The following is a 72,089-nucleotide window of genomic DNA, read 5'->3' on the forward strand; positions in this document are numbered from 1 at the left end:
AACAGGCACGTTCAGTTTGTCCTAACGAAGCACGATGTCTACGATGCCTTCATGTTTCCTTGTACTGATAAACAGATAGACGCGAAAACCGATCAAGATTTGGCCAAGATTTGGCGTGACCGTTTCAAGTTGTCGAAAAACGATGAGTTGTCCTTTGAGGCTGTTAGGCAGGAGATGTTGGCTATGGCTGATGGAGGAGCTGATTTCAAAAAGATGTTTGTGGTGTTTGCTATGGGGACATTCTTGGCACCTACTGTGCACAACCGTATCGACTTTCGCCTGGTGAAAGCCGTGGAGGATGTGGACGACATTGCTCAGTTGGATTGGTGTTCGTTGGTGCTACTACGTTTGAACGCAGCTGTCGATTCGTGGAGGAGACACGACACCAAGAACGTCGGCGGTTGTCTGATGTTCCTGCAGATGATGTACTTCCACCGCTTGACGTGGTGGGGCCTGCCGGAGAAGACTAGTCTACCACTGCTACAACATTGGACTTACGAGCGTTTGAAGGAGAGAATGGCCCGGGAGGTGGCAGCATACCCCCATCATCAGGGGGTCAGAATTGGCATTTGGGAGCTTCAGGCGTATCCAGTATCAAGGCACCAGGCAAAGAGGCTTTACCGTAAGCCAACTGAAAACGAACCAGCTTCGAGGAACCCTCCACTGTGGTTTGTCCAGCTACCACTACCAGACGGAGTTCCGACAGATGAGGAGTTGCAGGCCATGTTCTATGATGTATGGTGCTCTCTACACCTAGCGCCAATTTGTTACCATATTGTTTATAGATTTGTCTGTAATGTTTATGGGAAGAGATCAATATGTGACCATTTATAACCACTGCTGACGTTCTTGAATTTTGTATAGGTCCGCGTCCGTAATTGGATGACAACAAGAAGGAATATATCTGTGGTTAATGTTATCCACAAGAGCCTGATGCAGGAGTTAGGAGCCCAGGACGAGGGTGGTGTGGAGCTTCAGTCCAGTGAGATGACTATTGGAGCTTCAGGCACGCAATCGCAGGGATCGTTTACACAGGCGTTGGCCAATCCAGAGTTTGTTGTAGTCTGGAATGCTCTCGGAGAAAAGTTGGATGCCCTGATTGATGTGGAAATGGCACATCCACCGTCCTTTTCACTTGGCGTAGATGAGATTGGCGTTCCAAGTGAGAGGGTGACCCAGGCTAACACTCGCAGCAGGGGAAGGAAGACTACTGCACAGCCTAAGAAGTGATGTTTATGTCCTTGGGTTTGGTTTATTTTGGAACACAAAATCTGTATGGCCTCATTTTGGGTATTGTCTATGGCCTTGTATTTTGGACATGTTCGGTTTGTTAGTTTGTAAATGTGGTGACTAACTTTTATTTTGGACGTGTGGTATATCCGTCACAAACAAGCAAGACGGATTGATGTTGGTTATTAGAAAATGTTATGTGAAGTTTATGTTGGTAAGAATGTGTGTTGTTATAAGACATATGATAACATATTGATCAACAATGGCAACATAACAGCTGAAAGTTTAATGACATATACATGAGCATGTTGTCGAATGTTCATATAATCCCTTATTATGTTGGCAGTTTCTATAGGTCACCCTTGAATACATGTTCATATGTTTCGCCATTATGTTAGCACGTAAAAGATGACCACTACTTATTTAGTGGTGGTCAGGAGGCCATCAAATGACCTATCTTATGCAATGAAAGATGAATGTCCTATGAAATATTTTACACATTAGACCTCCTATTCTGTGAACATATTTTTCTATTATGTTATCAATTTATATATGGTGACATTTTGGGGAGGAAGAACTTAGATTGGGAAATGAAATTGCCTTCTAACTGACCTATGAAATATTTTACACATTATACCTCCTATTCTGTGATGTTATGGCAAATGAAATTCAACTTTGGATATACAAACTGCAATACATGTTCACATATTTAACCATTATATTACCACATAAAAAGCGGTCCCAAATTATGCAATAATGGTCACGTGTCCATAATTATTAACATAATTTAAAAATGAAAACTAAGAGACCACATAGTTATTGCGCCAAAACGATACATAGTTGAGCGCATGAGCCTAGGAATTGGCGTGTAGGCGGTGTCGCTTGAAAAAGGTGAAATTGTTAGAATATCTAAAACGTTCACAGGAGCCTCGGAATTGGCGTGTAGGAATCGCCATTCATCGGCCCGTTGTCATTGGTTTTCTTCGCTCTTTTCTTCTTACCGAGGGCCCTTTTCTTCCTTTGGCTCCTACCTTTCGTCGTACATCGAACATGATCTAAAACTGCACGGTCTTCAGTTGGTTGAGTGTTCTGGTCCGCGTCCATGGCAAGCTTTTGAAGTAGAGAGGTTACTTCAGCATTGGCCGTACCATTGAAGTTCTCAACAATTGCCCTTGTCTCATTAACGTTCTGGCTCTTTGTTATCAGATTGTTGACATGTGTAAGCATTGAACATCGCCAATTGATGGCTTCGTTTGCAGCGCTTCGGCGCATGTATGCTGGGAGTAAACGATTCCACACCTCAGTCTTTGCGAATTTAGTCCACCGCCTTCGAATGTATGCAGTCGGAATTTCCGTCACAGAGTGCATGTGGAGGACACGAATGATGTGACTGCATATAATACCCATCACTTGATACTTCCTACAAGTGCAGTCAGATAAATGGTTCACGCAATCATAAGTCACATGATGGGATGATCCCTCATTGCCGCCAGTGTGGTGTTGGAATATGTGTCCTCCGACAATAATGCGATCACAACTGTCGATCATGATGATCACATGTTTAAATCTCATTTTAAGAATACATGTGGGATGTAATATTTTACAGTCAACTGGTCCACATATATCGGTAATGATTGGCTGACTAGAGTTTGACATTCGTGCATTTACGGACGGTGGTGATCGATTGATCCCCTTAGGTCATACCTATAGGGAAATACTCTTAATTGATTATTTAATTAATCGTATGCCGATACGAGTTAATTAAATTGCTTAAAATTGACGGATGATCTTGTGAGTAAAATTAACGTGTCTTATTGTAATTCGATTATATTAGATACGGTCTAAGTAATCGAATTGTTTTATTACTTGGATAAAATTATTGTTTACGAAACAATTGAAATTGAAATTGAATGAATGATTTATTATAAATACAAGACGTTGTAATTTATAATTTGATAAACCGTTTTGGCACAAGTAATTACGAATTACTAGTCGATTTTGTATATGATATATTTTATGAGTATGTTGATTTTTAATATGTTAAAAATACATTACAATTTCATAAGTCAAGTAACATGTCACATATGTTACAATTGACAAAATTCAATATAAAATGGACCTTCCATTTTATGTCATATGTGCCGAAAATAAGAGGGTGTTTAAGGATTATATTGTGTTTTTATTTTAAGTGGAAAACATGATGATTAAAGCCTAATAGTAGTCATGCAACCCTATTTTTCTTGGGAAGAAAATGAGCCTCATGCATTGGCTCCCTCTACCACCCCTCCCACCGGTTTTCCACTTAGAGAAACAAAATGGTTTTCTCTTATTATTCATTCACTACTTCATCTAACATTTTTCTAGTGTAAGAAAAATATTCTCTACAATTTGTGAAAACTTAGAGAAATAAAACTCACATAATACTCCCTCTTGGACCGAAATATTCAAGAACAAATTAATATTTTGTGTCATTTTTAAGTAAGACTAATATTGTTACTAGATCATAATAATATTGGTTATTAAGGGTTTTCCTTGGGTATTCACTTTTGGGAGAGGTTCTATTTTGGACCTTTTGTTCATCCATTATAAGGAAGCTCAAGAACTAACAAATAGGTGAATTTGTTGGTGCCCTTTAATCCGAAATCACATAGTAAGATTGATGATTTCTTCTCTTATCTTGTTTTGGTTTGGTTTGCATGCATAAGATCTAGCTTTTATTTATGACTAAATAAATTATTACATATATGAATATGTAAATTAATGAGATTAATGAATTCTAACAAGCGGTATCATGAGCCTTAGGTTGTTTGCATGCAAATCGGTTTATAGTTTTTCCGAGTTATATGATTAACATACAAAACTAATTAATTTGGTTTTATGAAGATATACCTAAAAATAACTTTGCATGTTAAACGTTTCTGGTCCTAAGTGATTTTTAGGACATTTTGGTTTATTTATGGATTTTATTGTTCATTTTATATAATATTGGCATTAAAGTGTGATTTTTATGATAAAAATGTCATTTTTGGACGAAAAATAGCTACATTTCGAATTTTTCAGTGGTTTTTGGATATGTTTTCACATATATTATCTACTGATGGCCTGTAAATTTTTATGTTAAAATGAGTTGTTTTTCTCGAAATATGGATTTTTCAAGTTAAAATCGTATTTAAATGGGTAAATAGGTTAATATGAGTTATATTTCGAATCTGGTCATGGAAATTTAGTATGTTGTCACATGAAATTTTACAAGATGTGTGTAAAATATTTGGCTATAATGAAGTCGTTATGCATGATTTATGAATTTTTGATGAAAAATCACATAAATAGTGACTATAATTAGTTATAATGCTAAAACATACTTCATGACTAAAGGAAAAATGTCACATGTTGTATTTTATCATATATTTCAGATCTAAAAGTGAAAATTTGATGAATATAATTTTTCTCATATTTTTATGGTCATAATTGTTAAAACCGATTAACCGCAACATTGTTTTTCTCGATAAATTTTCGAAATTTTTAACCTAAGTTTTGAACATTATGAGTGTCATGGTATTTTTTCCAGAATGTTCATGAGTTTAAATTTCAAATTTTGAAAATATTTGAAATTTTTATGATTTAATTTGAAGTTTAGAGCATAATTTTATATTTTTGGTCTATAATGAACAATATTAAGAAAACAAGTTTAATTATTGTCAAAATGTTAGTGGAGACTATTTTTGAGTCCTAAGATGGTTAGGGTAATTAACTTGTACATAAATATGAATTTATGTAATTATTGTAATTTTAAAAGGTTAAATCACGCAAATCTGTAAAAACCGATTAATATACGATATTGGCTCTTTAAAGGCGATTTAGCATAAAATCTAGAATGTTAATACATATTATAATGCTGCATTTTATTTATGATTGTCATATTTTAATTTTATGTAATTTTGAATTATGTAATTTTACTTAGTATGGTCTTAGTTTTAATTGATATTACCCGAAATGTATGGGAATATCGATTCGGTTGTAATTATTGTGATCTCGTATCACCGTTTTGTAATTTAATAGATTTATTTTTATTTTAATTACAAATGTATAATAGGAAATTATGTAATTCATTTTGTAATTTAATTATTCCGGAGTACCTTGAAGACGGTGCCACTCGAGAAGGCGATCCATCAAAGAAAGTGTTGCCTTGAAATGCGTGCCAAGACCGAAGTTCAAGGGACCAAAGGAGTTGGTTTCCGAATTTGTAAGAGTTTATTAGATTTACTTTTTTAGGAAGGCCATACTAAGATTTTATTTATGCTTTGCATTTTATTTATATGTTGCATGCATCGCTATATCGCCATAACTAAAACATGCATTATCATTAAATCGAGTAAATCGACCGTGTCAATTACAATTATCGTAGTTCACCGCTTTAGTTCACTTAAAACGTGATAGATAATAAATTGACATGACCTCTCGCTAAAATAAACAATTGAGACTTAGTCTTACCAAAAATTAGAAACCATGAAAACCTATTTCGTGAGGGAGTGCGCTCGGCCTTACCGGGGTACAAACCTTGCTACGTAGGGGAAGTGGGTGATAAATGTCTACCCACCGAATTTATAAAGATAAGGGTTGTATTCGGCTTTACCGATGCCCAAGTTGATGTAAATTTGGATCATGGACACATTTATTCGAAATTTGGGTTGAACTCAACGAAAGTATTCTCGACGGTTGCCGGATGTGTTTCGGGCTAAAGATAAATATTAATGTAATTTTATCGACCAAGAGTTCTAAAAGTAGAATCGATTAAAGAGTTAATCCATCGAGTTATATTGATAAGGGATGAATCGGCCCTACCGTGCCAAAATTAATATGAATTTGGATCTTGGAATCATTTATTATAGTTGGGTAGAGGTCACTATATAAATGCTCATATCTTGTTAAATTATTTACAAGTATTATTATAACAATAAATGTTAGTTTTCATCATTCCGTTGTCGCATCGTTCGCATCATTCTATTTCTTCACCACAATTTATATACGATATCATTTCGATTTTAGTTCAAATCTCCATTAAAACATCGTAACGGAAGACAAAATTAGAATTTTCTTCTAAAAACCTCGAATTATCCATTGCAAGGATCTCTTGTGAAGAGTATAGATAAAAGTTATTCGTGATCAAAAGGGTTTTTGATTCTTGACTAACATATCTACTTACAATAAATTGTTTCTCATATGCTTAATTGAGTTAAGTACTTTGAAACGTTAAATTATTTTGGTAACTAGATTTGTTGGAAATCAAAATTGACCAAAATACCGCAACCACTTCAATGAAAGTTTTAAGACTAAACGAACGAATGAAGAGTAGTCTTCATGAAATTCAAATTTTGCTTCTCTAAGCAAAGACTCATTGAAATGAGTGGGAGCATTCTCTTAAACCGTTAAGAAAAGGATAAGGTTCAAAGAAGTAAAATTAGAATGGAATTGATACAAGGTAATGGTAAAAGTTAAGTTATTGAGAATAACGACACTAAACCTATCAATCCCGACCGATAAAGTTTCCATCGTCTTAAGTGTTGGACACTAGAAAGGAAACTATCCCAAATTATTGAAGAATAAGCAAGTTAGTTGTGGGACATCTAATGAGACTTTCTTCTATAAATGTTTATTTGATTGACATAAATTTTGCTAATACTACTTCGTCAATATTAGAAAACGATGGTGGTTTTCATCATTGTATTTGATACATAGGATGATTAGAATATGACGACTAGAAACAAATGACGTCGAGAGATAGAGTCATTGTGTAATCAATCTAGTTTTGGGTTTTTAGTTGTACCTTAATTATGACTATTAAGTGCATAAACTCTAAATAAGAATATAATCTTGTTAAGATTCAAAAGGGGTTTCACTTTTGTGACCCTATACACCATGATTTGATGTATGGCTAGCCCATCATCAAGGTGATTATATTCTAAACCAAACTAGAATGATACATCATGTAGATGATGCAAGACTCAAATTGGTAACCCAAGATTAAACCTTAAATTCTGGAATGATGAACGCAAAGAGTTATCGAGTACTCTTGAAACCATTAGATTGTTAATCTTATGGTATATGCGTATCTTGTATTCAAAGCAAGATGTCTCGTGCCTTTTGGTTGAAAAGGAGATCGAGGTTGTAAATCATTGATCCAAAATAGGTTGATCATTTTCTTTTACCAACAATTTAAGTTGACACTAATGTGTTTACTTAATAAGGTAAATAAAGAAATCTTTGAACAAGTTCAAAGAGTTCCAGGAATCACCATTTAGTCGTGATGGGATTATCAAAGTGAAGACTTTGATATAAGCCAAAGGAAACGTGATATAGTATCACAAGTTAATCTCTCTTAGCACGCATTATGGGATAATGTGTGGTTGGATAAAGAAATCAAATCCTATTCGATATGGTTTGGACTTTAATCAAGTTACTTTGAGTTACTTGATCTTATTTTGGGGATTCTATCATATTGTCTAAATTATTTTTCCACTAAATCTAAAACGATTCATATGAGATATGAAATGGTAGGGTACCATGCTTGTAAGTTTTCACAGGAAACAAATGCTCATTTTTCCTTATTATAATTACGAGTACAACGGGTTTGTGGCTCGTGAAGCTGTCTTTCTAGAATACAAGTTTATTTCTAGAAGACAGAGTGGGAGAAATTATTCAAGAGCCACAAAAGAATTGTGTCAAAAATTGTATGTCGCAAGAAACTGTATTTTCTTGGCTACATGACGTTGTTTCTTCGAAACCTAGGAGGTTGAACTCATCACTTGTTGAAGATGATGAATTCGTGTTACTTTTAGAAAGTAAAGAGCTTGCAACTTACAAAGAAATGGTTTGATTCAAGTTACTTCTGGAAAGTAATGATCAATGACTTAAATGAGAGTGTTTAAGTCACAACTCAATACAAGACTTAGAGCCATGAAAATCCGAAATAAATTCCAAGTGAATTGGTAGATATCAAAGCTTGATTGGTGGCAAAGGGTTTTGCACTAGTTGAAATGCTTAAGTCTATTTGGATCTTCTTAGGGATTGTATTTCATTATGATGATATATAGCGAGTGAATCTAAAACCCACTTCTTCAATTAGAAGGAATGTATTCAATACATATCTTGAGTTTTGTAGATTCTTGCAATCCTAAGATAATGTGAAACTTAAGAGAGGGTCTTAAGTAGGACATCAATGAGTTAAAATCAATGTTTTGATCATGTTATAAAACTTTTCTCGATAGGTTGAGAAGTTGTGTTTATACATGAAGTTTAGTGGGAGTTACGAAAATTTTAATTAGTCTTATATGTGGATGACATATTGATCATTGGGAATGATTTAAGACTTGTGGAGTAATATAATACATCTTTAAATATCCAGATTTATGGAGATAAATCCACATGATATTAGCGCCAAATAAGAAGTCTTATGTTGATAAGATTCATGATTAGTTCAATCGAGTTGAACACATTTGATTGATTCAAATTGCTTCCGCTGCCGGATCAATTAAATGAGTAATGATGTATAACACTTCATATACTTTGAGTATGATGAATTGTTTCAAAATCGAATTTAAGTAATAGTTACCAACTAAGCCATAAGGATTACCCTTAAGTGCTTGAAGAAGCTGTAAGGGTGTAAAGCAAAGTGTTTTTAATGCAATTCACTAATTTGTGTAAGAGTGTTACACAAATGACAATTGACAATTGAGATTGCGCATGGTTTCCGACAAAACCGTATTCAAAACACCTAAAGATGGTTAAAGAACCATTGTGGCTATGTTATTTAAGAAATGGATTTGCTAGAATCGTTCTAGGCAATAAAGAACAATGAGAGATGCTTACAACGGAAATTGAGTACACTTGCAATCATGAGATGTGCAAGAGGATGGATCCCGCACACTGTGAAAACAGTGGGAGCTAATCTAAGGCTAGAGAGCTTATGTCTAGATTGAATCTAGACACGTACTCAGAAAGTTTTGTAATGCAAATGTATACATTACAAAGGAAAACGAGTATGTAGTAAGGTTGAGTAAGGTACAAGAAGTTGATAAAACCTACTAACCAAAGCCTTCTCATGGGCTTAACATGATGAGTCATGTCATATGTCATTTCAATTGCATTGAGATGAACAACTACATATAAGATGAAAATGGATTATAAAAATATGAAGTAGTAATCAGGTATTGACTATTCATATGTGATAATCACATTTGTCGTTCGAGTTTTTAAATCTGAAAACTCCTTTTATACTTTGTTACATTCAAACGGGTTGTAGAGACAATATTGAACCCCGTTAAAGTGAACCCGGATTAACATGGTATTCGCCCATAGTCACTTGTATGAGGTGACGTCTCGAAGTGACTAGAGTTTGATGCGATTGATGGCAAGTTCAAGTGCCATAGAGTCATGTGAGATGACTAGTCGATCACATAGGCAGATATTAGGAACACTCGTCGGGCCTTATGACCGCTTATAGAGTTCGCAAATTTATATAGCCTGGTCGTGGCGAGAGCTACTATAGTATTCTAATGAGTCGATTCTGTTGACTAAAGACTGTTCGCCTAAGGTGGCACGATTTTGATTAACTTTGATTTATGTTACTACGACCTTCGTAAATGGGGTCAAATGGGCATATTTTGGGTTATGATGGTTGTGGCTAGTCGAAAGGAATAGTGCGATAGGAATTGTCCACCCCTTGTCAGGGTTAAAACAATATCTCGAGGCCACTCGAGGAGTAATGAACTGGAAATGCGTGGCCACGCTCGGAAGGTATCTATGGTAGATAACTCCGGTCAATCAGTTATTCTCCAGATCGAGGAAACCACTCTCGATATGATCACTTGCAAGTACGACCTGAAAGACACCTTGCATTGAGTGGGAGATAGTAATAGGACAAGAGAATTGGTGACGCACACTTGTCGAGGACAAGTGGGAGATTGTTGGAATATGTGTCCTCCGACAATAATGCGATCACTGGTTGTCGATCATGATGATCACATGTTTAAATCTCATTTTAAGAATACATGTGGGATGTAATATTTACGAGTCAATGGCCCACACATATCGGTAATGATTGGTGACTAGAGTTTGACATTACCGTGCATTTACCGGTGGTGATCGATTGATCCCCTTAGGTCATACCTATAGGGAAATACTCTTAATTGATTATTTAATTAATCGTATGCCGATACGAGTTAATTAAATTGCTTAAAATTGACGGATGATCTTGTGAGTAAAATTAACGTGTCTTATTGTAATTCGATTATATTAGATACAGTCTAAGTAATCGAATTGTTTTATTACTTGGATAAAATTATTGTTTATGAAACAATTGAAATTGAAATTGAATGAATGATTTATTATAAATACAAGACGTTGTAATTTATAATTTGATAAACCGTTTTGACACAAGTAATTACGAATTACTAGTCGATTTTGTATATGACATATTTTATGAGTATGTTGATTTTTAATATGTTAAAAATACATTACAATTTCATAAGTCAAGTAACATGTCACATATGTTACAATTGACAAAATTCAATATAAAATGGACCTTCCATTTTATGTCATATGTGCCGAAAATAAGAGGGTGTTTAAGGATTATATTGTGTTTTTATTTTAAGTGGAAAACATGATGATTAAACCCTAATAGTAGCCATGCAACCCTATTTTTCTTGGGAATAAAATGAGCCTCATGCATTGGCTCCCTCTACCACCCCTCCCATCGGTTTTCCACTTAGAGAAACAAAATGGTTTTCTCTTATTATTCATTCACTACTTCATCTAACATTTTTCTAGTGTAAGAAAAATATTCTCTACAATTTGTGAAAACTTAGAGAAATAAAACTCACATAATACTCCCTCTTGGACCGAAATATTCAAGAACAAATTAATATTTTGTGTCATTTTTAAGTAAGACTAATATTGTTACTAGATCATAATAATATTGGTTATTAAGGGTTTTCCTTGGGTATTCACTTTTGGGAGAGGTTCTATTTTGGACCTTTTGTTCATCCATTATAAGGAAGCTCAAGAACTAACAAATAGGTGAATTTGTTGGTGCCCTTTAATCCGAAATCACATAGTAAGATTGATGATTTCTTCTCTTATCTTGTTTTGGTTTGGTTTGCATGCATAAGATCTAGCTTTTATTTATGACTAAATAAATTATTACATATATGAATATGTAAATTAATGAGATTAATGAATTCTAACATGTGGACCCTGTACAATAGGGTAAAGTCTTCGGATTGTATAATAGCTGCCCGGGTACCCATGGCAAGCCCAAACTCTTTCTCAAACACACGAAACAGATGCAGAGTGTAAATCTGTGACGCATGTTTCAAGAGGTCCATGAGGGGGAACACGAAGGTCGGGGTCGCTCTAATAGAGTTGAATTCTTTAAGGTCCTCCTCTTCTCTCCATCTCCGGACAGTCGTTTCATATATACCAAAGAATTCGGTAACTGAAGCTGTTTTTGAAGCTTGGAAACCCATTGCATGGTTTGTGCTCTCGCTCCTTTGCGAAGATAGAATACCCGCTGAAAAATACATATTATTGAACGCAGTGCACCATTTGGTTCGTAGGCTGTACAGTCTATTGAACCATGGGTGGTTGTCGAGGCCATACTCTGTCGTCATTGTTCGCCAAGTCGCTTCAAATTCAGTTTCACTAAAGCAACCATTCAGGCATTTGTTGAACATATTCTGGAATGGCCTATCGTGCTTTAAAGATCCAAAGTGAGAAATGGCATTTTGTTGGATATGCCATTGGCATAGCCTATGTCTACTTTGTGGGTACACCTGCTCAGGACAGAAGACAATGTTACCATCTTGGTTGCAGCAAAACGGACACGGACACGGACACGGACACTGACACGACACGGACACGTGACACGACATCCCATAAAATTTAGGACACGGGACACGTCATTTAAATTTAATAAAATATATATTTTATAGTTATATATGTGTGATTTTATTTTTGAACAAGTATTGAATATTAAATTTAATAAGTGAAAGTAAAACTTACGTTAATTATAACTCATTCTCATTTCCAAAACAAAAAACCAACTTATAATCAATCTATTTCGACATTTCATTACTACTCTAAAGAACATCATTTGTCTCCAATTCAGCTTATTTCCCCACCAAATTCAACCATATAACAAATCTCGACATTTACCTTAAATTCAACTTGATTCCGTTTGAAGGTGTGTCCAAATACCATGGACACGGCTCAAAATACCATGGACACGTATCAGACACGTGCCCAAATAAAAGATGAAAGTTAGACACGAATTTACAAGTGTCCGACACGTTTTGACGTGTGTCCGACGAGTGTCGTGTCTGACACGGGTGTCCGACACGGGAACGCTGATTAGAAGGAGTGTCCGTGCAACCTGGGTTACCATCTCGAGGTTAGATGTTTACAACTCCGGAATTGATTTTAGTGTATACATAAGTCCTTAATATGGTGACATATTAGAAATATGTCTCAAGAATTAATCAGTATTATATGTCATCACTTATTGGAATAATGTTGACATGTGAAATATCTAATATAGTGATATATTAGTGACATATAAATTTAAGACGACAGGTGCATAGGTAAAATATGTGACTATATTTTAGATAATTGTTGACATTAGAATGATTATTAACATAACATAGCTTGAGTGGTCACATATTGAACAATTAACGGATCATGTGCGAAATTTAACAATTGTAACAGAAAATACCGCTTCAAGAGCGTTTGTCATTGCTTTGTCTTGGTCAGTGAAAATGGAGACAGGACGGAGATCATCACCCACAGCTTCATTAAACACGTTGAACAACCATTGAAATGATTCTTCTTTCTCAACCGATAGAAAAACACACCCAAACATAACATTGGACCAGTGGTTGTTTATACCGACAAACGCACCGCATATAAGATTGTACCTATTGGTGCGGTACGTTGTGTCAAAGATAAGTACATCATGATATAATCGATAGTCCTCCATCATCATCGAGTCACACCAGAATAGGTGACATAGTCTCCCTTCTTCATTGAATTGCACACGGAAGAAGAAACCCGGGTCCTCCGATTGTCTTTTAGTTAAAAGATTAACAAGTTTCGCTACATCACCACCCTCAATCGCTTTACTCTTCAGCCTATGTACAAAGTTAATGTGATCCCTCTTTGTGTGTCCAAAAAATGCATCACCTCCCGCTGCAGCAGTCGCCACCTTGTATTGAACAGATGGGCGGACTAAGGCTTCTGTCAGAGCCCTTATAGTCTCTGCCTCGGCATCCCTTATTCGCCTTTCAGATCGGTGATGCTGCTGTCACTGCGTGGGGGTCAATACATGGTTGTGTAGTGTGATATGTTGCAGTACCTCCCACTGCCCATCCTCGTTTAATTGCGACCTTAGGCCAGCTCTGCATTCACACCGTATGATTGCAGCATTCCTCGAATGGTTCGTAGAAATATGGGGTAAACCATTCCCATGTTTTCCTTCACATGAGCATACAAAGTATCTTTCGACTTCGGGTGTGCCAGGCCCGTTTGCTCTGCGAGAAGTTGTTTTCCTAATGCTGAAACCGACAGCCTGTGAGTGTTTTCGATACATCTCGTAGATCTCTTCCCATTTTTCTGTTGTCATCCCCGATAGTGACTTCGAATAATTAGTACCTACAGAAGTTGACAGGGTCACATTAGAGAAAAAAAGTATGGACATTGATAAAAAACAAAACAACAAGTGCATTATACATTATCTGCCTTAATCTAGTTGACAGGGTGACATTTGTCCTAAAAGTATAGACCTTTCTGAGAAATCCACCAACGTGTGCATTTATATGAACTGAGATAATCTAGTTGACAGGGTGACATTTGCCCTAAAAGTATAGACATCAATACAATACAAAACAACAAGTGCATTTTATATTATCTGCCTTACTCTAGTTGACAGGGTGACATTTTCCTAAAAGTATAGACCTTTATGAAAAAACCACCAACATGTGCATTTATATGAACTGAGATAATCTAGTTAACAGGATTACATTAGAAGAAAAAGTATAGACATCAATAAAATACAACACAACAAGTGCATTTTACATTATCTGCCTTACTCTAGTTGACAGCTGACATTTTCCCTAAAAGTAAACACCTTTGTGAGAAATACAAACGACATGTACATTTATATGAACTGAAGTAATGTAGTTGACATGGTGACATTAAAAAAAATGTAAACATTAAGTAGATTTACAAAGTGCCTTGAGATAATATGTGTTACGATATTTAATAGGTCACATAACCACTGACAGTAGAGACATTCATAAATATACAACATGTGTTTTTTAATAATATGTTATACTGCAGTGTTGACAGTCTGACAATAGCACTAAAAGTGTAAACATATATTTATATGATATACGACAATATCTGCCTTTTGATTATTTCTGACTCAACTAGTTGACATTCACACAAAAAATATAGACATTAACACACGAAAAATTATATCGGTAGCCATGGATAGCCGAGACAATTGTATGTTTACAAATTGTAAATTTTATTATTGGATTTGTGCCCTAATAATGGGAATGATAATAAGCTATAAGTTCTACACAACATAAACATCCTAATTATACATACCTTTACTCTTATCCGTCAACCCTTGATGAATTATGACATCATCTTCATCTCCGTCCTCCATTGTAACGTCGATTAAGGCTCCATCGATTAGGGCTTCATCGATTAGGGCACCGTGAAGTATGCATCTGTCAGCCATTTTTTGATCGCACGATTTTTCAGATATTAAGATTGAAAATTTAGAACGAATTGTTAGATGAATATATGATTGTGAACAATAGACAAGAAATTAATGGGATTTGGTGTTTTTTGCCTTCTTACAAATGCAACAATAGAGAACCCACACACTGCATGTATTTATGAGAAAGCTATGACATTAAATGCCCTTCACGTTTATTGCAAATAATTGATAATAAATAATGGGCCAAGTACATGTTGTACAAACACATCATAAATGCGCACAGTCAATTGTCCCCAACTTGTTTCCCCGACCCGCCATTAATATGGTATGTAATTTACCCGTCGCAAGCTTGCGACGGGTATCTCCGTCACAACTCACAAGCAAGAATTTGTGATTTTAATATTTGTTATTATGAAAAGATTAGTAACAATTTGATAATTTTTATATTAGTTAATTTTTTTTTAAAATTAGTTATCTTTAGAAATAAAATTTTATTATACAATTTTATATTAGTCGTATTTAAGTTATACTCCCTCCTATTCGCTATAATGTTCCCTCTTTCCCGAAACGGATTATTCAAGTAATGTTCCCCTTTCTTTTTTTGGTAACTTTTACTCTTATTTTATTCATCCCTCTCTCCTATTACCAAACCTCACACAACTCTTTTACTCTTATTTTATTACTTTTCTTAATGTTTTGGCCCCACAACTCCTTATTTAACTCCTAATAATTCATCTCTCTCTCTTTCCTATCAACAAACCCCACATTTGTCCTTTATTCATTTTTATTCATTTTTCTTAAGTATTGTGCCCATCTCAAAGGAGATCATTATGATGAATTGGAGGGAGTATTTGATAATAACTTTCATTTACGATTAGCGTAAATAATGCATTAGGGTCAATTGGTTGAATAGTTGTTGTAGGCAGACATATCGTATTGCTTAACCAAATTTGATTTTTTACTTTGTTTTATTACTTAGGCGATTTCATACAAACCTGACTTAATGAGACAAAATTATTCGGATGAAAAATAACATAAAGTCATTAAAATTGAAGTGGCCTAAATAGAATTCCAATCCCGTGCAATTGTTAAAACGATTTCTCATTCGGTCCAACTCATGCTCGTTTGTAGGACCTACCACGAAGAAAATGAAAATTTTGACCCGTGCATGTTTAAAATGACACTTTTAACCCATTTCTCATTTAGTACATACCATAACATATTCTCTCCATTTCCTCAGATTCTTCACATTTTTCTTTTTCGATAAATTCAACCGAATATTTACAATTCCATTTTCGAGCTATATATATATTTAACACAACATAAGTGTCATAAAGTTTGGATCTTCTCCATTTCCTAAAAGAAATGGAGAGTCAATTTCCTCTCACATAACAATATAATATTACATCTTCTCTCCATTGCATTTTTCTTTTATTTATCGATCGAAAACATAGACTGTTAGATTGCCGTGAGATGAAATCTTGACCTTTAATTGGAAATGGACCCTCCAATTCTTTTAGGAAATAGAGAGGATCTTAATTGCCATTATGTATACACTATTTAATACAACAACTACTAAGCTAGATTCGGTACACACTATAAACAATGTTATGTATACAAAATTTCTGTACGTAATCCATTTATGTACATTATCTAAGCTAACAATTAAAATAATTGACAACTATTTCTACGAATTTATGTGACACAAATTCTCATTTATGACATGGAAGTATCCATCTTAAGCTTGAGAAATAAAATGCATTAGGATTAATAAAATATTTTTCTTATTTAAACAAATAAAACATTATTTAACCCGTTTTAATTTTAAGACGGATACGTATATTCTTTTAAAAACCAATCATTTTTATCGAGTATTAACCCATAAACATTCGGGGTTACTGTGAAGAGCACAGTAACCCCGAATATCTTGAAGTTTATACATCTCCCTAATATCTTGAAGTTTATACACCGCCTAATTTTTAATCCCCAATTTCGTACCGTGCACATTTTTTAATCTTCAAGTTTGTATACACCTCTTCTTCCTCTCTAATTAATCTGTGTTTTAATTTGCATGTATGGTCAGTTGGTCACTGTTTTGGTAAGATTTTACCGACTAAAGATTTGTGAGTCAATGCGGCTATTCCAATTAAAATATGATATTAAGGACTTAAGTAGATCGATAGTAAGAGCATAGTGAGAACGAAAGTAAACAACTAGTACGAAAAATCTGCCTTGGAGTTAGGGTTATGACGGCTATGAAGATTCTCAATAATCGTTTTTCTCCTTTGAATTCGTCATCAAAAAATCATAAAAACACAAATACTGGGTCAGCTGGTAATAGTTCTTCGAAAAATAATGGTAAAGGTGGTAACTTTCAGAGACCTTCAACGGCGGAAGCACGAAAAATGAAGTCTCTTAGGGAGATGCATGGAATTCCTGTACTGGACTTGAGTGAGGCTGTTGGAGCACCGAATGAAGAAGGATGGCTTCTCAGGCGTGATGGACGTGATGTCCCAGTTCTTCAGGTGATAGATGAGGAGGAGGAAGTAGAAGATCTTCTCCAATTCTCTGCTGAAGACGTCAAGAATGAGGTAGCTTTCTGGAATAATTCGGTTTTCTGTTACATTTTAGGTGCTAACCCACCATGGGAGGTCATTGAGGATTATGTGTATCGTGTGTGGGATGAGTTTGGCATTGATAGGGTCTCGTTTATTGATCATGGGATGTTTATTGTCAGATTTACTAAACATGAAAGTAGGGAAGCTCTGTTAAAAGCTGGATATTATTTGTTTGATAATAAACCAGTTATCATTAAACCTTGGGTTGAGAATATGGATTTTGTTAAAGAGAAGGTTGATGTTGTTCCTGTCTGGGTTAGGTTAGCTGGTATTCCTTTGAAATTTTGGGGGGACTGCTTGCCTAAAATTGCAGGGCTTGTTGGAAAATATGTGCAAAGAGATAAAGATACACATGATAAGGTCAGACTCAGTTATGCTCGGGTTCTGGTGGAGTTGCAGATGGACCAGAAGTTACCGGAATTTGTCAAGTTTGTGGATGATTGTGGTAACCTGGTTAAGGTGAGGGTTGATTATGAATGGAGACCTGTTTCCTGTGTCAGTTGTAAGGGACTAGGTCATGATGCCTCTCAGTGTAGGAAACCAAAGAAACCCATTGGTAGGAAGCAAGGGGTGGCAGCTGTTAGTAAGAATCAGAAGACTCAGATATGGAGAGCTAAAGCTGTGCCTGTGCAGGCTACTAGTCAGGCTCCTCCTGTGCTTACTCCTGCCATGTTTCCTCCTCTTGCCAGTGCCAGGTCTACTGTTAAACCTACACCTGCTAAGAATATTATGAGGTTAAACAGACAGGATGGCATTGTGGGTGTGAGGCTTTCTGGAAAATTTAGTCAGTATACGTTTATGGATGCTTTGAATAACTCTGTTACTCCTAAGGGGAGGGTAATAGAGAGTGGTAAGGATCCCCCAGGAGCATCAATTCATGCATAATATTGGCTTCTGGAATGTGCGGGGTCTAAATGACCTGAATAAACAGAAGGTGGTGAAATGGTTTATGCACAATAATGGGGTGGGTTTGTTTGGTCTGCTTGAAACCAAGATCAAACCTAGTAGTTTACTTAAGAAAAATACCTCATTGTGTGATGGGTGGAGTGTCACCACTAACTGTAGTTGGCATAAGGGAGGAAGAATCTGGATTATGTGGAAACCTACTTTATTTGAGCTTCATTTTTTGGCCTATGATGCACAATTTATCCATATGTTAGTTACTTCCAGGTTGGATGGGAAACAATTTTATCTTACTATGATTTATGCTCATAATGGGTTGCATGAGAGGGTGAGCTTATGGAATTTTCTGAAGGGAGTGGCCCAATCCTGTACTGAACCTTGGCTTTGGATGGGAGATTTTAATACAGTGCTATCTCCTATTGAAAGATTGGGTGGATCAACTACTGATGCTGAGATGGAACATTTTCAAGAGTGTGTGTCACTTTGTTGTATGGAGGACTTAGCTGCTACTGGAGCTTTGTTTACCTGGTCCAATAAGCAGGAACCAGTGGATAGGGTTTACAGTAGATTGGATAGGGCTATGGGGAATACTGAGTGGATAGATAAGTTTGGTGATCTTGTTCCTCACTTTCACCCTGAGGGGCTTTTTGATCACTGCCCCTGTACTCTGGTGGATAGAAAGACTGATCTTGGGGGTAAAAGGAGCTTCAAGTATTTCAATATGTGGGGTTCTGCTGCTACTTTTCATAGTGATGTCAGTAGTGTGTGGAATAGACAGTTCAAAGGGACTAAAATGTTTGCTGTGATTAAAAAGTTGAAAGCTCAAGCCTCGTTTGCAAATTTGAATAAATCTTGCTTTTTCGACATAGAGAATAACACTAGTATTCTTGTACTTGTTTTAGAACACATTCAGAAGGAGTTGGTTCATAATCCTGGTGATGTTGAGTTGATTCAACAGGAAATGCATTTGGCTGCTGAGTTGAGGGAGCTTATCAGTGCTAGAGATAGCTTCTTGACTCAAAAAGCTAAGATTCAGTGGTCCATTGAGGGTGATCTGAATACATCTTATTTTCATCAGGTTATTAAGAAGAGGAATATGTTAAATAAAGTGTTTCAAATAGAGGACCATCATGGAGTGGTCTGCACTGAAGGGGCTAGCATTCAGGAAGCTTTCTTAGAGTATTATCAAGAGCTCCTGGGGTCACAGACTGATGTAGCTTGTGTTAATCAATCTGTTGTCAGAAGAGGTAATTGTTGCACTGAGGAACATTTTGCTATTCTTGCAAAGCCTGTAACTGCTGAGGAAATCAAGCATTGCATTCTTAGTATCCCCAAAGATAAGGCCCCGGGCCTGATGGCTTTAATAGTCAATTTTATAGGGATGCCTGGGATGTTGTGGGGGATGAGATCTGTTCAGCTATTATGAATTTTTTCACTACTGGACAATTGTTGGTTCAAGTCAACTCCACTATAATCACATTAATTCCAAAAGTTGAAAGGCCTACAAGTGTGAAGCACTTTAGACCTATATCTTGCTGCAATGTGCTATACAAAGCTATCTCAAAGATTCTGTGTGATAGATTGGCACTTATATTGCCAGATCTTATCAATCGAAGTCAGGGTGCATTTGTGAAGGGAAGAAGCATTTTGGAGAATATATTGATATGTCAGGACTTGGTCAGGTTCTATAATAGGGGTATGGCTTCCCCTAGATGCTTGTTTAAACTGGATTTACAAAAAGCATATGATTCCATTGAATGGAGTTTTTTGGATCAAATGCTAGTAGCCTTGAAGTTTCCTGAGCATTTTAGAAGTCTGGTTATGACTTGTGTTAGTACCACTTCTTATTCACTTAGCTTGAATGGTTCACAGTTTGGTTATTTTAAGGGGAGGAGGGGTTTAAGGCAGGGAGATCCCATTTCTCCATTGTTGTTTTGTGTGTGTATGGAATATCTTTCTAGAGTGATGGGTGTGCAGTTGGTCATTGGTATTTGATTTCATCCTCTATGTAAGAGTTTAAAGTCGACACACCTTCTATTTGCGATGACTTGTTGATGTTCTGTAGAGGGGATGTGAAGTCTATTATGCTAATTCTAAGGGCCTTATCTACTTTTAGTCTTTGCCTCGGGGCTTAAAGTAAATGCGATAAGTCCGAAGTGGTCTTTAATGGGGTCCCTGAGTGGCTAAGGCTGATATCACCCATATTTCTGGCTTTAAGGAAGGTTCCCTTCCTTTTAGATACCAGGTGTGCCTGTTCAACCTGGTAGACTTACTAGGCATGATTGTCATATTCTGCTTGAAAAGATTGTTCAGAAGATCAGGGGAATGGGGGCAAGAAAGATGAGCTATGAGGGTAGGCTTATACTTATTAACTCTGTGCTCAATACTCTGCACAATTACTGGTCCTCCATTTTTCTCATTCCCAAAGGTGTTATTCACAGAGTTGAAGCTATTTGTCGTAATTTTTTATGGAGCAGTGATGAAGTGTATCATAGGACACCTCTTGTAGCATGGGATAAGGTGTGTTGTTCTAAGCAAGAGGGTGGTGCGGGAATTTATGCGGGGTGTGGAATATAGTCATTATAGGAAAATTGGTAAATTGGATATACACTAAAGGCGAGACGGGCTTTGGGTTTTATGGATAGATCATGTCTATCTGAAAGGCAGTGACTGGACTGATTATCAACCTTCTTTGGATTCTAATTGGAACTGGAGAAATATATGTAAAGTGAGGGATATGTTGGCTGGTGGTTTCCAGGATAACCAGTGGGTGGTAGCCCCAAGGGGTTATTCTGTTAGTTCTGGGTATCATTGGATTAGGGACCACACCCCCCTGTTCAATGGAGTAAGTCCTGTGTGGGATAGGTGGAACATCCCTAAGCAGGCTTTTGTTGGTTGGTTGATTCATAGAGAAGCTCTCAACACTAGAGCTAAATTGCATCATCCTGGGGATTTGTGTGATTGAATTTTGTGTACTACTGTGAAAGGGGAGTGGAAACCCATGCTCATCTTTTTTGGGGTGTGCTTTTAGTTCTCGATTTTATTAGCAGTGGAGCATTGGTTACGATTGCGAGTTTATGGATCCACGTCGAATTACTCCAATTCTGATTACAAACTGCAACATGGTTAAGTTGGCTTTGTTGGTATCACATTTGGATGGAAAGGAATAGGTGCAGGCTGGAGCTCAACTTACGAAGGCCTGGTGTAATTGCTAATGCCATTATTGATCAGATGAAAAGCAGAATGAAGCAGCTCTTGCAGTTGCCAATTCCTAGTAGTGATAGACTATGGCTCAACTGTATAGGAATTGTCATTGATGTTTGAAGTTGTTAGTCATTTGTCTTAAAGGTTATTAAACTGTCAAAAACTATGTATTGATCGCTTTATTGAATGAATACAAAATGCTCACATGTTACCAAAAAAAAAAAAAAAAAAAAAACAACTAGTACGAAGGAGAATCAAACGAAAAGAAAGAGAGACAAACGAAAAGAAAGAGAGACAAACGACACAAGCAAAATGGTGACGCGGGAAACCCAAAATGTGGGAAAAACCGCGGGGGGAATGGTATCCCACCAATCATCCACTAGTAGTAATAGTATCCGAGGGTAAACCTAGCTGGAACAATCAGGAGGAACAACAGAAATCTCCAAATGACTAAGTACAAATGACACGAATGGTGTATATGTTTCTAAGTGTGTTAATTATTAATTGTTGCAGGTGGTGAATGATATTTCTTCGAGTGGAATGGAATGAGGAATGCCTTGAATCTGGTATTTGTTGCTATTTTATAGCCTTTCTTAGGGTGGTTGCACGTGCTCCCTACATATGCTCAACCATATGCTCCACTCCCTACGAAATAGGAAGTGGTTGCTGACTTTGTCAAAGCTGTTGATGATCACCTCAATGTTCCTGCTGACCATTTCAATGTTCCTGTTGGCTGTTTGTTATTTAATTCAAACGCGGCCTTTGCATCAGTGGAGTGTCTAGGTTCATCCCCCCTTGTTCTTCCTTGCATCTAGCAGCCTGCTGCCTTGTCATTGATCCGTGTGCCTTTATTTTACCCAATAGCGAGTTGCCACGTCATGATGAAAATGAGAGGGTATTTTTACCCATACAATTACCCCCAAGCAACTGCCAGGTTCTGTTCTTGCTCGATGGATACTGGGAGTTGCTTCCCTCCTTTGGTGCAAAGGATCTTGCGTCACTACAGGTTGGCGATCTGCCAGCTTGCGCCTCATGCATGACGCATTCTGGTTTCGCTCTGCATCCTCGCCGAGGATCACACTGGGATTGGTCCGGGTGACCTCGCCTACTCTATACTTTCAGGCCCTTTGTTGCGGGCTTATCACCTTGAGGTCTGCGACACCAAAGAACCTGGCGTGATCCTTCCTCCCAAAGTGAGGGATGAAGGTTGGAATACGAACTTCATCTTCGTTAAGATTGACTCTCTTACCCCCCACCCCCGAGTACTTATTTGACAATGGGAGGGGGGAGGGGGGGGCTCAGGGGGCTCTAAAGGTAATTTTAGTTTACGGGTGTCTCGTTGTTTTTCTTTTACCTTAATGTTCTTCTTTGGTGTCTCGCTTTGCAGGTTTGAAGCAGCCAGTTCCCTCAAGAGATCATAGCGTGGTTAGCCGTTTATTTGCTCTCCCTGTTGCAACTCGTTCTTACCCTGGTGTACTTTCTTCCCCTGTTGGTGCATCTGCCTCCGTGCCTCTTGATATTAGCGAAGGAGAGCAAGAGGAGGAAGAAGAGAGAGAAGAAGATAAGGAAGAAGAGGAAGAGGAAGTTGGTACCTCCACCAGTCAGCAAGAACCCCCAGCTGCCGAATTCCAAATGTCGTCTAGTAAGGCTTTGTTTTTCATGGGTGTTTGTTCTTGCTATATGGTCATTTTATGTTTATGTTCTAACTGTGTTCCTGTACTAGGGAATACTCCTGTTTTCTCTCTTTCCCTGCTGGATAGAAAGAGGAAGCAGGTTGCTTCTGCCTCCTCCGGTCCTTCTCCCAGGAAGAGGCCATCGCTCCCTGCTGAAAAGGAGCCGGTTAGCACGCCTGTTCCTATTGAGGTTGCTCCTCTGGCTGCGGTGGCTCTTAGGCCACCCCTGCCCAATACCTCCACTATAATCCGCCTTCCCAAGGGGTATGGATCCAGTGGGGTACCTCTCTAGCCTCATATGGAACAGTTCCTGCTTCCAGCTGCTGTCCATTCTCTGGGAAATACTCCCCTCCCTGCTGTGCTAGATGAAGCTCTTGGGCGCGCCCTGCAGGTACCTTTTAATTCCCTTTACGTTTTACTGGTCTACTTTGTTCGTCTTTGCCGATTGTTCCTCTGGCAGGTTTTGCAGGACGGCCTGTTCCTGCGCAGGGAGGTTGCCAGATTGATGGGGGAGGTGAACAACCTCAATGTCAACCTGGGGAAGGTGGAGGCAGAGCTGGCTCTAGCTAGAAGGGAGAAGGTGGCTGCCCAGAAGAAGCTGGCTAAGGAGAAGGCGGCTGCCCATAAACAGCTGGATGCTAAGAGGAGGGTGGCAGAAGGGAGTATGGAAGAGGCTCACAAGGAGGTGGAGCTGTTGAAGCACCTGCTCTTGGACTCTTCATTGGTTTCCGCCTAGGAAACAAAGATCAAGTGCATCAAGGTAGGGCTGTAAACGATCCGAGCCGGCTCGACAAGCCCTCGGAATCGGCTCGGTCAATGCTCGGCTCGAGCTCGGTCAAAACGAGCTCGAGCTCGAACTCGAGCCGAGCATGGCTAAATACGAGCCGAGCCCGAGCTCAGCATGGCTCGGCTCGGAAGCTCGTTTAGGCTCGTTTGTAGTTTTTTTGTACAATATTTATATTTTTAATATTAATTGTATTATAAATGATATGTTATTTAGTCATGTATAATTATATTATATTATAATAATTTTTAGAATTTTATAATCTTATTTATTATTTAAAAATATTTATATTTAGTTAGATTAAAAAAAGTAAGAAAGTGAAAATAATATAAATACAAAACGAGCTCGATTCGAACTCGAGCCGATCTCGAGCTTTTTCCGAGCCGGGCTCGAGCTTCAATTTTTTAAGCTCGACGAGCTTCGAGCCGAGCCCGAGCTCGAGCTAAAAAATTCGAGCCGAGCCCGAGCCCACCCGAGCTCGATCTCAGATCGGCTCGTTTACACCCCTACATCAAGGAGTTTGAGGCGGGTGAGCACTCCAACTGGGACCTTGCTGAGGAGGAACGACTGTTCAATGCTGCGTATCCAGTCAAGCCGGACTTCAGCCTCATCAACGACTTGTTGGGTGGTGATGATGGAGAGACCAGTGCTAGGACTGAATAACCAGCTGTCGCGTCAGTTGAGGAGGTCAGGGAGGAAGCCCTCGTCGCCCAGGGAGGGGAAGGTCCATCTGGAGGAGAGGTTATTGTGGAGTCTAACATCCCTGTAGATGTTCCTGTTGATGCCGTCCCAGATTCTGCTGTTGCTGCCTAGTTTAAGCATTTAAATTTTAATTTTTTATCTTGATGTTTTGTTGGGCACCCTGTTTGGTGGCCCATTATAATCCAACTCTTTGGTGCCTGGTAGTTTTGGGAAACTCTTAGTACTTTTGTTTTTGCCTCGTAGGAGGGGCAAAAATACTTTGCTTTTCAAGTTCCCCCTGCTGAGGGGTGTTTATGAATTTCCGTTTTGTTCCTTCTGTTGTTTTGCTAGCAATTCTTTTGTTCTTTCTGTTTGTATGCCGACTTCGTACTTGTTGAGGTGTCTATGGTGGTTCAGGGAGCTTTCTGTCCATCAGGATGCTCGAATCCCTCTGTTTCGACCACGCGCACATTGGGTACTTCCTGCAGGAGGAACATTCTGCTAGTTCCTATTCATCAGTTAGCCTACTAGGACATTGCCTTAATATTCAACTTACCATATCCACATTCAATCCAAAAACAACGATAAACTTAAAAATGGAAGTAATTTCATAAATCCAAAATAGTTTAGGGAGCACAAAGTGTGTTCCCCCAGAATTTTTACAACAACTTAAAAGAAGTAGAGTTTTATTTTGGCCTTTTGAAATACTAAGTACGCTGCTTCCACATTTTGCTCCTTGTGACACCTGTGAAGTTGAAACCAAGGGAAAATAAGAAAAAGGATTTTGACTCAAAGGATTTGAAAGATACGTTGTAAGTTGTCATTTCCTTAGTAGTACCTGCTGAATTCAGGAGACTTAGCACGTGCGTACTGAACGAAAGACCTTGCCTGGTGACTTAGTTGTTCCTGCTGTCAAAAGAGATGTTACTATTAGACCAATGCAGGTGGTACAGTCAGGCGGTACGAAACAAAATGATTAGTTCTTTGCGTATGTACCTTATGAGAGAGTGAGTTATGGCTCCAGCAAGTGGGTTTTTGGGTTGTTCCCCTTCAAGCGATAGCTGCTTAATCAAAGACACTTTTAGCAAGTTAGTTCATGTTCTAAGGTTTCTGGAGTACTGAATGCTAGGATCTAAGGGTCCTGGGATGTATCTGTTGGAGGTGGAACTCCTGGGTCCTGCACCTGGAACCTCAGACATAATAATTTTTAAGGTGAATGATGTTCCAGGATCTGGGGATAGCTTCCCCATTCATAGTCTCCAACTTGTATGCCCCATTACCCACGATGCCTTCTATGCGGTAGGGACCTTCCCAGTTGTAGGCGAATTTACCTGCACTCTGATTCTTGGTGTTTGGGAATACCTTCCTGAGTACCAGGTCCCTTACCTGCAGTGTTCTAAGTCTTACGTTTTTGTTGTAACTCCTGGCTGCTGTCTGTTTGTAGGATGCCATCCTGATTTGGGCGCTGGCTCTTAGCTCATCAATGGTATCCAGGCTGCTGGCCATTTCTACCTGGTTCCTCTCTTCGGTGGCATTGGCATATCGATGCGTCGGTATTTGCACCTTAGAGGGAATAACTGCCTCGGCCCTATATACCAGACTGAATGGTGTTTGACCTGTTGCCACTTTGGGGGTGGTTCTATCAGACCACAGTATGAAGGAGAGCTCATCTGCCCAGTTGGCTCCTATCTCCTCCAGCCTTCTTTTCAGGTTGTTCATGACTATCTTGTTGCTGGATTCTGCCTGACCGTTGGACTGCGGATTCCTAGGAGTGGACTTAAACAGCTTGATGTTCTACCTGACGCAGTAGTTTTCCGTTATGTTGGATATGAATTGTGACCCGTTGTCACATATGATTTCTAAAGGGATGCCATATCTGCTGACTATGTTCCTCTTGATGAAAGATATTACATGCTTCTCCAGGATCTGAGGGAAAGCTTCTGCCTCTATCCGTTTAGAAAAGTAGTTCGTCATTGCCAGCATGTACGTCCTGTTTCCAGAAGCACGGGGTAATGGTCCCACAATGTCCATTCCCCATTTCATAAAAGGCCAAGGCGAGATGATCGGATGCATATGTTCTGCTGGTTGGTGGCTGACAGGAGCATGCCTTTGGCACTCTTTGCATTTCTTGACGTATTCTATGGCGTCCTTCCTCATGGTAGGCCAGAAGTAACCCTGTCTTAGTGTCTTGTTGGACAGGCTCCTACCCCCTGTGTGATTTCCACAATCACCACTGTGGATATCACACATTACTGCCTGTGCCTCATGTATGCTCAAGCACCTCAGCTAGGGTCCTGCCAAGGACTTCCTATATAGTATACCATCAATGAGTACGAATCTGGAGGATTTCATTTTGAAGCTCCTAGCGTCTTTCTAGTCAGGTGGTAATACCTCATCGCGTAGCCAACTAATGTAAGGCTTGCGCCAAGCATCAGTTTCTTCCTGGGGTGTGGTAGTACACAGTATCCCCGCTTCGTATGTCCACTGGGTGGTTGCAGCCTTACTGGCGTTCTGCTGCTCATTCTGGCATACGACAGGTTTCATGACATGGATGAATGGTAGAGAACCCACTACCCTTGAAGTGAAGGCTGCTCTCAGGGTGGCGAGAGCATATGCTTCAACATTATGGTCCCTTGGTATCTGCTGGATGTGGAAGGAGGCAAAGCGGAGTTTGAGCTCCTTCGCCACTTCCAGGTAGGCTACCATTTTAGGATCCCTGGCCGTATACACGTTATTCACGTGGTTGACAATCAGTTGGGAGTCACTATACACCTTGATGTGGTTGATTTGCATTTCTAAGGCTAATTGGAGTCCTAATATTAGGGACTCGTATTCAGCCTCGTTATTTGTTGCTTTGAACTCACACCGTACTGCTTGTATTATCTGTTCCCCCTGAGGTGATTTCAGGACCAGCCCTACCGCTGCTCCCTTTGTGTTGGATGCCCCCATCAACATGTAATTCTCATACCTGCTCCCCTTTAGCCTCACTTAGGGTAAAGATTTCACTGTCGGCTTGTTCTTGAAGGGTGGGGCTAAAGTCTGACACAAAGTCAGTTAGGGCTTGGGACTTTATGGCTGTTCGGGGTTCAAATTTTAGGTCGTACCCACTCAGGTGGACATACCACTTAACCATTCTCCCTGACAGTTCGGGTTTCCTCATTATGGTTCTCAGGGGGTAGTTGGTCACGACTGAAATTGTATGTGACTCAAAATAAGGACGCAATTTGTACGAAGCAGTAACAAGTGCTAAAACGAGTTTTTCTAGAGATGTGTACCTGGTCTCTGCAGGTAACAGAGACTTGCTTATATAGTATACTGGTTTCTGCATACCTTCGTGCTCTCGTACCAGTACAGCGCTTACAGCCGCCTCTGTCACTGATAGATACAAGTACAGCGGTTCTCCCTGTTCTGGCTTGGAGAAAAGATGAGGGGTGCTCAGGTACTGCTTGAGTTCCCTAAACGCCTTTTCATGCTTCTGCGTCCACTCAAACTTCTGGCTCTTCCTCAGGATGTCATAGAACAATCGACATCTGTCCGAGGACCTTGATATGAACCGGTTTAGGGCTGCTACCCGACCTGTGAGCCTCTGTACGTCCTTCGACTTCTGAGGAGATTCTAACTGAAGTACTGCTTTGATTTTCTCTGTGCTGGCCTCTATCCCTTTTTGCGTCACCAATTACCCCAGGAACTTCCCAGAGGAGACTCCAAAGGTGCATTTGAGGGGGTTCAGCTTAATATGGTATTTTCTGAGGATTGAGAAGGTATTCTCCAGGTGGGACATATGTTGTTCCGCCTTCTCGGATTTGACTACCATATCGTCAATGTAGACTTCCATCGTTCTCCCTATCTCCTCCTTGAACATTCTGTTCACAAGGCGCTGATAGGTGGAACCAACATTCTTGAGGCCAAAGGGCATCATATTGTAGCAAAGACAAGCCCTCGTCGGATCTCGAAGGCTATTTTCTCCCGATCCTTAGGGTCCATTTTTATCGGAGTTGTACCCACTCCGGGCGTCAAGGAAGGTAAGTAGCTCATGCCTGTGCATGTTGCGTCTACCATGGAATCGATGTGCGGCGGGGGGAACGGGTCTTTTGGGCAAGCTTTGTTAAGATCTCGTGAAATCAACACATACTCTCCACTTGTTGTTCTTCTTGGGTACAACCACAACATTTGAGAGCCATTTACGGGTAGTTAACTTCCCCGATCTTGCTCGCTTTGCCGGAGGTTGTCTACCTCCTGGTTTATCACCTCGTTCCTTTCAGGAGAAAATTTCTGCCTTTTCTGCTGGACTGGAGGAAAGCTGGGGTCTACATTTAACCGGTGTGTAATTACACTTGGATCTATGCCAATCATGTCGCTGTGGGACCAGGCGAAACAATCCATGTTAGTACGTAGAAATTCAATGATCTGCTCACGGATGTCACCTGCACAATCAGCTCCTACCAGCACTGTTCCTTCTGGAAACTGTGGGTCCAGGACTACTTCGTCGAGTTCCTCCTGGGGAGGTGCGATATACTCCCTCTGGACGCACAGTTCTATAATTGCTATGCTGGACCAGCTGCAGTGGGTTTCAGAGCGTCCTGTAGCAATCCCGAGCGATATTTTGATCTCCCCGTATCTCCTGTACCCCCCAGGGTGTAGGGAACTTTAGGCTCTGATGGTACGTTGATGATACCGCCGTACCCCTTTCATTTCATGGATCCAAGGCCTGCCAACTATCACGTTATAAGTTGACGCACCATCAATGACCAAGTACCGTACCTGTTTGTTCATACCCCCCGCAAAGGTAGGAATCATTATTTCTCCAAGGGATTGTTTATTTTCTCCGCTGAAGCCTACCAAGAGTACTGCCTTCTGCACCAGCTCTTTCTCGCTGAACCCCATGTTCTTCAAGGTTTCCAGCATTATGAGGTTCACAGAGCTTCATGTATCTACCAATATCTTTTTAACAAGGCAGTTCCCTATGGAAAGGGTAATGATCAAGGCGTCATGGTGGTGTTCTGCCTCATCGGGTATGTCTGCCTCGTCAAATGAGATTGCTGGTAGATCCTGTCTGCTGACCCTGAGGGAGAACTCTGGTTTATCTCCTTTAGTCTCGATTGCATGGCGCTTTGCTGCTGAATAAGTGAGACCACATATTTCCAATCCTCCTGTGATGACGCTCATGACCTTTGAGTAAGGTGGAGGTGGGGATGGTTGGGCCTGGTCAGCAGTGTTGACCTTTCCAGATTTCGCTCCCTTGGGGAGCAGGTGATCCAAGCATCTAGCACTGTAGAGGTGCTTTACTTCCTTTCGTAGTACTACACAATCTTCCGTATTGTGGCCAATATCGTTGTGGTATTCACACCTTTTGCTGGCATCTCTTCTGTCGTTTTCCCTGGGGGTAGGCTTCTTGGGCCACCTGGCCCTCTGCCCTAGTTCCCTGATTGCCTTCAATACCCCAACAAGTCCAGTGGTGAACCCATACTCGCGGAGCTTAGGTGGAGCCTCGGTGCTCTCTGTTTCTCCTGAGACTTTGTTCACTGTGTTCTTGCTGTAGGGTTTGGCTCTTTCATTCTTCTTCTCTGTTGTGGTTTTTCTGCTGGACGACTCTGTTCCATACTGGTCCCTTATATCCTCATCCTCCTCTAGGCGATATGTAGCCTCTGCCATTTATTTGACTTCCTCGAAGGTGGCACATGGGTGCTTGGTGAGATCCTTGTACAAATCAGAGTCGCGATGCAGTCCTCTTCTGAAGGCATTGACTGCTGTTGTAGGGTCGCACCTAGAGATAGATATTTTTTCCACATTGAATCTGGCGATATAATCCCTGGTGGACTCCTCGAACCTCTGGACGATCCGGTATAGATCACTAGATAATTTTTCTGGCTTGCGACTGCTGGCGAACTGCTGATTAAAAACGTTTACTAACCCCGCGAAGCTGGAAATAGACTTGTTGGGAAGGTTAACGAACCACTGGAGTGCGACTCCTGACAAGGTGAACCGAATCCCTTGCACATACATGCCTCCTTTTCAGGCCCTGTTGTTGCGACCACCATCATTTTTGGTTGTACTGGTTGATATGCTCCAGCGGATCCTCTGTTCCATCATACAACGTCATTGTTGGCGTGGTGAACCCCTTTGGCATGCTGACGAGGACAATGCTGTCCATAAAGGGGGAATCCGCATAGCACTCTGGGGTTACCACCTCCATGGGACGTGGTAACCCTGGAACCTTGCTGAGTAGGGACCTGATATCCTGCAACTCTTGTTCTACATGGCTTCCTACCCCCATACCCTGGTTTTGGGTACCGAGTAGACCCCATATGGATTTGGTGTTCCTCTTGATATGTAAGGAGGGACCATGTAGCTTCCAGGTAATGGTGTTGAGTTCACAATAGGCCTGAACTGGCTGTCCGGAGTATATGGCATATAGGAGCATATCCCGGGGTATACGTTTCTTGCCGACTGTTCCCCTGGATTGCTTCCTGGTACCACTGGCGTACTGCTGGTTGTTGGTAAAGGATCTGGAGTTAGTGCTCCTAATCCCAAAGGATTGAGTACCATATGGTACGTTTGCGGCATCCTCGGTGGTGGTGGAACCTCTGGTGGTTGGATCGTACCCTGGGCGGCCACCGTTCCTGCTGGATATACTTGCTCGGGTGGTGTGGTTACCCCTGGTGGTAGCATATCCATATCGAGCCTGGTCACTAGATTTTGCGGCAGTAGCCTCCCTGAGTACTCCCTGGCATTCCCCTGGCCGAGTGTTGATCTTGCCATCTGCTGGGTCGTTCCCAGGGGTGACACTGCATCTATCTTCTCTTGCAAGGACTTGTTGTCCCTTTGTAGCCCTATCACCGCCTGCTGCAAGGATGTCATCCCTTGGAGCAACTACTGTACCGGATCCGGTTGTGACGCTCCTGGGAGACGGGCTCCTGTCAGGTGTCCTGGTGATCCTGGGCGCTGCGGACTCCCATCTCTATTAGGCTTTGGCACAGGATTGATAACTGGTGATTTGCCGGCCTTCCCTGCTCCCAGATCTGTTATTTTGGGGGAGTAAGGAGGCTTTGCTGATACTTGGGGCTGAGCCTGGCCTACAGTCACTCTAGTGGCAGGGACCGCCGTTGTTGGAACACCGGAGGTTGCTGGCGTCGCCCCTACTACTGGAGTTTGCACTGATGTACTCATCGGATCAGATACGTTCTGATTGGATCCTACATGACCAACTATAGAGATGTTAGGATATTTCGAAAAGTGGTATTTTAACCAAGATTTAACCAAAATGTCCCACGGTGGGCGCCAAATTGTTTTGGTAAGATTTTACCGACTAAAGATTTGTGAGTCAATGCGGCTATTCCAATTAAAATACGATATTAAGGACTTAAGTAGATCGGTAGTAAGAGCATAGCGAGAACGAAAGTAAACAACTAGTACGAAGGAGAATCAAACGAAAAGAAAGAGAGACAAATGAAAAGAAAGAGAGACAAACGACACAAGCAAAATGGTGACGCGGGAAACCCAAAATGTGGGAAAAACCGCGGGGGGAATGGTATCCCACCATTGATCTACTAGTAGTAATAGTATCCGAGGGTAAACCTAGCTGGAACAATCAGGAGGAACAACAGAAATCTCCAAATGACTAAGTACAAATGACACAAATGGTGTATATGTCTCTAAATGTGTTAATTATTAATTGTTGCAGGTGGTGAATGATATTTCTTCGAGTGGAATGGAATGAGGAATGCCCTGAATCTGGTATTTGTTGCTCTTTTATAGCCTTTCTTGGGTGGTTGCACGTGCTCCGTACATATGCTCAACCATATGCTCCACTCCCTACGAAATAGGAAGTGGTTGCTGACTTTGTCAAAGTTGTTGCTGATCACCTCAATGTTCCTGCTGACCATTTCAACGTTCCTGTTGGTTGTTTGTTATTTAATTCAAACGCGGCATTTGCATCACTGAAGTGTCTAGGTTCATCCCCCCTTGTTCTTCCTTGCATCTAGCAGCCTGCTGCCTTGTCATTGATCCGTGTGCCTTTATTTTACGCAATAGCGAGTTGCCACGTCATGATGAAAATGAGAGGGTATTTTTACCCATACAGTCGCCCAAATTTTTGGTGTGATTTTCATGTATAATTATTATTTATTTTTTTAGCACATCAAAAAAGCATTTTTTCTATTTACTTTTACAATTCTTATGTTTTCTTATCCTATGTTTGGGAACCTTGAATTGAAATTGAATTCTGGAATTGAGACATTTCAAGTGTTTAGGAACTCTTAGAATTTGGAATTGGAATTGACTCAATTCCTTATCAATTCCAAGCTAGTTTAAATTTGGGGTTCTCAAATACCTACCATATACTAGTCATTTCAATTCCATGACTTCTTACGTTTTATTTTGTGACGCAAATTTCATCACAATATTTTTATTTATGATATTTTTTTCCGATGGCAAATATTTTTCGAGACAATATTTTATTTTTTCAAATATAAAATATCCAATGGCCTCAACCCATATCCGTCTCGCCCAAATTCAATCCCAATTCCAATTCCAATTCCACGGGTTTACCAAACACAATTTTGGAATTGAATTTGGAATTGAATTCAAACATTTCAATTTCTACAATTGAAATCATGAAAATGATTTCAATTCCGTGTTTCCAAACACTACCTCAGTGTATTTACGGTCACTTAATATGAAGATTTCTTAATTTATTTTAAAAAAAACTACTCGACTACTGGTTTTTGTTTTCTCCAAATTTATGTTTTTTTTTCATTTTAAAATTGGAGCGATATAAACTTAACTATTGTTATTTTGATTTTTTATAAGGTAGTTTAAGCAATTAACTTTGATTATTAATAACGTTTGTTTATATTAATTTTCTTAATTATGATTAGTTGATAATTTAGATAAATTTATGGGATGAATTATGTCATTTATTATTTTTGATTTATTTATTTAATGAGCCAAAGAGATCTACCCTTAGAATGTACCAAACAATGTAAATTAAATCACTCTTAGAACGTGGGTGTGTAGATTAGCAGGAAAAAAGGGACTCTTTGACAAATTGAGTTTTAACCACAGTGCGACAACTCAGCACTGTGGTTCTTCTTTTAATAAATAAGATTATGTATTCTTCCTTAAGGTAGAAAAACTAGATCGCTCCTCATTATTAGCTTATTTTATCCTTTTGGATGAATGAGGTCACCGAAAATTATAGACTTTTTTAAATCACTTCAAAAGAGTTGGACAAATGTATCACCGCAACTATAAAGTTATTTGTCTCACGGTAGCAATGTTTAACTAGCATAAAAGAAATGAAATTTTCAATTTTCACATCTTTGTGAAATTTCCCGCGGAATCGCCAAATATTACCAATCAAGTTGATAACACATATATTCCCACCTTCAATTATTAAATTTGAACTTCTATTCTGCAGCTAGAATACCTTTTTAGCGTAGAGAATTTCTGCAACAAGAATGTTATTAGATCCACACGTTTTAGCTCATAACAAAATGACTTTACCATTACGATCCTTAATGGCATATCCTAAAGCAACTTTATTCCCAGTGACTTTTGATCCGTCAAAATTTAGTTTTAGATGACCGGCTAAAGGTTTCTTTCAACTAATTTCTTCTTTACTACTAATAGTGTTTCTTACTAAATCGCCTTTACCGGGATTGTTGTAGGAATAATTGGTACGGGGTAGTAGTGATAATGATCATAAACTTGGATACAACCGAATCACGAAGAGCACGCTTTCCTTCAGACTATTTCAACCATATTTCATGCATTGGGTTACACGAAATCCCATAAGACGGTTGAGACCATCTTCATCTAGACAAAGATAAAGAGACTACTTAATGGAGTCTTGTTGATTTTTCTTTGTCGCTCAAAATCTGATTTTTCATCTTATGTTTTTCATTAACATTTTCCTATTTATATACATGGAATACATGTATAATAAATCTGTTAAATTATAGATAAACATGTTGGTTTTCTCAAAAAACCAACAATCGCAAACAATCGCTAAAACCGAATAAACTCGTGCGTGTGGAATCCAGCAGCCCCAATTGGGGCCCACAACCCAGATCGGGGTCGTAGTAAATCACTCCATTCCAATTTTCTTCGTTTGCGATTTATCTGCGTGAGTTTTTTTTTTTGACAATAGGGAATAACTTGAAATATCTCAAGTGGTACAGATTAAGTTATTCGACTAAGTAGCACCAGAAATTCGACTATCAAATCTAGTGCTACAAAGACAAATTTAGAGATGACATAAACATAAATTAAGATTAAGACTACAGCAATAAGATAAACTAGCGTAGCGAAGACAGGATGGTGAAGGACGGAAGATTGGCCACAAGGATTTGTCCCAGCATCATCAGCACAGAAGACCTGCAAATATTATCGATACATGTGAACCGCATAATGACAATAGCAAAGTGTACTTACGGTCTTGCGAAAAGAACGTACAAAGACTAGATGAATGGCAAGACGAAGTCTGCCATCGACGGAGATAAATCTCCTACGCCTTAGAGATCGAACACTTAAGTATAGAACCAACAAACCGAGAAATCCAACATGTAGATAATTGGGAACAAAGAAAGTCTCTCAACGAATCTGCCATCAACCAAATTCTGATCCAAAAGCAGCACTTGAAACCAATATCGAGTGAGATCAACACGAACCCAAGAGCACATCATCACTACCCCATCAAAACCATTTATTTGACATAACATATCTGTAACACTACGGTTTTCTGTACTGTTGGATACTCTATCGAGTAGGTGAGTTGTGTTTTCGAAATAGTGTACTGTTGATGGGTACTCGATCAAGTAAGTGGGTTACTCGATCGAGTAAGAGGCACTCAATCGAGTAAGTGATGTACTCGATCGAGTAAGTCGGTTTTACGGGTTATTTTGCTGGGTTTTGTTAGCAATGCGAGGAAGATATATAAACACTTCCGTCAGTTTCTTTTTTCACTTTTACCTTTTTCTAAAAACTTCACAAAGCTTAAACAAGTTACGTTGCTTTCTATTTCGCATTGCTATCAAATCCTAAGGGCTAGAGTCGTCGGATCGTTGTGTTCTTTACGCCGTTGAGACCGACGCATCGTGGGTAATATTCTAGTATGATTTTTATATCGTTTCATTGTTTTTTATTGAAACCCTAATTGGGTATTTTGGGGGATTTTGGGAGTTTGGTGATTGTTAGATAGTAATGATATGATTATGTGATTATAGGAGGTGGTTTCGTAGAGGAGCAGTTTTGAATAGCTGATTTGTAACGATCTTGGTGATTTGCCTTTCCAGGTAGGGTTTCCATACTCGGTTATTGTTTACATGTTATTTGATAGTTGGTTGGTGATGATTGTGATTGTTGTTGATCTTTATCATATTGGTATTGTAGTTGGTGTTGTTGTTGTATAATTGGTTGAATGTAATTGTCTGTGGTTCGTGAGGCGCGTCCTCGGCTGAGTGGAGTCACTTGCGGGAGTGGCTTCACGCCCTTGATTCGCCCTCTGTGTAACCCGCCACAGGAGGGGATGTGCACATTAAGGAACTTGGGTTTTCGCTCGGAATTGATGAGCGAGGATTTGGTGGGTACGGCTGCGGTCCCTCACTAGCGGTGTGGAATATTTGTTGTGATGGGTATTTTGGCAGGACTTTACACTTTAGTGTGTAGTCGGGTGTGTGGAGATGTGACAGAGTTGGATGATCATATGTGTTGTTATCTTGTTTATCTTATATTGTGTAATCAGTAGCTGACCCCGGTAATTGTTTTTAAAACTGTGGTGATCCATTCGGAGATGGTGAGCAGTTATTGAGCAGGTATGAGATCGTTTGCGCGAGGGATAGCTAGGATGAAGTCAATCACCACAAGTCATTAGAGTCTTCCGCTGTGTCATTGAACTAATTTTTATTTAGTTGGTTTTGGATTTGGAACATTTGTATTTCACTTTACAGTTTTGGGATTTCGTTATGTAATCACTTAAATTCATTTACTTAATTATGTTCTTTTATGGTCAATTTGATATACATTGCCTCGGGTAACCGAGATGATAGCACTTTCATGCATTAGGTGGTCTTGGTAAGTGGTAAGTGATACGTGCATTTTATATAGTCTTTTTAGCCTATTTTATGCACGTATTTCTATGCTTTTATCGTGGTTTTATGCTACGAAATGCCCCTAATATGCTACTTTGGTGTATTTTGTCTTAATTGCAGGAATGGATCATAAAATAGTGAATTCAAGCCTTTTACCGTCCGTTTAGCATGCATTTGGAGGAAGAGTGGATTTGGAGCGGGAATGATAGCTGTCTTGGGATGCGTGAAGGTGTTTTGGGAGCTAAAAGGACAAGTCAAAGTCAAACTAACGTGAATTGTAAGCTGCTGAAGTCAAGATCCACTCGATCGAGTGCTTTTCTAGTCGATCGAGTGGTTTTAGGGTTAATAATAGTCGATCGAGTGGTTTTACTGGTCGATCGACCAGTTCAATAATAGCCTTTAGTCGATCGAGTGATTTTCTTGGTCGATCGAGCAGTTTCTGGCTGGGTTTGCTCGATCGAGTGGTTTTATTCCACTCGATCAAGTGGATTTTGCTACGGGCTGGGATTTTTAGGTTTAATTCCGTCATTAGGTTTAGCAAATCCTATTTTCTTATAAATAGGAAGCTTAGGACGTCATTTTAAACTCTCTCCTTTTTCATCTGACACACTGTCAGACGTTACTTTTCCCTATCATTGCTACTGTTACTTTTGTTCTTCATTTCCGGATCTTTTAATTTAGTAATTCTTTCTTCCCTTCTCTCTTTTTAATTCAATGCTTATTGTTCTTATTTCTTTTATTCTTGTTTCCCTTATTTCCATGTCTAGCTAATTCCCCGTAGTATGTTAGGATTAGGGAAGCCGTGGTAGCAATGTGTTATAATTGACTTGAATAGATTAGTCTTGCGATAAGAATTGTATTAGGCAATTTAATTGTTATCAGGTTGAATGTATGCATGCAGGAGACCAATTTATCTAGTTAACCCCGACCTGGATCGAAAGATTGGAAGGGAAGGCTTGCTTAATTACAATAGGGTATTGTAGTGAGGGCGAAAACTAAGCTATTTACGCTCTAGGGCGGTTTAAGGACCGAAAGGTGACGAGCATAGCTCTTCTTATCAATAGTTTAATCGTCTCAGTATACCCGATAGTATAGCTGCCACGGTGGACCGATTCCTAGCATATTTCCTTTCTCTTATTGTTAATTTCCTTTATCCCTTTTCTCTTGCCTTTAGCTTCAGTAGTTTAGTTAGTCCAATTCAATCAAACCCCCAGCATAGTGACATTAGACAGATAGAATAGACAAGTAGATAGTACACCGCCTCCCTGTGGAGATCGACCCTACTTACCGCTGACTTCTGTTAGTTGTACTTAGGTATTTTATTTTTGGTACGAAACGACAGTATCAAATTTTGGCGCCGTTGCCGGGGAGGCAAATAATTATTTACTTGTTTAACTTTTGTCTGTTTTTAGCCTCAAGGGATTTTTCCCTTGAGGCCGTTCTAATCTTTTTCCTTAAGTGCTGTTTTTATAGGCCTTACAGGTCCTACCTAGACAGTTCTAGGTGAAAGATCGTCAAAGGGAAGGCTTGAGTACCTTTGACCCATCACCAATGTTCTGTTATATGGAACAGCCGGTGATTTACTGCGGGAGATGTGGTGCTGCTGGGCATGATGCAGTTTTTTGTATGGCAGAGAATGACGAAGTTTACGCGTTCAAGCAGCGTAGACGAGCTAGTCAAGCAGCTGTAGTTGTGCTGCCACATCCACCCTATCAATGGACACCGCAACAAGATCCTCCTGATATACAGAAAGAAGAGATTGCGGAGTTGAAATCTTTAATGGAGACAATTGCATCTCAAATGGAAGATTATGATAACAGTGTGTTGGAATATGATAAACGATTTTTCGCGCGCATTGATGCGATCGAGTCTGAAATAGCTCAGCTAGCTGCTGAGTCGGATAGTAGGCAACCGGAAGAGGTGTACTTGACCGAGAGCGGTTTTTCCCATGAAGAACCCGTGTTGCCCAATGCTAAGAATGATTTCTATGACTCGGACGACGAATTTCTATCGTATTTCGAAAGTTTACACGAAGATTTCAGCCCTGTACAAGAGGAATCACTCGATCGAGTGACTAATATTAGTCGATCGAGTGATTTTCCAGAAGAAAGTGCTCGATCGAGTGAAATATCTACTCGATCGAGTGAAACGCAGGAGGAAAGTGGTCGATCGAGTATTAATTCTACTCGATCGAGTAGTCTGGCCATTGGGAGCTTTGATTCGTCATATGGGTTTGATTTAGATGACGATTTTGATGATGACAACGGTTACGGTGAATCTCCCCTATTCAAGGCCGAGTTGGATGCACTTGAGGCTGCGATTTACGGGATGAAATCTACCGAGGAGGGTGACAAAGAGGCAGCTGAGTCGGTAATTACTCCTAGCGCGGATGAGGTAATAAATTCTTTTATCTATGATTCCGTCATTGAGAGCGATCAACCTGAGGTAGTGAACGATAATTTAATTATTGTTTGTTTAAATAGTAAATTGCCTCGTTTGACTTATGCTTTGCATTCTAATGCTTTGCCCCTTCCTAGTAGGTCGTACAATTTAACGAATTTTCGCCGTCCTTATCATTATAAATTTGTTAATCTGAAATGGAGCCCCACTTTATCGTCTATTGCTCCCGCGCTCCTTTATTTTGTGGATAAATTTAGTAGCTCGCATAGGAAATTTGTTAGACTTAAACGGTTTTATATTTTAATTTCCTATTCTGTTATTCCACTTTGGTGCTACTTATGCTTTTTTGTAGCACATGCGCAGATGTATGATCTAATGCTGCGCGCTTTGAGTTGCTTTGATTATGATTAATTATAGAGGCTTGAAGAAAAGAAGGTCGAGCTGGGACTTGACTAAAGCTAGCGCTACCCGGGAGGCAATCCGGCGATTTTATTTTGCTTTTTATTTCAATTTCAGTTGTAATAAATGGTTTTTATACCATAGACTATCTCAGTATGCTTGTTTAGTTAGTTTGCGGGCTGTTTTTAATTGCATTTTGCAGGAATACATTGAGAATTACTCGATCGAGTAGTTTTTCTACTCGATCGAGCACTTTAGCTGATGGATTCACTCGATCGAGTGCAATATCTACTCGATCGACCACCTGCAGAAAGGAAACTACTCGATCGACTGCTATTTTCCTCGATCGAGCAGTTTTAGATGCCCATTCTACTTGATCAGCCACTGTTCGACTGCTATCGAGTGTTATTGACTTGGATTAGCTTCCTGAGACGGTTTTCCGGGCCCTTAGCAACCTCCCATTTCATGGTCGGTTTGGGGAGGTCCCTTTATTCGCGCTATCTTGTGAGTTTTCCGTATTCACTCTCCTTCTCTTTCAGTTTGCATTTCCTTTCCATGTTTTGGTACAATGGGGGCATTGTACAGTTTGGTTTGGGGAGGTTATGCATTCATATATGTGTCTGCATATTTTTTTTACTGCATTTCAGTTATCACATTTAATTTATGTTTGCATTGTTGTTTATTTTCGTTAAAATTCAAAAAAAATTCAATAAAAATTAAAAAATTGTTAAAAATTCAAAAAATTTCACGTTTAATTTAGCATATATGTTAGGCCCAGATTTACCTGGCCTGACCATAACCTGGCCTGACCTTACGAAGCTGATTGAGGAAAACGAAGACCGGACAAATCTAACTATTATTTAGCTGTTGAAGAATATTATGGCAGGCAGGCTACTAAATCCTGGGAGAGAAGCCTGATGGTCAGTATAGAATAGCTTGGCAGATTATTAAAGCAGGCTGGATTAAGAAGATAAACAAGAAATACAGTTGTATAAGTCAAATAACCGTGTCCTATACTCAAGGAAGACCAAGTCCAACCAAAAAACCCTATCATTTATGGATCAAGACGGAAAGGAGAGAAAGAGCCTAAGATTCGTTTAAAGAAGAATAAGTCAAGCGGATTAATAGGGGACATGCCCTATTAATCCGGCAACAACTCCTACATTTGGGGAGGAGGTTGATCATTGTAACGTTGTTCATTGTAACGTTGAGAATAGTGTTAAGAACTATAAATAGCAGAATCTAAACAATTGTAAAGGTATTCAATCTTAGTCAATTATTTTACACTTTATCTCTTTTTACTCTTCAATATTCAGATATACATACAATATTGTACTCGGCTTATCAAGATAATAAAAACGTTATTCCTTATACTTAATTCTTCCTTTGTTATTTACTCGTATTATTCCAGTCATATAGAACTAGATACCCTGATTACTATATAATCAAGCCGGATCCTTCCAGGAAAATCCTGCTAAAACAATTGGCGCCCACCGTGGGGCATCTAGTTCTTCAACCAATAAAATTCTCCTTATCATCTTTCATTTAATATTCACACATAAAAATGGTGGAACTCACCGCAGAACAACAATTAGCGGCTGCCCTGGCCAAGATCAAAGAATTGGAGACAATCTAAGAGAGGGCAACTCAGGCTGAAGCAGAAATCAATAGGCTGAAGGAATCTGAGTCTAGCCTGAAGAAGAAATTGGAAAATCAGGCTTCGGGCTCCAAGACCAGATTCGAACCAGGAACCCCATTCTCATCCATTATCAAAAACATAGACTTCTCTAATTTTGGAACCCCGGAGAAGGATACATTATCCGGCACTCCAACCATTCCCAATGATGAGACAAACAAAACTGAAGCAGCAATAATGATGGCTATGCTTCAGGAAATCCAAAAACTCCACAACAAAATAGAAAATATACCCGGAGTGCCGGACCACGTGGGTCAAGTAGAAATCGACGGCTTTGCAGATTCACCCTTTGCGGATGAAATTGCAAAGATTGATCTCCCAAGAAATTTCTTGTTAGTCCATGAGAACTTATGACGGAACCTCGATTCACAAAATCATGTTGCCATATTCAAACAAAAATGTTGGCTGCCTCAATACCCGGTGAACTCGGCAAGTCCGCATGTGCAAAGGCTTTGGCACAACCCGACCGGAGCAAAGATTACAATGGTTCATCAATCTCCCAAATGGAGGTATCAAGAATTTTGCGGAATTGATCAATGCCTTCAATCAACAATTCGCAAGTAGCAGAGATATGGCCAAGAGACCAAGTAACCCGTTCGGGATAAAGCAACTTCCCGAAGAATCTCTTAAAGAATTCCTGGCCAGATTTGTCAAAGAAAAGGTGGCCATTCCCAGATGTGATGAAGAAACAGCGGTAGAAGCATTCAGGCAAGGAGTCCTGCTTGACAGTGACATTTATGCAGATCTGACCAAGAAAGCATGTCCAACCTTTGCCACTGTTCAATCCATCGCCTTGGAGCATGTCAGATTAGAAGAAGACCTCAACTTCAGGACAAACTCATCCGGAGGAAAGCAAGGCTATGGACATACTAACAGGAAAAGCTCCTACCAGAAAGGAGGCAACCCCAGATCAGCACCCTATTCCAGGCCTGAACGATCTGAAGTCAATATGGCACAAGAACATAAAGGTAACCTTTCTAGCCTTCCAACTATACCTGAATATAACTTCTCTATTAATACTGCAGGATTAATCAAACGCCTGGAAAACCTGGGAGATACAGTCAGATGGCCAAAGAAATCCGACAACCCCAGGAAAGATCCAACAAGATGGTGTGACTTCCATCGGGACATCGGACACACCACGAGAAGAATGCATCCGGCTCGGGAAACGGGTGGCATATCTTCTAAAGAAAGGCTACTTGAAAGACATAATCCAGCACCCAAAGAACAAAGATGAAGGACAAAACAAGAGAGACCCGGAAGCGGCGAGAGACCCTCCTCCTCCTCCTCCCATCTATGAAGTCAAATTCATAAATGGAGGATCGAAAATGTGGGTGACCAGCTCAGCCGCCAAAAGAATATCCAGGGAGTCCAGACTCCAACCTCCTCTCAGACCCAAGTCATTGCCTGCTATTACCTTTGATGACTCGGATCTGCAAGGAATATCAGATCTACACCATGACAGCCTGGTAATCACCATGCAAATCGGCACGGACAAAAAAGTGTCAAGAATCCACGATAGACGGAGGAAGCTCAATCAACCTGGTGATGCTTGACGTCCTTAAAGCTATGAAGATAGACGAAGGGAAGATCATCAAGAAATCCAGCGTCCTGGTTGGATTCAGTGGAGAAACAAAGAACACCTTGGGAGAAATCAGCTTGCCTACCTATGTGGAAGGTGTAGCTTCATATGAGAGATTTGGAGTAATGGATTGCCTATCCTCGTATAATGTAATCCTGGGCAGACCATGGATCCACAATGTCAAAGCAATCCCATCAACATACCATCAATGCGTGAAAATTCCAACAGAATGGGGGATAACCACCATCGAGAGGAGAGGAGAGCAAAGGACGGCTCGGGAATGTTACACTCGGGCTTTGAAATCCTCAAAGTCGGTAAGTCCCTTGCATAGCAATTAAAGTCACCTGTCAGGGGAAGAATATATAGCACAAACACAGATGGAAACAGGAGAAGTCACATTAGACCCGAGAATTCCCCCCGACAGAAAGTACTTGTAGGGTCGATGCACCGACTCAATCGGACCAAATCGTCGATTTCTCAAAACTAAAATGTCTTGTTTTGCTTGGTCACATTTTGATATGACTGGTATAGATGCTGATGTTATTACTCATAAGTTGAACATTGACAAATCCTTTAAGCCCGTACAAAGAAAAGAGAAGAAAATTTGTCACAGAGAGGCACGAAATCATCAACCAAGAAGTTGACAAGCTACTAGACATGGGAATGATCAGGGAAGTAATGTACCCGGATCGGCTTGCAAACGTGGTAGTCGTGCAAAAGAAAAATGGCAAATGGAGAGTCTGCGTAGACTACACCGACTTAAACAAAGCCTGCCCAAAAGATCCATTTCCCCTACCACACATCGATGCAATGGTAGATGCCATCTGCAGCCATGAAATGTTGACATTCATGGATGCCTCAGTGGATTCAATCGATAAAAATGCACCAACAGACCGGGAAAGCACGGACTTTCATCACCGAAAGAGGTATATATTGTTATCTTGCTATGCCCTTTGGATTAAAAAATGCAGTGCAACCTACCAAAGGCTAGTCAACATGATGTTCAAAGATTAGATATGAGACACCATGGAAGTCTACATAGATGACATGGTAGTCAAATCAAAAAGGCGTAAGACCACGTCAAAGACCTGGAAATAGCCTTTCAAATACTGGAAAAATTCAATATGAAGCTCAACCCACAAAAATGCCACTGAGTCTCAAGAGGCAAATTCTGGGCTACATGGTGACAAAAAGAGGAATAGAAGCCAGCCCTGAACAGATCAAAGCTATCCTGGAGCTAGAACCACCAAAGACAATCAAAGACATACAAAAGTCGATCTGGAAGAATAGCAGCCCTCCAACAGATTCATTTCAAGATCATCGAGAAAGATGCAAATCGTTTTATAACCTCGCTAAGGAAGAACAAGGACTTCCAATGGACCCCCGATCATAATTTTGCCTTTGAAGACTTGAAAATATATCTATCCTCTCCCCCTTCTTTGGCAAAACCAGTCAAAGATGAACCCCTGACAGTAGATACATCGATCCACGTAAAGCTTCTTTGTCGGTGCGATCTGGTCAAAGAAGCAGACGGACAACAAGACACCACATCTACTATGTAAGTAAAAGTCTACCTGGATGCAGAGATCGGTATGGCTTACTTGAAAAATATGTTTTAGCTTTAATTATGAGTTGCACAAAATTGAGACCATATTTTGAAAGCCACCCAATAATAGTCAGAACCAATCTCCCTATCAAATCAGACTCAGAAACCAGAATGTCCAGGATTTAATGTGCAAATGGTCATCCACTAAGCACATACAATATAACATTTGAACCAAGGACAAAGAATTAAGTCACAAGCATTAGCGATTTTGTGGTGATTTTAGTCCGACCCTAGAACCCGACCTAATAAAAGAAGTGAATAAACCGACCGGCGACCAAACAGGACCTAGAATGGACCCTATTCGTCGATGGTGCGACCAACATGAGGGGCACGGGACTAGGGTTAGTACTAAAATCGCCACGGGGGATAAGATAGTACAGGCTATAAGTGTGCATTTGAGGCTACCAACAACGAGGCGAGAATATGAAGCCACGATAGCCGGATTAAAGGTATGTATTGACCTTGGTGTGCAAAACCTAAAGGTACGTATTGATTCCCTTCTTATCTCCAACCAAGTAAATGGGATATATCGCAAAAGACCCCAAGATGATGCTTTATCTTGACGTTGTCCAAATTTTAAAAAGTAAATTTCGAAATTTTAATATTGACCAAATTCCCAGGGATTTGAATACCCAGGCCGATGCTCTAGCTGGCCTAGGATCCAACTTTAGTCCCCTTGACTTCGACAAAATACCCATCGTGCATTTATTAGAACATGCAATAAATAAACAAGATGAGAGTTTCCCAATCTACATTGCTAATTCTTGGACAAAACCCTACTATGATGGCTACTACGGGGAATCCTTCCCTTAAATAAGCAGGATGCGAGCACTAAAAATAAAAAGTCGCTTCATATACTATTATTGACAACGTGCTTTTTAAGAAATCGCAGGTCGGGCCCTACCTCAGATGCCTGGAACCACGGGAAGGCGAGCGGATATTATCAGAAATCCATGAAGGATCTGTGGAAATCACAAAGGTGGAAGAAGCCTGGCAAGCAAAGTACTCGAACAAAGTTATTATTGGCCTACCTTGAGAGCCGATTGCACTGGATTTTAGCTCTAAATGCAAAGCTTGTCAGATTCACGGACCATATATCCATCAGCCATCTGAGGAACTACATTCCATATCCGCACCATGGCCATTTATGAAGTGGGGCATGGATATAGTAGGAAAACTACCTCAAGCACCCGGACAAAAGGTTTTCATGTTAGCAATGACTGATTACTTCTCCAAATGGATAGAAGCTGAATCATACAGGCAAGTTAAGGAGAAGGATGTCATAGCATTCATTAAACACAACATCATATGTAGATATGGCATCCCCTCTGAAATAGTATGTGATAATGGCACGCAATTTGTGGGAAAAAAAAAACGAGCCTTCTGTGCTCAATGGAACATCAATCTGGTAACATCCACACCAGGATATCCAAAAGCCAACGGTCAAGCAGAATCCAGTAATAAGGTGGTAATCAGCTGCATAAAGAAAAAGCTGGAAAAAAGGAAAGGCAGATGGGCTGAAGAACTCCCCCTGGTCCTTTGGGCTGACAGAACCACACCAAAAACATCCACAGGCCAAACCCCCTACTCCTTGGTCTATGGATGTGAAGCAGTAATCCCAGCTGAGGTGGACATTCCATCAGCCAGATGCAGCCTGAATACAATCACAAGCAATATACCTCTAATGGAGGACAGCCTGGACCTAACAGAAGAGCTAAGAGATGCAGCCAGCATCAGATTAGCAGCATACCAGCAAAGAGTTGCGAAAAGCTATAACAAGACTGTCAAAGCCAGGATATTCAGGGTAGGAGACCTTGTCCTCAGGAAAGTATTCCAAAACACAAAAGAAAAGAATGCTGGCAAATTGGCCCCAACCTGGGAAGGTCCCTACCTAATTGACTCAATAGTCGGCCAGGGAGCCTACAGATTACAAACCCTGGAAGGCGAAATGATCCCAAGAGCTTGGAACATTGCATACCTAAAATTATTCCACATATAAAATATATTTCCCGGTTCAGGTATAATTTTCGTGTTCACATTTCCTGCCCAATTTGATATGAAATTACATGTATGATACTTGCCATTACGTGAATAAATGCAATATATGATTTCTTCAAAATTACGTGCCCAAGTACTGATCTATGTTCCCATATTTTTAAGTAGAATCTTCAATACTTGTTTTTACATACTGCATTTTATTTAAAACAAATTTTAAAGATTGGGGGCTACCCCCACCGACATTCAACTAATATCCAACTGATATCCAAAATTCAGTTGCAAAACAGGCCTTATAACACTGAGCTCAACTTAACATACAAACCTGGGAAAACTATTCCTGGATTGTATAACATAAATGGGTCATAAGCCCTCCAGACAGGCAAGGGACATAAGCCCTCCAGACAGGCAACGATCCCACCCATAACACATTAAACTGGCCAGATCCAGCACAAAAACTGGCCTGACCCAGTCGAATAACTGGCCAGATCCAGTAGACGTTCAACATCACCTTTTCAAAACACAAGAAGATAATTTGACCAAAAATTTATTCATCCAAAATAAATGGCCTTACCACACACCTAAAAAATATCCATTCCAGAGACATCCCCCCTGGATGGGTCAAAAAATATTTCTAAATATTCATTCCAGGGACATTCCCCCTGGATAGACCAAAACCCAAAAGAAAAACAAAAACTAAGCTATTTTTGAGCCAGTAACCGACTCACAACCATCCGCCATTTCCTGATCATCAGACTTTGCCTTGGAAGGAGGAGAATCCACTTCTTCTTCTTGACCCATATTGGCCAAATCAGGATATTGAGCGTCCAAAGCCATCTCATCCCGGTCCGGATTCCAATTAGCCCGGTCAGATTCTGGATCCCTCATAGCATCAACCCGGCCTTTCCCGAAGAAGTACTGAGCAGCATCAGCCAACCGCGCCTCCACCAACTCCTTTTCAGCTGCAAGCTCCTCGTTCTTTCTTAACTGATCTTGCATTGCCTGCTTCTCAGCCTCCAACTCTTGCCTGACAACCTTCTCAGCGTTTTTTGCAGCCACCTCACAAACTACAGCAGCCCTGACCGCCTCCTTAGCTGTCCCCAACTGAGATTGAAGTACCACTTCATTACCCCTGGATGTGTGCAGATCACGGTTTAGCCTATCCAACTTTTCCTCCAAATTAGCAACCTTGGCCTGGGCATCATTGAACTGACAGGCGGCAACCAAACCAACATCCAATCCCTACAACAGAACGAAATCAATCAGCCAAACACAAAACAAAATAAAAAACACATGAACAATTAAAAACATTCCCTTACAACCAACCTCCTTAGCCTGAGAAGCAAGTTCAACAGCCTTTGTTACGAGAGAAGTCAGAATAGAAACCACTCTGGTAGATGACTCAAGAGTATTAGCAGACAAGAGCTGACCGCTCATTTTAGCAGAAAACTCGTCTATCTGCACCCGGGCAACATCCATATCATCAATCCTGGCGGGCACCTGCCTTATACTTCTGAGAGGCTGAGCTTGAATAGGCTCTTTCTCCCCTTCTTCCTCTTCCGGGATCACATCTTCCCTCCTCCTTTTTTGAGCCTGGACGACCTCAGGCGACACTATCCTGGGCAGATCTTGGGAAGGCTGGATATCGGAAGCCAGGATATCAAGTGTCTTGTCACTCCCACTAGCCTCCTGGCTCTTGGACTGTTCAGCAATCCTAGCCACCCCAGCCTTCAAATCCTTTGCAGAAAAACTGGCTAGCCTAGCAGAAGACCTAAATACTAAATATATAAAAATGCATATACGTGAGTATCAAACAAGAAAACGACGAGAAGATAACGGATAACATAAAAACATATAGAAGACGTACATGAAAGAGCAGTAGAGCTAGGCTTGCCTTTGGGTACTTTGTTGATCAACTTGGTCTTCATATACAGGGCAACAATTCCCCGCCCAAACAAGCTGCAGTCCTCTCTTCCTCGGGAATAGCAAGGAAAGCATCTATCCTTGCAATGACCTCCTCGTCAAGAGGATCATGATTCCAATCAGGAGCTACAAACATTACAAGAACAAAATATACAGGTAAGACTTATATGCCTCACTCTCATTCAATATAACTACAAATTAAGAGTACAGGAAACCTACCACTCTCCAAGGGAGGATATCTCAGGTAATCAAAGCCTGATCCCCAGTCTCGGTCAGGATAAACAGGAAAGTCTTTGCCCAACTCTTGTCATCTCCGGAGTCCAGGTTAGTAATTAATGGAGACATCTTTGACTTAATTCTCAAATTAAAACGACCAACAGAAGGATTTTTAAAATGATATCCGCCTTAATATCATTAAGAGTAATCACAAGATTGTGTTTAGCACATAAATTTTCTATGGAATGAACAAGTTTCCAAACCATCGGCATAATCTGAAAAGGTGACACTTCCATAGCACGAATGGTGTCAATCATTAAGGGAGTAAAAGGTAACTTACAACCTGCTTTGAATGCCCATTCGAAAATACAGAACCAACCAGGTGATACCCAGTTAGCCCTGACTGGACAAGACTCAGGAATCCATACCTCAGTCGACTCAGGAATTATTTTCTTCTCCCTTAGTATCTTGTCATAATTTGTTTTCAACAAGTTCTCTTCAGGAAAGTAAGGATCCAAAGACTGAAGGGCACTGAAAACAGAATCCTGGTACTTAAAAGCCACAGCACGAGCAGGAGGATCAATCTCCATCACCTCTTCTTCCTGGACGTCTATAGGTTCAGGCTCAGCAGCAGCAGCTTTCTGGGATGCAGGGCGTTTTTTGGCTCCCATATCTCTAAGTGTTTGATTTATTATGATTGAAATTGTCGAGAAAATACAAACTAGCAGAACAGGATTACTGGGAAGAATTTCAGAAGAATTTCAGAAGAATTTCAGAAGAATATTTAGCAAAGAAAGTGGAAGAAATTTGGTGAAAAATAACCTTGCCCTAAATACCGTATTTATAGAAAATCTATAACGGTGTGAAAACCCTAGGGATTGCAAAACTCTCAGCATGACATCACCTAGCCGTTATAGTGTTCAACGGTAACTAGGAGTCTAAGAGTCATTGATTAAGTGTAAGTCTCTTTATTATTCAATCCGGTAAAATTGACATCTCACCCCTGGCCTGATCCAGCACGGGTAAAATGTCAAGGGGCAATTGTTAGGCCCAGATTTACCTGGCCTGACCATAACCTGGCCTGACCTTACGAAGCTGATTGAGGAAAACGAAGACCGGACAAATCTAACTATTATTTAGCTGTTGAAGAATATTATGGCAGGCAGGCTACTAAATCCTGGGAGAGAAGCCTGATGGTCAGTATAGAATAGCTTGGCAGATTATTAAAGCAGGCTGGATTAAGAAGATAAACAAGAAATACAGTTGTATAAGTCAAATAACCGTGTCCTATACTCAAGGAAGACCAAGTCCAACCAAAAAACCCTATCATTTATGGATCAAGACGGAAAGGAGAGAAAGAGCCTAAGATTCGTTTAAGGAAGAATAAGTCAAGCGGATTAATAGGGGACATGCCCTATTAATCCGGCAACAACTCCTACATTTGGGGAGGAGGTTGATCATTGTAACGTTGTTCATTGTAACGTTGAGAATAGTGTTAAGAACTATAAATAGCAGAATCTAAACAATTGTAAAGGTATTCAATCTTAGTCAATTATTTTACACTTTATCTCTTTTTACTCTTCAATATTCAGATATACATACAATATTGTACTCGGCTTATCAAGATAATAAAAACGTTATTCCTTATACTTAATTCTTCCTTTGTTATTTACTCGTATTATTCCAGTCATATAGAACTAGATACCCTGATTACTATATAATCAAGCCGGATCCTTCCAGGAAAATCCTGCTAAAACAATATAGGTTGAGTCGGAACGGTAGATTTCAATGATGAAATTGCACAGCAACTGTCTTTTTGCTTATGCCTTGCATTAAATTGTTATCTTTTAGCTTTGTCTTTTGCATAATCTACGAGTTAATGTTTAATTTAGCTGAACATATAGACTTGACCTGAAATTTTGGCAACCTACTTATAATTTCTAAGATTTAGAGCCTTATAAACTGGTGTCATTTGTGACCAGTTTCATGTAGGATTGTGAGTAGTTACTCCTTGCATATCATGTATCATTAATTTGCACGTATATGAAATTCAATTGCTTTTTGCCGTCATACATTCGGGTTAGTGGTTGGTGTCACATACAGGGAGGTGCTTACATTTCCCTTTTCTTTCGTTTTTACCCATAAACTCCACATTAGCCAAATTTGCCAGTTGACCTTTAGCTACATTCCAAATTTAGCCTGCCTTGTCAAGCTAGTTTAGTGTATGTTTTGCGGTATATATTTCATTGTATCAAATTTTGGCTTGTATCTGTTGACTTGGAGTTGGTAATTTATGAAGGGAAGGAGAATGATGAAAAAGACGTGAAAAAGAAAAAAAAAAGAAGTTGAAAAAAAAAAGAATTAAAAAAAAAAGAAATAGAAAAGAAAGAAGAAAGAAACCGAAAAAAAAAGAATGAAAAAAATTACTAGAAAAAAAGGGTTGATGTTTGGTGATCGGTTTCTGCTCCTATGTTCTATTTTATATCATTTGAGGAGTATGTTTGGTTAGGTTTGGTGAGATTTGTGCCAAATGAAGGGCATGTACTTAATTCATAATTGAGTAAGAAATGGATGTTGTCATATGGTTCTGTTTAGGTACTAGCTTGATCACCTATACCTTCACATTCCCGTAAATGTTTTGCCTTTTCTTACCCATTGCCTCACTTTACCATATTTTTGTAAGCCCTCGGCTGTGACAGGACCTTGTTTGGTTAGAATGTATGTACGGTAGTTAGAATTGTCTATCATATTAGCTGCATGCATGTTTATGTGGGTCGTAGTTTAGGTGAGCGACTATTTTTCTTTCTCTCTTACATATATATGTTCACCCTTTGCTTCATGAGAGAAGAGTGACCCGTGAGAGTCCATTATTAAAGGTCTTGCAAGGTCGACGGTTCAGCTTTAATTATAAACATCTTATAACTCGTTTGCATTTGACTGTCTTGCTATAAGTGTTAGTTTGCTTGCATTAAATTGGCTTAAGCGGGCATTTGTAGCTAGCTCTGAGTTATCCTTTTCCGTTCCATTTAGTTGCATTTTAGTTTACTCGGGGACGAGTAAAGGTTTGGTTTGGGAGATTTGATACGTGCATTTTATATAGTCGTTTTAGCCTATTTTATGCACGTATTTCTATGCTTTTATCGTGGTTTTATGCTACGAAATGCCCCGAATATGCTACTTTGGTGTATTTTGTCTTAATTGCAGGAATGGATCATAAAGTAGTGAATTCAAGCCTTTTACCGTCCGTTTAGCATGCATTTGGAGGAAGAGTGGATTTGGAGCGGGAATGATAGCTGTCTTGGGATGCGTGAAGGTGTTTCGGGAGCTAAAAGGACAAGTCAAAGTCAAACTAACGTGAATTGTAAGCTGCTGAAGTCAAGATCCACTCGATCGAGTGCTTTTCTAGTCGATCGAGTGGTTTTAGGGTTAATAATAGTCGATCGAGTGGTTTTACTGGTCGATCGACCAGTTCAATATAATAGCCTTTAGTCGATCGAGTGATTTTCTTGGTCGATCGAGCAGTTTCTGGCTGGGTTTGCTCGATCGAGTGGTTTTATTCCACTCGATCGAGTGGATTTTGCTACGGGCTGGGCTTTTTAGGTTTAATTCCGTCATTAGGTTTAGCAAATCCTATTTTCTTATAAATAGGAAGCTTAGGACGTCATTTTAAACTCTCTCCTTTTTCATTTGACACACTGTCAGACGTTACTTTTCCCTATCATTGCTACTGTTACTTTTGTTCTTCATTTCCGGATCTTTTAATTTAGTAATTCTTTCTTCCCTTCTCTCTTTTTAATTTAATGCTTATTGTTCTTATTTCTTTTATTCTTGTTTCCCTTATTTCCATGTCTAGCTAATTCCCCGTAGTATGTTAGGATTAGGGAAGCCGTGGTAGCAATGTGTTATAATTGACTTGAATAGATTAGTCTTGCGATAAGAATTGTATTAGGCAATTTAATTGTTATCAGGTTGAATGTATGCATGCAGGAGACCAATTTATCTAGTTAACCCCGACCTGGATCGAAAGATTGGAAGGGAAGGCTTGCTTAATTACAATAGGGTATTGTAGTGAGGGCAAAAGCTAAGCTATTTACGCTCTAGAGCGGTTTAAGGATCGAAAGGTGACGACCATAGCTCTTCTTATCAATAGTTTAATCGTCTCAGTATACCCGATAGTATAGCTGCCACGGTGGACCGACTCCTAGCATATTTCCTTTCTCTTATTGTTAATTTCCTTTATCCCTTTTCTCTTGCCTTTAGCTTCAGTAGTTTAGTTAGTCCAATTCAATCAAACCCCCAGCATAGTGACATTAGACAGATAGAATAGACAAGTAGATAGTACACCGCCTCCCTGTGGAGATCGACCCTACTTACCGCTGACTTCTGTTAGTTGTACTTAGGTATTTTATTTTTGGTACGAAACGACAGTATCAATAAGGCACCTTGGTGTATGGGGGTGTTACAAAGTGGTATTAGAGCGAAGGTTTTGGAACCTGTAACTAATGAACCTAATGAATCTAGGGAGTCAAACTAAAATGAACCCAGGTAGGAGTTATTAGGAGCTAATGCAAAGATTTGGGAGACTTCCTAAAGTCACGAACTCGCCCTACAACTTTGAACCGGTCACTATGGGGTGTCATGGGATCGCTATGTGTTTATTAAAGTTCTATTGCATATATTGGATGATGTGTTGTATGAATTGTTGGATAAATGATTGTGGAGGAATGGAGGATGTGGTGGAAAAGGTGAGATAGTTCATGTGATAATATGTTGTTGTGAATAATGAAGTTGCATGATGATGATTTATAATGTGGCATTATAGTAACATGTGAATAGGATGTTGCGTTTATTGTGTGTGTGTGTGTGTGTGTATATATATATATATATATATATATATATATATATATATATATATATATATATATATATATATATAAATATATAAAAGATCCGGTGAGAACGACCACTCAGTAAGAACGGTGAGAACATTCCTCCTCCGTTGGATGAGATTGAATTGAACGGCTGATATTAAATACGGAGTATTCAATTAAACCAATACTTATATCCATCAGGCCCCACGTTTCCTTTGTTTTCATGTAATTTCGATCCCCATTTCTAGTTAACCAGACAATCCAATTCAATTCACCATTGTTACATTTGTTAACCATTAAAATCAGCCACTACTTCCTCCATCATTCCATTCTTGAACACATATCATTAAGAGCCCAAGCTTCTCGTCAATAAAACCGACAACACCTCAATCAACATACTCGTCAACACCAATCTCCGACTAGTCACTTCAAATTCCGACATTCTTGCTGAACCTTCGTTCACTGTCAACGGCGACACCCCATAGTTGTTTGGTATAGGTTGTTGAGAACTCGGATAAATCGTCTTTTACGCCCCCGCGAAGTGGGTTAATTTGATCAAGCAATGTAGATGCAGTAACATTTCACCGGTAATATCAACATCAACCGACTCTCAGCCGCGTCAGACCACGTCGCACCACTGTCATATTTTCTTTCTCCCTCCAACCATCATCAGATCCATCACTATGGAACTAATTGAAATGTATCTGGATTATATTTTGATGTACCTCAAACCAATTTTAATGTATCTAATAACTAATTTTCTGTATCAATGTTAGATACATTAAAAAATATTGGCTGGGTACATAAAATATTAGAGTAGATACATTGAAATAAATGGGGAATAACTCGTCGACGATGTTATCGGGAAGTCTGGAGCAAGACAGTGTCCGCATCAACCACCATCGTGCTGCATCTCCAACTTCTTAAATCCTTGATAAGCACACACAACCCAATTTTTAATTACACATTCCAGATCTATCACACCTCAAAAACCAACTCATCCCCAATATTCATGTGGTTCTGCCGCCAAAAATTGAATCACGACTGGCGATTTTTAATTACACATAGATACACACAATTAATTATTAGGTACATCAAAATTGGTTTGATATACATCAATATATAAACTAAATGCAATAATTTCAATTAGCTGACCTTGATGGATATGATGATGGTTGGACGGAGAAAGCAAATGTGACAATGGCAGATCCTTAATTAATTGATGAATTCGACAATGAAGACGCACTCGGAATGCACCACCATGTAGGTTTGCGTCCATCAACTGTCTGTGGTGGATCGAGGTTGTGTGGTATATTGTCGGAAAAAGAATGCGATGTGGGGTGGGCTTGTCAGGTGGTCAACGGATTTGGAAGCGGCGACGTATGTAGGTAAAAAAAGCTTCACCTGATTAATAAATTGAAGTAATTATTTGATTAAAATAGCTTTAACCGATTAGGAATTGAAGTACGCAGAGAAAAAACAAAGAAACTGCTTTGGATGAGTAATGTAGTGCGTAAAAGATGAGATATGGTAAGCAAATTGAGAAAATTACAGAGGATAGTGAAAGTGTAAGGATGAGGTGGGGTCAATATGTTGGCTTAATTAGTGCGTAAGTTGGGCTTGTGCAGTTGCGTGGATATTTACTTGTTTCCGTCTAATTTTGTTTAATCTCTTATCGTTCTCACCGTTCTCACCGAGTGATCGTTCTCACCGGATCCTACCTCTATATAGATATATATATATCTAACAAATCTTGTTTCGAAAGTTTTGATGGATCATTTACCATTAGTTTAGTTTATTAAAATACATTCTTTATTATAACTAAACAAAATTTATTAACTTTATTAACAAAATATAAACTTAATGTACAAAAATACAATTAGGTATACTAAAACGGCTATCGATGCACGAAAACGAATACTTGGTGACCGAAAATTGTTACGTGCATGAAAATGATTAGTAGGTGCATGAAAATAACAGGCTTTAGATGCATGAAAATGAGTTCTAGGTGCATGAAAAATGTAAAATACATGAAAATGAGTAATAGCTGCATGAAAATTATTAAAACGTATTTCGCCTCGATTTCCGTCAATAGTTTAATACTTTTTGGACCAAGAAATATGTTATCTAGTCATAAAATTCTATGCCAAATCCAAATATGTGATTTTTTTTTAAAATCCGTAAGGTGGAGTTCTCGCGGTTCTCATTATGTTGGTGGTTCTCACTGGATCCCAAATATAAATATATATATATATATATATATAGATTCAAGATCCGGTGAGATTGACCACTCGGTGAGAAGGACTTAATTAATAATTATAAAAGTAATTAAACCCACGCACAAAATGTTGAGGCAACTATTCATTCATTTTACCAACTCGTCATTCCCAATTACTAGTTACCACTCACCCATGACCACCCAACCACCACTCATCGCAGCCGGCAACCACTAAATCACGCCGGCAACATAAGCAATGACCTTCACAACTTCGGCGAAGTGCCGACCACCATCATCGCACGCTTATTATTCTAATTTCTCTCACCTGAAGTCGCGCACAAACCACATACGGCGACATCTTAGCGGGAAATTTCGGCGGCGGTTTCTGGGTTGAGTTTGGGTTTTTTTGGCTGGCTTGTGCCGCTGTGATGATGTAGCTATGGTGGTTGTCGTTGTGATGGTATTAACTCCATTTTTCTGATCTCCTGATTCTGACAGTCTCTACCAAGGACCACCAACCTCGACGACGCCATCTGTCGCGCTTGCTGATGTCACCGGTAGGGCATTCGGTGGTTGATGAAGTCGAACGACAGACGTCATCGTCACTGGTAAATACTACGTCACCATCTTTGCGGCAGGAGCGGTCTTCAGTTTCTTCGACGGATGAACGACTCGGAATCCGGCCTCTTCCTCCTCTTCAGTCAAGTATTTGTGATTGCCCTTTGCTACTTCGCGAATCTTGTAGTCAACAGGCTCGTGCTTCCTCAATCTCTCACGCTCTTCAGGAGTGCCAGCTTTCCTCCATTGCAAGTATGAATCAGATATCCATAAGGAGTCAACAGGAGAAAGTATGAACCACATGTTCCTCTGAGCCCACTTGAGGGCCCACTCTCGACGAATCTCTGTAGTATGTGCCAATGCAGCCCGAGGAACATTGTCGAGCTTAGGGATCTTCTGCTTAAGGCCAACTTGCCTCATCAACCTCTCGGGATAGATACAGATCATGAACTCCAAGCCGGGAACGCGAACTGACCGAGTCGGATCTAAAGATGAAACTCCAGTAACTGACCTGAGATGCCACCATAGCATAATCCATCGGATCAAAAGACCTCCTTCATTCTTCAACTTGTTATCCCAATAGTTGCAAACCCGAGTGAAGTCCACCATGTAGAGTCTGGTTCTCATCGCAATTGACCGAGCATGGTATCCTGGCACATTAACTGGGGGCTCGATCAACCGCAACCTCTCCATCAGCCAAACCTACAAAGGATGACGGGAATTAATACCCATATTTCAACCGAAAAAAAAAGAAGAAGAAAAAGAAGAAAAAAAAAAGAAGAAGAAAAAAGAAAATAAAAAGAGAAAAAAAAACAAAAAAAAAACGAAAAAAAAAAACGGTTGGCACATGTATACAAAAAAGGAAAGCGGGTTCTTACCTGCAAAATAATAGGACTTCCCAGATAAGGAAGCTCGCGGTTGGCTCTTCTGTTGTCCAGCCCCAGAATGATCTCTCCTAAACAAAGGCATTATGGGCTCTTGCGCAACTCCATTTGTTCCACTAAGCTCAAGAAACGAGGATCCCCTCTCATCTCCTTGTCAACATGCCCTTGAAGGACATAACAATGAAGTAGAAAAAACCCGAACGCCCTGCGTCTCGCAACATAAGAAATAGACGGGTCTTCCCTGATTATGAATCGGTCAATAAAATCAAGCATACGGACTCCTTTTGAAGTCACAAGACGGTCAACCTCAGCCTTAGTCAGTCCAAGCAAATCTTTAAATTTACCCTTATACCCTTGAGAGCTAAAAGTTATAGCGGGAGCATTTTCTGGATCCCATCCTCCAATAGTAGCTATTTCCTCCGGGAAAGGACAAATATCGCCTCCAGGAAAGGCGAACACGTGGAAATTAGGGTCCCAATATTCAAGACAAGCATCCAAGAAAGGTTTCACTATTTTCACCAATTTAAGACTCAAGATCGATCCCAAATTAAAAGCACCCATGTCGTGTTTCTCAACATTTGTGAACTCGTTCGTCCACTCCTTGAGACGGTTTTCAAAGGCGTCCATAATTTTGATTTTTTTATGCGGATATGAGAGTTTTTATGAGATAGACGGAAGAAAGATGGAGGATTTATGAGAATAAAAGCTTCCCCGACGTCTCTATTTATACTAAAAGTTGTTTCCTAATTTTCGTCAGGTCTGACCAGCTGGGGAAGTGGCGCAGCATCTGCTGCGCCTCTTCGAAGAGTCGCAGCTCTTGCTGCGCCTCTTCCCCAGGCTGATTTCCGTGATTTTCAGCTTTGGATCTTTCCTAATTTATTTTGGCTATAATTTCCTATTCCTATAGGTTATTATTTTGGTAATTCCGTCTAATTACCAAATTTTATGTTTCCTAATTTTCCGGGCACGCTTTTCGAGACAACATCGACATTCTCGCCAAACGAGCACACTTACCCATCTCATTTTATTTTCTTTTTTAGGGGAATCATTTCACTCCTGATTTCACATTTTATTTCAAACTTATACATTTCTTTTTATGTTTTTTTTAGGGGGTAACCCTCCCTACCGTCCGGTCATTCTTCCCATTTTTGGGCACTTTTTGTCATTTTCGCTCATTTCTGGGCAATTTTTCGCATTTTCAGGTCATTTTAGCTCATCCACGGGCACTTTTTTGCTTTTTCTCATTTTGCGCTAATTTAAGCCACATGTATATTATGTGTTATGCGTGTAAATTCTGTGTAAATTTCGGCAGCATGACGGCGTAAACCGTCATCTACCAAACCTGTTTTTAAGCTAACCTGTAGGAACAACATACAACCAGCAACGTGTAGATACCTCATTTCTGCACCTCCCGCAAACCACCCGGTGATGATTGGGCCGCATGTTTGGTACGCGGAACGATTTGTGACAGTTCGTAAGTTTATCGTCAAGTGATCGCTCAAACATTTATGTCTACCTCTTAATTGTCATCTACGTGCCGATACGGTCGTTTTGTGATAATTAGAGTACATTTGGAGTCGGGCCTAAAACCGTCTTCATTTTTCGACGTGACCATTAAAATGCCGAGTCGGAATGTTCTGGAATGTTCCGGATATTTCTATTCCATATTTTATAAATCTTTTATAAATCTTTTAATCTTTGGTAAACAATTTCCCGTAATATTCACACAAAATATTAAGGAAAACCAAATTATTCCGTTATTCCGTAAACTAAACAAGGAAATCTTTCTTGCGCAGGAGGAAACCACTTGGGAAAGGACGCAGCAAGTGCTGCGCCTCTTCCAAGAGACGCAGTGCCTGCTACGCGTCTTCCCAAGTCCTTTTCTGCGTATCTTTCGTATCTTTTCATATCTTTTCGAGATTCACTTCCAAAGTTTCTCCGAAAAACCCTACTTCCTCCACGTGATTAGTATAAATAGAGACCTTAGGTCTCACATATTTCTCACGCGAGTGTCCGCCCTTCTCTTCTCCCTTTGCATTCTAAGACCACGTTCTTACTTTTTGGCGTCTACGTGCTTGAACATTCGACCACGTAAGCTCGGATCCTTCTGAGTACCAGCCTCGTTTTGCATGACCGACCAATTTGACCAACTCCACCATCAATCAACTTAATCAATCTGTTTCTTTCCTCTTACGAGGGCACTTTCGTCGTACATTCGAGTCGAGCATCACTAAAAGTTAACTTAGTTCATCTCGTTTCGTTAAACATGTAAGTCTGAGGGTGTAAATCCTTCTTTTGTTTATTGTTCTTTATTATTGTAATTATTAATGTAAGGTTTATGTCGAAAGTACAATTAAAACCGATTTATAAAACCCTTTGTTTAAAACCCTTTTTACGGATTATCAGAGGACAACCGTCGAGAAAGGACGCAGCAACTACTGCGCCTTTTCGAAGGGACGCAGTACCTGCTGCGCCTCTTGGTGAGGCTGCCGCAGTTCCTGCTTCCTTTCTTCTTCCTTCGTCTTTCGTTATTCGTTTGTTCTTTTTTTGTTTTCAATCATTCGTTGTTTCATTGACACAATCTAAACATAATAATTTGACATATAAATTGTTCATATCATCATTAACACATATAATTCATCTCTTAAATTCCCGACTTAAATCCCAAGTAACCAATATTTGCGGGTTTTTGTCATTAAAGTCAAGCCGGGTTGTAGGAATTCAATTCATTCGTATTGAGTTTATGGAATTCGACCTTTGATATATTCTCGCCTGTTTATTATCATATTCATCATTAGTCCGTCATTAATTCATCATATTTACCCTAATTAATTTGTTTGGTTCTTATATTTATTAATTAACCCCATTAATTTTGTATATATTCGTTCTAATTAGTTTCATCCATGTTTATTGCTTTTATGACCGTTAATCATATGTAAGTAATCTATTAATCACTTCCATCCGAGTCATATATCATTAATCGATCATTAAATTTACCAATTAACATTAACAATTTGCAATTCCGGCTTCACAGCCAGAACTGAGCCAAGGAACAGACGCAGCGACTGCTGCGCCTCTTCCAAGGGACGCAGTTCTGCTGCGCCTGTTCCCGGTTGATTTATGTCCCTGAATTCCCGTTTCTGCTTTGACCTAGTTTATTAATTACGTATTTAATCTACTATTACTCGTATTATCACCTAATTTCTGTTCGTTTATTTATTCATTCATTCTTTCTTTTCCAAATTATCCGTTTTAAATGTATTTTCGACATAAATCATCAATTAATCCAATGTAATTATTGTAATTTTCTTTATTGTATTTTTATTTTATTTCTTTTATTATTGTATTGCTTGTATGCTTTCACATGTAATCAATTTAAATCTCTACTTCGACCCACTTGTATGTTAAATTACGTGTTCACCGACTTAGTCTAATTCTTCACATGCTAGGATTAATTATATGGATGTTGCATTGCATGCATATAATCGAAAATATATCGAGTATAGATAATTTCTCTAATCATTAGTAGAGGCCGCTATCGAGGCGGGCGGGATTAGGTGTTCGATCAAAAGAGCTTCCTAATACGTACCCTCACCCCTTACTCCAGATCTCTGTGAACATCCATCCGTGTTCATTGGCATCCACGAGAGTCATTCTAGACATAGAATGCTAAGGGTAACGAGTGCTTAGTGTTCATGTCACTACTTTGTGTCTTGACATGACACGAGGTATTCGAACGGTTTCCAATTTTCCACAATAAATTGGTGGCGACTCCACAAATGCAAACGCTTGTTTCCCAAGCGCCCCCGTGGCCCATGTCCACAGTTTGGCGACTCTGCTGGGGATAATACACTTACGTGTAGCCAAAAGGGTGAAACTTGAACAACGTTAGGGAATAGTTTGTACAAGACAATTGTCGGTTTTCATAACTCGGTCTTCCTAGATCATTTATTCGGCCTTCCTAGGCCCAACCCAACCCATTCGACCAATCGTCCCGTCTAAACGGTCCTAATTCTTATTTGGGCCTAAGGATGGATAGCGATTGACGTCAACCATACCATGGTACTTACTCTTGTTTGTATAAAGGACTTTCACTACTTGAGGAAATGGACTAGGAATCGGCCTTACTCTTGTTTGGTACGAGCCTCTCCACAGACTTCGGGTTTGATTGTTCGGTATGGCAACCCACCCTTTAAACCAAAACCCATTTAAATGCACTTAGCATCCCGTTATAATGCTTGTATATTGTTTGTACCATACGTGATCACCCTTTTCTACACAAAACCATGACGATTTTTTTGTAAAAATTCAAAATCTTTCTTTAACATGTAAAATTTCGAACTTAGGCCTAATATTAGCGCAAAACAAGCCGAAACTCTGTCCAATTATCAAGTCAAAATTCGGGCCTCAAAACCCATTTCAAAACCTCACTTCGAGTCCACTCCTACAACTACACTAAAGTTGACTAGGACCAACATTTTTCAAACTTTGTCATTTCCTCAAAACTCACTGACACAAGTGGCACACTCCCACTTCACGAGTCAAAGCATTTCTTTTCAAGTAAGTGTGCTAGAATGGTCGATCGTGTTTTGATTCATCGTCGATCTCTTATTCAGTTTCCAAGATGCCTGAAACAAGCGACGTGAACTTCAACCAACTCCAGAATGGCAATGATCAAATACTAACCGCGCTAGCTCGTCTCCAAGTTACTCAAGACCAAGTGTATGATCGCCTTGACACCATTGAGGGCCGAATATATGCCGTGGAAACGAGGATGCCTCCTCGAGAAAGTGAAATAGCCGGTGACTTCGTGAACGACTTCGGGGACGAAAACCCTCCCATGGGTATGACTGCAGCTGAGAAACGACTCCAATACTTAGAGGAGCAATTGATGTATCTTAAAGGGGATGATATTTATAGGGAAAATAATCGCAAATATGAGGCCGTGAGTTCCAAGTTGCCAACCAACTTCAACATGACGGATATCCCTAAATTCAAGGGGCATGAAAACCCTTTGAACCATATCCGTGTCTTCAAGGATTACATGTCTATCAAAGGCATTAAACCCGAGATGTTCTTAAGGATCTTTCCTTCATCTCTTGACACCATCCTAAAATAATGGTTCTATTCGCTAGATCACAAGAAAATCGTTACCTAGGACGATGCCGCAATCGAGTTTGCTAAACAATATGCGGATAATGCTGAAATCCAAGTCAACATGCGCACTTTAGAGGTTCTTACCCAAAATGACAAAGAAGGTTTCACTGATTTCCTAAGTCGGTGGAGGAAGACTAGTACTCAACTTGTTGAACGCCCGGATGAGGCTACCCTTGTGGAGAAATTCGTGGACAACCTAAAACCCATCTATGCAAATCATTTGAGGTATCAAAACATCAAGACTTTCAAAGATTTGACCGTACTAGGGACAAGGATCGAAGATGACATTCGTAAAGGGCTCTTGTCCAAAACAATAGGTCGTGGATATCAAGGCTCAACAAGTCGTTTTTACGGCTCCACTAGCAAGACAGATGAAGTTAACCTCCTTGAGCCATCTAAGAAGAGTACCCCTCCAAGGAAATTCACAAATCTAGGGGACACGTATTCCAACGCTCTGAAAAGATTGATGAAACTCGGGAAACTTCAACCCATAGGCCCTACGCCCGAACCAGAAAAGAAATCCAAGTTCTGGGATGAGAATTCGTACTGCGAATACCATAGAGGTAAGGGACATGATACAGAGAAATGCTACAAATTGAAAAATGTACTTCAAGACATGATTGAAGACGGTCGCCTACCAATACCACCTGGAGGTAAGCCTAACAATACTCAGAATCCTCTTGGAGTTCTGATGATTACAAGTGACGAATCTACCTTAGATTACTCACATCTTATCTCCCCGAAAGAAGAGGTGATCAACGAGATATGGACGGATAGCGAGGAAGATGTCTACCTCCAGGATCTTCCCTTAATCAAGAGCGCCGAAAGCATCATAGATGAGATCATTGCCACACTGGACACATAAATCAACACCAATCAGCAGAAAGGATGGAGAAAATCGATCAAGTGGACAAACAATCAAGGAAGACTCTTCAAGCTCACTACTGGAGAAGGAGAGATGTTCAAAGGAGAACCAGAAGACTATGAATTCGAGTCAGAGTCAGAGTCGGAGTCAGAGTCGAAGTCTAGAGAAGTTCCTAGAGAGTCTCCTCCTGTCGTTATTCCCACTCCCCTCGTTTCTCCTAGCCTAGTGTCGAATAGCAACAGTAGTTCGGGAAATGTCCCAACCGCTGTCCCTTTACCGCCACGACGACCACGATCGATGGCTTCTTTGTTTCAACTTTTCTCAAATCTTAATATGAATAAATCAGGTTCTGCTTACTCTTCGTGTTATCTTGAATGCAATTCTGTTTACGATGATGATGAGAATGACACAGACCCTGACTCAATCGAAATACCTCCCTACATAGCCAAAGAAATACTACAAGAGGGGGAAGGGGGACCAGTAATAAAAGATACTGAACCCATCAACGTAGGAACTGAACTAGAACCCCAAGAACTTAGGATAGGGACAACCCTAAGCCCCACCGAAAGGGCCAATTCCATAGACCTTCTACACAAATTCAAAGACGTTTTTGCTTGGTCCTACAAAGATATGCCAGGGATCGACAGGGACATTGCAGAGCACAAAATCCCAATCAAACCAGGTTTCAAACCGGTGAAACAGAAGTTTCGACGAATGAGGACAGAATGGGCTCTTAAGATCAAAGAAGAAGTCGATAAACAATTCAAAGCTGGGTTCATCAAAGTTTCTGAGTACTCAGACTGGGTAGCTAACATAGTACCCGTACCCAAAAAGGATGGGAGAATCCGTGTTTGTGTTGACTTTAGAGACTTAAACAAAGCAAGCCCTAAGGATGACTTTCCTCTACCACATATCGACATATTAGTGGATAATACAGCGGATCACGCGTTGCTATCCTTCATGGATGGATACGCGGGATATAACCAGATCAAGATGTCCTTACAGGACATGCATAAGACCGCATTTGTCACTCAGTGGGGAACCTACTGCTACACGGTTATGCCGTTTGGGTTAATCAACGCCAGAGCTACATACCAACGAACCGCAACTACGCTCTTACATGACATGATGCATAAAGAAGTTGAGGTATACGTAGATGACATGATTGTCAAGTCCAAGGAAAGAGAGGGACATATTGCGAACCTTCGCAAATTCTTCTCGAGGCTACGGAAGTACAACATGAGGCTCAATCCTCAGAAATGCGCATTCGGAGTGACATCCGGCAAACTCCTGGGATATGTTGTTAGCCAACGAGGTATAGAAATAGACCCTTCAAAGATCAAAGCTTTAATCGAAATGCCGCAACCTCAAACAGAGAAAGAAGTTAGGGGATTCCTAGGCAAGGTACAATATATAAGTCGATTCATATCGAAACTAACCATGATCTGCGAACCCATATTCAAGAAGTTAAAGAAAACAGATCACACCATGTGGGATGATGACTGTCAGAAGGCTTTCGACCGAATCAAGGAAATACTAGCCAAACCGCCAGTGCTCATGCCACCTCAACGAGATCAACCTCTTGGTTTATATCTCACAGAATCGAAATGACCATGGGCGCCATGCTAGCTCAAACCGTAGGAAAAGAAGAAAGAGCCATCTACTACCTTAGTAAGAAGTTCTTGGAGTACGAATGCAAATACACGCCACTCGAGAAGACATGCCTCGCTCTTGTGTGGGCAACGAAGAAGCTACGCCATTACATGCTTAGCTACTCCGTCAAAATATTCTCCAAAATGGATCATGTCAAATACCTCTTCGAGAAACCCATTCTCAATGGACGTCTAGCGAGATGGACTTTGATGCTCTCTGAGTTCGATCTTAAATATGTACCTTTGAAAGTCATAAAGGGGCGCGCCGTTGCAGAATTCTTCGCAGAAAATCCCATCAATGATACACAAACGATAGACACCTGGTCATTTCCGGATGAGGATATACTCCAAACAGATGTAGACTCCTGGGACCTCTATTTTGATGGAGCGTCGAACTTAAGAGGATTTGGAATAGGGGTGTTGCTCATTTCTCCTGAAGGCGAGCATACACCAATCTCTGTCAAACTCGACTTCGAGGTGACAAATAATGCTGCAGAATACAAAGCCTGTCTCATTGGATTGTAAGCGGCAGTAAGTTTAGGCATCAAGAATCTTCGAGTACATGGGGATTCATCTTTGATCATCAATCAAGTTACGGGATCTTAGAAAATCCAAAGAGAAAGCCTGACACCCTATCAAGCCAGGATAGACCAAGTAGCCCAATTCTTCGATCAAGTAACCTACTTACATCTACCTCGAGAATAAAATCAATTTGCGGATGCTCTTGCAAAACCCGCATCTTTGATTAACATGCCGGATAGTATGGTGGAAATGCCTTTATACATCGAACGACGATCAGAGCCAGCTTATGTGCACCAAATCACCGATGAAGAGAAAATTATGGAGGAGCCTTGGTTCCAAGCAATCCTAAACTTAAAACTCAACGGCACCTATCCACCAGAAATGGACAAAAGGGGACAACGCGCTATCCGTTTGCTAGCTTACCAATACGTCCTCATGCAAGGAGAGCTATACAAAAGAACACCTCTTGGTGTCATCCTACGTTGTCTTGATCATTCACAGGCACGAAAAGTGATGGAAGAAGTCCATGATTGAGAATGTGGCCCTCACATGAGTGGACCCATGATGGCAAAGAAAATCACACGTTTAGGATATTATTGGACCACGATGGAATCTGATTGCATCAAATATGTGAGACATTGCCATAATTGCCAGATCTTCGGGAACGTGCAACATGTTCCTCCCTCATTGCTTTACACCATGACATCTCCCTAGCCATTTTCTGCTTGGGGAATTGACATCATTGACAAGATCACTCCAGCCGGAACATGAGGTCACTGTTTCATCCTAGTAGCAATAGATTATTTCACCAAATGGGTGGAAGCGACTTCCTACACCAGTCTTACAGCCAAGAATGTGGCAAAGTTCATACAAACCAATATCATCTGTCGATATGGTTGCCCACATGAGATCATCAGTGACAATGGATCACATTTCCAAGCTGAGACTGAATAATTGCTAGCCAAGTACAAAATCAAGCATCACCACTCCTCGCCATATAGAGCACAAACAAATGGCGCGGTAGAGGCAGCAAACAAAAACGTTGTCACAATTCTCAAGAAAATGATTGACAACTATAGAGACTGGCCAAGCAAGATACCCTTTGCTTTATGGGGATACCGTACATCCGTTAGGACGCCCACTGGGGCTACTCCTTTCTATTTAACCTACGGCATGGAAGCCGTACAACCAGTCGAGCTAGAAATACCATCCTTGCGTATTTTACTCAAAAGTCAAATACCCGAAGCCGAGTGGAAGAGGGATAGATATGAAGAACTCATCCTCCTGGATGAACGAAGGTTACGTGCATTGCATAATGTGCAGACATATCAGGCGCGTATCAAACGAGCCTTCAACAAAAGGGTTAAGCCAAGGAACATCAAAGAAGGAGACTTAGTCCTCAAATCAATTAGGGCTCTTTTACCTGTCGATCCACGAGAAAAATTCAAACCCAATTGGGCCGGGCCATTCCTAGTCAAGTCCATACTTCCAGGGGGTGCGGTTAGGATCACAGACCTAGACGGGAATGAATTTGCCAACCCAACAAACCTTGACCAATTAAAACGTTATTATGCCTAGAGTAGGAGCACAAACGCGCCTCGCGTAACCTCACGTGTCGCTCTTGTGGCACGAAATAAACGGCCCCTGGCCAAGCTGAATCAAGCTAATGTCATCTTGCTCTTGCATTTTGACAATTTGTCATTCTCATATCATCAAATAAACTAAATTGCATTTTCGTAGTAAGTAAAGCACACGCTTATTTTCTAAAGTTCATTACAAGCTCTTGCTTAGAACAATTATTCTTTTACATTTACTCGAACTACGCGCAAGGGTTTGATTTCATTTTTTAATGAATACGTAGGCAATCCTTCACGGGATACAACCCACTTAATCGCTTTAAATGTAAATAGAAGGACATTTGCAAATGCATTTGAAATTCGACAAGAATAATGAAAAGAAAATCACAACGGTTTCATAACCAATCAACCTCTTTTATTTCATTCATAATAATAATACGTTACATAATAAAATCATAATAAAAAATAAATAGGCTAGGATTCTAAAAACCCCACCTTCTTATTACAATAATAATAATAATAAATGACATAGGCTACTCTTCCATTTTCTCTTTGCCTTTGTCATTTTTATCATACTTCTTGTCGCGACCTCGAGCCGGACGCTCCTGCGCCACTTCCGACCTAATCACCAATGGTCTCTCTCGTGGTCTGGCTTTGCCATTCTTGTGAACCACCATCTCGACGGCAGGAGAAGTCTTCGGTTTCTTTGAAGGATGAACAACTCGAAACCCGGCTTCTTCCTCTCCCTCAGTCAGATGCTTGTCCTTCTCCTTTTCCACCTCGCGAACCTTGTAGTCAACAGGTTCACGCTTCCTCAGTCTCTCGCGCTCTTCCGGAGTAGCAGCTTTCCTCCACCGCATATAGGAGTCTGACACCCATAAAGCACTGACAGAAGAATTCAAAAACCAAATGTTCCTCTGAGCCCATTTGATGGCCCACTCTCTTCGACTCTCAGTAGTAAGCGCCACGGCAGTCTGCGGAACAGTGTCAAGCTTCGGGATCATCTGCTTCAATCCAACCTGCCTCATCAATCTCTCCGGGAAAATGCATATCATAAACTCCAAGCCATGAATGCGAACAGATCGGGTAGGATCCAGGGAAGATACTCCAGTGACAGATTTAAGGTGCCGCCATGGTACAATCCATCTAATTAAGGGGCCATCTTCACTTTTCAACTTGTTTTCCCAGTAATTGCACACTCGAGTGAAGTCCACCATGTAAAGCCTGGTCCTCATTGCAATCGAACGAGCATGATAAGCAGGAACATTAGCTGGGGGCTCGATCAATTGAAGGCGCTCCATAAGCCAGGCCTACCAAAAGCGGGTATTAAAAAAAAAACAAAAAAAAAACAAAAAAAAAACGAAAAAAAAAAGAAAAAAAAGAAAAAAAAATATTCTTTTACCTGCAAAATAATGGGACTTCCCAGATAAGGTAGGTCGCGATTGGCTTTCCTGTTATCCAAGCCCAATATGATCTCTCCTAAACACAGACAAGTTGGGCTCCTGCGTAGCTCCATTTGCTCAATCAGGCTCAAAAGACGAGGGTCGCCCCTCATGTCCTCATCAACATGCCCTTGAAGGACATATACATGTAATAGGCAAAATCCGAATGCCCTTCGCCTTGCAACATAAGAGACAGTGGGATCAGCCCTATTGATGAAGCGATCGATGAAATCCAACATTCGCACTCCTTTAGAAGTCACAAGACGGTCAACATCGACTCTGGCCAATCCAAGCAAGTCTCTAAACTTATTCTTATACCCTTGAGAAGTGGAGGGAATAGCAGGCAAATGTTCCGGGTCCCAACCACCAATCGCGGCAATCTCCTAGGGAAATGGGCAAATGTCTCCTCTAGGAAAGGCAAATACGTGATAATTCGGGTCCCAATAGTCCAGACAAGCATCCAGGAACGGTTTGACTACCTTGATCAATTTCAAGCTCAAAAGTGCTCCAAAATTATAAGCACTCATGTCATACTTCTCCACGCTAGAGAACTCATTTGTCCATTCTTTTAGACGAATTTCAAGGGTATTCATGATGTAGGTGTGGGATTTATCTGTATGCATCCCTTTAAATTTAAGGATTATAACGAATTATAAAGTGATGATTACGAGTCATAAAACTAAATTGCATAAACAAAAGCATAAAGGATTAAGAAATAACCTACGGTCCTAGCGTTTATGGCCTATGAACAATATCGCAATGATATTCTCCTATCAGTTGCACCCAAGATGATATGAGATATGCCCTTGTTCTTTTGCTAGAATCGATCCCTCAAATTTTCCGTAAAATTAGGGTTTTTGTGTTTTGTTGAGATGAGAGGCAAGAATGGGAAACGAATTAGGTTAAAAAAAACTCTCCCTCATCAACGTACAACAACCGAGTATATAGATGATTAGGGTAGATTTTCTTGTTTTATTTTTCGGCCCACATTTCCGAAAATAAGAGAGTTATTTCTCTTATTTTTCGGTTATTCCAAAAATGTATAAAATGTGTTAATAATATAAATTGTCATCTAGTGAGGATCGAACCCATAACCTCTTGGTTTGAGTACCCTTACTATTACCACTATGACACATTCATCTTCTTGTTGATTAAATATAACCGATTACATTTAATTACGAATTAACATATTAATTCGTCCAAGCTAACATTATATACATTAATTAAATATAACTTATTATATTCAATTTTACGAATTGTGATTAATTGTCTCACCTAATATTATTTAATCGGCATTAAATAATCGTCTCATCAACACATTGACTAACTGTTTAGTCATATAAGGCATCAATGTGATTATATTTCCATAACCACATCTCTCAAACACATCCTATAGGTGTGACCTTTAGGGACCAATTGATCACCGCCATCTGTATGATAATAACGTCAAACTTTCTAGCAAGCCAACCGTTATTAGGTAATCGTTAATCAACTGATAAAATACGAAGTATACCCTTGTGAACCTATAAGAGATTTATTAATGTTATCACACTAATTTGTGGAGGACACAAGCTCCAACAAACTCCCACTTGTCCTCACAAGTGTATGTGCGATAACCGATTCTCATATCCTAAAATTTCTCCCACTCAATGTAAAACAATTTGCAAATCCGGATTCACAAAGGTCGTATTTTACAAGCGATCTGTATCAAGAGTGGTTTCCCCGACTAGAGAGTAACTTAACTGATAAACGAATCATCATTCGAGCATGGCCATGCATTTCAGTTACAACTCCTCGAGTGGCCCTGAGAAATAACTATACCTGATAAGGGTTGGATATTTTCCTCAACTCGAATCCTTCGATGATGTAAGCACGTATGAAATGACCCAGAAAAAATCTACTTAGCCTCCAGTTACGGCAGACCGTGAGAAAGAAACCAAAGTCACCCAAAAACTGCCTTAATCTCAAGAGACAGTCGATAGTCAAAAGAATTGACTCTAGGAACAAAATGGATGTCATATCCACGACCTGGCACCGAATGTTTTTAAACATTTAGAACTCCATTACGTTGTCACAAAAATTTGTCCTACGAGGTATCGTTATAATCTCGCATCTGTGATCGATCAGTCAACCGTTTGACTTATGGCTCGTTGAACCCACCATCAATCGACTGCACAATATAATAGCCAGAGTTATCAGCTCATTAAGGCGATTACGGACCAAACAAAATATAATGTAATTCAGTTCACTTTGTGGCGTTCAATGTTGTCCGTGTAATCCACATGAAAAACAAAATATTATAATAAAACGATGAAGTTATAAATAGTATATGAGAAGGATAACGTATCGAATTCATAATCAACTACTAAAACTCAGGTACACGTTTAATTCTCATGGAAATAAAGTGCCCTCCATTCTTATCATATTTCAATGGCTCAGTAGTAGAATCTGCTACAACTTCCTGTTTGGAACTATTCCAGCTGACCGCAACACCATTAAGAGTAAGAACGAATCTAGACTGAGATTTCTAATCATCTCGATCCGTTTGGAAGCTAGCATCTGCGTAACCGATTGCGCATAGCTTAGTATCTCCTCCATAAGTCAATACCCTATCCTAAGTCCTCCGTAGGTACTTGAGGATGTTTTTAACAGCTATCCAGTGTGTTTCACCTGGATTCTTTTGGTACCGACTCGTCATACTCAATGCATATGCCACGTCTGGACGTGTGCATATCATGGCATAAATGATTGATCCTATTGTAGATGCATAAGGAACACGACTCATGCGCTCAATCCCTTCAGGCGTCGTGGGCGATCGAGACTTGCTCAATCGCATCCCGGGCACGTCATAGGAAGGTTCCCCTTCTTGGAGTTGGTCATGCTGAACCTCTCAAGAATCTTATCCAAATAAGACTCCCGACTAAGTGATAACGTCCGTCGTGATCTATCTCGGTAGATACGGATTCCCAAAATGCGTTGTGCCTCACCCAGATCTTTCATCTGGAAATGGTTCTTCAACCATCCTTTAACCGAAGATCAGAGAGGATTGTCATTCCCAATCAAGAGTATGTCATCGACATACAATATCAAGAATACAATCTTACTCCCACTCGACTTGGTATATAAGCATGGTTCCTCGACCGATCGAGTGAAACCATACTCTTTTATCACCTGGTCGAAACGATGATTCCAACTCCGAGAAGCTTGCTTAAGTCCATAAATGGAACGCTTAAGCTTGCATACTTTCTTAGGATGTTCAGGATCCATGAAACCTTCGGGTTGCACCATGTACAACTCTTCCTCCATATAACCGTTTAAGAAGGCGGTTTTCACATCCATTTGCCAAATTTCATAGTCATGAAATGCGGCAATCGCTAAGATTATCCGAATGGAACGTAGCATGACTATAGGTGCAAAAATTTCATCATAATGCAATCCGTGCACTTGAGTGAAACCTTTTGCCCCACTAGTCGTGCCTTATAGGTATCTGGTTGCGCGTCTACAGAACGCTTTATTTTGTAAAGCCATTTGCACTGTAGAGGTTTTACCTTATTAGGTAAATCA

At 40.0% G+C, this 72,089-nt stretch overlaps 3 protein-coding genes across 3 annotated transcripts; 2 read left to right on the plus strand and 1 right to left on the minus strand.

Annotated features, from left to right (window-relative positions):
- Positions 1–2,148: 2,148 nt before the first annotated feature.
- LOC141588347 (protein FAR1-RELATED SEQUENCE 5-like) lies at positions 2,149–15,028 on the minus strand. Its single transcript, XM_074409794.1, has 5 exons — positions 14,893–15,028; positions 13,637–13,932; positions 12,998–13,486; positions 11,488–12,059; positions 2,149–2,650 (listed from the first exon to the last, which is right to left on the minus strand). The coding sequence occupies exons 1-5, from the start codon at positions 15,026–15,028 to the stop codon at positions 2,149–2,151; spliced, it is 1,995 nt and encodes a 664-aa protein (XP_074265895.1).
- Positions 15,029–17,256: 2,228 nt separating this feature from the next.
- On the plus strand, positions 17,257–19,957 carry LOC141588348 (uncharacterized). The gene is made up of 2 exons (XM_074409795.1): positions 17,257–18,465; positions 18,560–19,957. The coding sequence occupies exons 1-2, from the start codon at positions 17,257–17,259 to the stop codon at positions 19,955–19,957; spliced, it is 2,607 nt and encodes an 868-aa protein (XP_074265896.1).
- Positions 19,954–22,284, plus strand: LOC141588349 (uncharacterized). The gene is made up of 6 exons (XM_074409796.1): positions 19,954–20,349; positions 20,770–21,051; positions 21,290–21,421; positions 21,582–21,674; positions 21,763–21,849; positions 22,249–22,284. Exons 1-6 carry the CDS (start codon positions 19,954–19,956, stop codon positions 22,282–22,284), a joined length of 1,026 nt encoding a protein of 341 aa, XP_074265897.1.
- The last annotated feature ends 49,805 nt before the right edge of the window (positions 22,285–72,089 follow it).

Source organism: Silene latifolia, chromosome 6 (assembly GCF_048544455.1).
Source record: "Silene latifolia isolate original U9 population chromosome 6, ASM4854445v1, whole genome shotgun sequence".
Classification (NCBI taxonomy): domain Eukaryota; kingdom Viridiplantae; phylum Streptophyta; class Magnoliopsida; order Caryophyllales; family Caryophyllaceae; genus Silene; species Silene latifolia.

Excerpts from the sequence above, each read along its gene's own strand:
- LOC141588348 (XM_074409795.1), top strand. The coding sequence starts at position 17,257 with ATGACGGCTATGAAGATTCTCAATAATCGTTTTTCTCCTTTGAATTCG. Across the intron at positions 18,466-18,559 it reads CTGTTACTCCTAAGGGGAGG|AAGGTGGTGAAATGGTTTAT; the intron begins GTAATAGAGAGT and ends CTGAATAAACAG.
- LOC141588347 (XM_074409794.1), bottom strand. The coding sequence starts at position 15,028 with ATGGCTGACAGATGCATACTTCACGGTGCCCTAATCGATGAAGCCCTA. Across the intron at positions 13,933-14,892 it reads GTTGACGGATAAGAGTAAAG|GTACTAATTATTCGAAGTCA; the intron begins GTATGTATAATT and ends CAACTTCTGTAG. Across the intron at positions 12,060-12,997 it reads TGACAAACGCTCTTGAAGCG|GTGTACCCACAAAGTAGACA; the intron begins GTATTTTCTGTT and ends TGTCCTGAGCAG.
- LOC141588349 (XM_074409796.1), top strand. The coding sequence starts at position 19,954 with ATGAATTTTTTCACTACTGGACAATTGTTGGTTCAAGTCAACTCCACT. Across the intron at positions 21,422-21,581 it reads ACATCCCTAAGCAGGCTTTT|TGGAGCATTGGTTACGATTG; the intron begins GTTGGTTGGTTG and ends TTTTATTAGCAG. Across the intron at positions 21,850-22,248 it reads GTATAGGAATTGTCATTGAT|GTGGTGAATGATATTTCTTC; the intron begins GTTTGAAGTTGT and ends TAATTGTTGCAG.